At 38.4% G+C, this 72089-nt stretch overlaps 1 protein-coding gene, 1 non-coding gene and 1 pseudogene across 2 annotated transcripts; 2 read left to right on the top strand and 1 right to left on the bottom strand.

Moving 5' to 3' along the window:
- Positions 1-46188: 46188 nt before the first annotated feature.
- LOC138906049 (uncharacterized) lies at positions 46189-46632 on the bottom strand. Its single transcript, XM_070194569.1, has one exon. The coding sequence runs from the start codon at positions 46630-46632 to the stop codon at positions 46189-46191; it is 444 nt and encodes a 147-aa protein (XP_070050670.1).
- An 11415-nt stretch (positions 46633-58047) lies between these two features.
- Positions 58048-58154, top strand: LOC117278464 (small nucleolar RNA R71). The gene has a single exon (XR_004508834.1). It is a non-coding gene; the product is annotated as a small nucleolar RNA R71 (small nucleolar RNA).
- Positions 58155-68723: 10569 nt separating this feature from the next.
- LOC104103114 (protein TIC 20-I, chloroplastic-like) lies at positions 68724-69618 on the top strand (annotated as a pseudogene).
- The last annotated feature ends 2471 nt before the right edge of the window (positions 69619-72089 follow it).

The following is a 72089-nucleotide window of genomic DNA, read 5'->3' as shown; positions in this document are numbered from 1 at the left end:
TTTTTTTGTGCAACTCATATGGTCTCGAATATTACTTTTAGTTTTGCTCCCCGCTCATTAGCCATGGTAGGTGCCACTTTCTTTTGGAGTGCATTCAATTTTGTAGTGAGACTATTGTTACACAACCATTTCCTCCTTAGGTTACTCAGCTTAGGTTGAAGCCTTCTTCCTTACTTCCTCAACTAGTCTTTCATTGTAGTATTTAGGGAGGATCCTCTGACTCTTGTAAAGCTGTGAGCTTATTACATTGTATACTTGACAGACCTTTTTGATGTCCTTCCTTGACTATAATTATCCGTAGTTACTTACTTCCACCCCTTTGTGCTTGTAGGGTTGCTTCTGAACTTGATATTTTGACTAACTTCCCAGTGCCACTCTCTTTTATCTCCGTAACACTCATATGGTACCTTTAACTACCCCAACTCCTATCTAAATATTTCCCAATGATCACGATGTCATAATTGCAAGGTTAAATTCACTATATTAGGTTTTACTATGTTTATCTTACACGATCTGCTGACTCGTCTGTAACCTCCTATTTAGCCATAACTAGGCTCTTCCTGATTAATTACTAACTACTCGTTGGCCCATTCTCATCTCAATATTCCGCATAATATTTCTTGGGTTATTTCCTTTGCCTTAACTTACGTCTCACACTAGCTCCTTATTTATTAATAACAGCTCGGGCAGGAACCCTTACTTCCTCTCCTTGACGTCGTGTTTGCATAATATTCTAGAATCGTAGCATATCTGTAGGCTTTGAATAAGTGCAATCTCATCCCTTTTTCATTTTTATTGCATTCTTTCTTTACCATTCCATAGTCACTAGAACCACTTAATTCCGACTTAATGCCACATCACTCCATATTCCCCCCTTTAGGGGAGTACTAAGAGCTGAAGCCACGAGGATCTACCTATAGATGTTTTACCTCATCATCTTTGGTGTCTTTCCACATCATCGATGATCCTTACTCGTCTCGCGGTAATCTTTCTGTACCAAGGATAACAAATTTCCCTACTCGCGAGGGTGACACTTAGTATAACTGGTACATACAGTCCCTTAAGCTTAACTTCACCTTGATTGCTTTAGGGAAGCGTCTTCCTGAATGGCCTTTAAAGGGTATTCTTCCATCACCTGCCGACTATTACTCAGTCCCTAGTTCATGTTTAGTTTACCTTGTTTATCAGTCCATACTGATTTCTATTACTCTGGGGTTTAACTTTTCCTTCTGGTAGTCACGTTAGAGTCACAAACTTATTTCTCTAAATGAGGATATGACTTTATGGCCTATACTCTTTTGTTGTCTCAAGGCCTGTCACCTCTCATCTTTTCCTTCACTTGACTATAGACTCTGTAATACTGTCATCTTTTGATCTACCGTTGTCATCCATGTATCATATCTTACTCATAATTCTTCATTAACTATCTTCTTATTTTCTGCTAACATTTATTTCTATCACTTTATTCTGAAAACTCGAACAAGACATTATTTCGTTCTTAGCTCCTCTTTGCTCCATCAACTGGCTCTTCGGGTTGCCTAACATTCTTTCTCCACTAGGGACGGGAGCTACACTAAGGTAATATTTATCCCTTCAAGGCTTCCAGTGCCTATCTTTTTAGTATTCATATCTAGTTGTACTATTTTAGAGTGCACCCTCTGGGTGTCTCACAAGGATATCTATTAGTATATTTGCAATATCCTTCAGAAATGTCAGCTAACGCTAACAATCCATCCACCATTTTGGGTTACCCTAACCCCAGCTAGATCCTGATATCCTGCCTTCTCTCATACTACTTATGTTAGCCCCCATAGGGAAAAAATGAGATGGGTGTGGCCAATTGTACATACCTCTGTTATTGTTGAAGGTAACTCAAAAAGCTTATATTCCTCTGCGATAATCTTCATTAGCTGGGTAGCTCATACCCTTTTTCATCTTGCTTCTTTTACTTGCTGAAAGTTGTGTATACCTTCCAATTCTCTTATTCCTTTTTACCGTAAGAGTGGATAGACATTCTTGCCTTAGGGATCCTTATCAAGAAGTTTACATATCTTAGCACACACATGATCTGCTGAATACCTCATATTTATCCATCATAAGCATGATGCAAAAATTGAGTTCCTCCGACTCAACTCTTCCACAACTATATCTCTTACCAACCATCTTTCTAGATATAGGCATCGTCGTATTATGAATAAGATAGAGTTTAGGAAATTGAGTTCTTACAACTGAGCTCTACCACACGATCTAGAGTAAGAAGAAAGAGTGACAGTACTAAATGCCTTGTAGCCTCCTGCTTAAAAGTGTGGTGCACGACACACCCATAAATAAGACTCTACTAGACACGGCTTGTAGACTCCCTAGGACATAACTTCTCTGATACCACTTCTATCACGCCCCGAACCTGGGGGGAAGACCGGCACCCGGTGCCTCACCTATCCTTGCCTACCAACTTGCGACTAAGGGACTCTGAACATATAATGTCATACTTTGGCCATGGGCCACATTGCAAGACAATTTTGCAAATGTTGACTAAACATCAATATAAAGCTGGTCCGACAAGCCATCATAACTACTACAGCTGGCAAACCAATCCAAATATACATACAAGGCCTACAAGCCCAACATACTGCACCAACTAACATGATATGTCTACAAGCCTCTACTGATGTATATACTGTGATCGGAACAGGGTCTTGACCTACTCATAACATATATGCATATATACATAAGATGTACATAAATCTCTAGACCCGGCAACTCCGAAGGGCATGGAGCTTACCAATCAAGATGAACTTGGGCAACACCTAATGAGGAGGTCTACCCGTCTGTCTGTCTAAACCTGTACGCATGAAATGCAGCGCCCCCAGAAAAGGGACGTTAGTACGAAATAATGTACCGAGTATGTAAGGCAATATACTGAAAGCTGAAACTGAACTGATAATATAATAACTGAAAGTAACTGGAAGTCAAAGATAATCTGAAGATATGCTCACCTGCTGATACCGACTCAACTCTCTCAATATAGTAAGTAAAATAGTTGTCCAGCCTTATAAGGCTCGGTATATGTATATATTTGCTCTGCCTTAGTAGGCTTGCTTATAGGCGTTCGGCCATACTAGGCTCTGTATCTCGGCCAACTGGGCTCGCTCATAAGCACTCGGCCACAGTAGGCTCGGTATATAACTTACTATCTGGTCAGAGGTTGCCCAATAGGGGCTTGCCCATCGATTATAGTTCGATGGTAATAAAAATACTGTAATACTGTATATATAGACTTTCTACTCTCTTGACTGGAAAAAGGAAATACTCAATTGAATATGAAGTCTCGATAAGGAGAATATTGTAACTTACAAGACTAGGAAAATATACGTAAATTTCGGGATATGAATTTTTTCTTTATACCTCGTTATAAAACTTGTGTAATTACGAGATCATGCAAAATGAAGGACAAGCTTAGCCTTAACATACCTAAGCCGATTCTCTTGACAATCCCTTTAACACACGTTGATTGCAACAACACATAACGGCGGATCGAAGTAGGGAAAAATTCGTATGATATTCTTGTGAAAGATTGCACCGTACTCCCTTAGAATCGCAAAATCTCGTTGCTATTACGCAGTATAATTTTGTATGAATTTCTTCACAATTTTAAGAACTGCTGTTGCTATTTAAACATAAAGTCCATATGAACTCCAAAATCTCCTCCAAAAATGGATTTTTGATATCAATTGAACACAATTGTAAAGATGACTAACATAGTCATTCTTTCCACGTTTTTAGGGATAAGTGCATAGTATACTTTCATTTTTGAAATGGGGAATGAACCTTGCGGAAAATGTCTTATGGAAATCTCACATTTCATATCATCTCTCTTTGTTAGAGATGTCTTTTATTATAATGGATGTGGGACCCACTTTATAATTCTTACTTGGACAACAATTTCCTCCAAATATGACACCTTGTTTTGTAATTCAATAGTCATTACTTTAGACATGGGTTGCTGCCACGTTGGGGTGAATTTAAGCTTATCCAAAGTTTATCCACTCATTTCCTTAATTACATGCTTAATCTTCCACCAAAGTCCATAATTAACCAAATATCCATATAATTAAGAATTATCTCAAATTACTTAAAATACTACTCACTTTTATCATACTTTATGCATCTTACTATCATGGTCATGTGGTACCTTGTATGGCACTAGTCCATAAATACCGGGTATTTTAGCTCGGGCCGTATTTTATTCCAAAATATCAAACTTCGACGAAATTCATTTGATTCGATTCTCTTACCCTCTCGCCTTCACGAATTTACTTATCCCTTGTTTGAAATAACATAATACTTATAATCTCAAAATAATCTCATTCCCAAGCTTACGTCGATTAACTTACGACAAAACTTTAATGTAAAAATAATGCGGCATGTAACATCTCATCTCTGAGCTTATATCAATTTACTTATGGCGTACTTCCACGTACGAAAACATGGGGTATAACAGTGACCTAGCTGGCCTATTCTGCTCATAAGTCTTCCACCACTTCTTGGTTGGTCCTATCAGCTAAAAAGTAGTTAAATCAACCGTGTTGGACTCCACAATGCCCAAATTATGTAAAATCTCACGGAATCTGTCTATGAAGTCCTAAGCATCATTTGTGGGATCACCATCAAAATATGGAGGTTCTAAGTTTTGAAATCGATTCATCCTCTTCTTCTCCTCAAGAGATATAATGGGCCTAACCTCTGGCTTTACTGCAATAATAAGTTGAACTACCGTAACTGGTGGAACTGAAAATCCAGGAGTCTGAAACATAACAATGACCTACTCAGGTGTGTGAGTAGCTAGGGTCTGGTCTCCCCCTCTAGAGTGAGAATTAGTTGGGACCACATGAATCATCCTTGCCTACGTGATACTCTCAAAGAAGCTCTAAACCATAGTCTCCTGAAGTACTAGAGTAGCAACAAAACCCTCAGGAACCTATGTTGGACCCTATCAAACAATCTGATCTGGAAACTGGTTTATCACTAGAGCTACCGGTAGCTCAATTGAAGCAGCTCTAGTATGACCATGAGCAACTACGCGTGCTCCACCTTTCATAGGTGCTGCTATACGTGTCCTGGCCTAAGCTCCAGCCTAGGTACTGTCTCCTGCTTAGTGGCTGCCGATGCATGTGTCCTCACCATCTGCAAGAATAAAAGAGTAAAGATTCAGACTTTAGGGCAAATAAAGTCGCACGATAAGGAATGAAAGAAAGAGAAGTTTCCTAAATGTCTTGTAGCCTCTCGAAGATAAGTATAGACGTCTCCGTATTGTTTCATAATACTTTACTAGACATTCTCATGAGTTATGGGACCTGTGAAACCTAGGCTATGATATGAACTTGTCATGACCAAAATCCCACCAGGATTGTGATGGCACCTAACCCAACCCCTTAGGTGAACCAACATAACCAAACCCAGATTTAACATGAACAAAACCTAAGATAAGTAAAAGATAGATCTAGTATCACAACATAAGTCTAAATATGATATAACTAGTGTGGAATCAAACTTAACCACCCCTAGAAATTGTGTCATAATGCCATGAGCAATAAGAGTAACAAATACATAAATCTTCAAAATACATCACTATTTGAACAAGATAAAAGTAATATATGAAAGAAAGTGACTCCAAGGTGTTGCGACGGTAAATAAGTCTACCTCGAGTCTCTCAAGCAATCAGCTAGTGAACTTACTCTTAGGTCCCGCTCATACCCGGATCAGAATCTGCACAAAATATGTAGAAACATAGTATGAGTACAAAGATCAACTTGTACTCATTATGTATCAAGTCTAACCCCAACGAAGTAGTGGCAAGGTTTTGACATGAATACTCATTTTCCATAAACTTGTAAAGCTCATAATCATATCTACTAAGCACGGTCAAAGCATGAGAGATAATACTTGTTCCTTCAAGTAATATGATCAAGCATGTGTCAGAACATCAGAATAGCACATCAACGAAATATACATCAAGTACCATTTATAAGGGATGCATCAACAAGAGTCTACAATGTTTATGCATGATAATGACTCTAACTTTATACCAAAATCGACATTAATCCATGTGTCTGACACAAGTCCATGTGTCCAAACCTTGCCCACACACTATATTCTGTTTAGTGATCCTTTTTGCTTGTTTATGCATTCTTAAATGTTGTATTTGTGCATATCATCCATATATGATGATTAGATGCACTCGTTATATGCATTGGACTTGATTAGTCGAGATAAAGTATTTCATATCATGCCCCATCTATGCATATCTTATTATGTTGTTTCTGTACATTATTTCTCGATTATTGCTATATATTATGATTGCACAGGTTTATAAGCAAGTATATTTTTGACTAAACCTCTATACTACTTAGTTGGGAAAAGTCAACGATACTTACTAAGTACATTTTATTGTATTCATGCTACACTTTTACATATTTTTTGCAGATTCAGACTCTAGGACCAGTGGAGACTTCTTAGGGGTGTGACTTGGATAGTTTAGGGTTAGCTATTTGATTTATCCATAGTGTCTTGGAGTTATCTTCTACTATTTTTCTTACTACTCTTTATTGATTTATGCACTAATTTGTATTATGATCATTATACTTCTTGTCTTTAGGGCTCATGACTCTGTATTACCAGTCTGAGATTGTTTGAGATAGTTCCCCATATATTGTACATGATTTTATTTGGGTTTTCTCTATTATACGTATGTTAGACTTGATTTATATCATCTAATTCTTGGGTTTTTGTGTGATTTAATTTTATTAGTGGGTAGAGTTGGGTGTTATCATGTCGGGGGTAAATTGGGCCTTGACAAATATTCACATACCGCATCCATAAGATCAAACTCAATGTGAAAGTTTAATAATGAGCTTGTTCTCTTTGACTGTTTTTCTAGCTAAAGAATGGATTAGACCTATACTACCTCTTGCCAACATTCAACCTATCCATGAATATCTACAATAATTCTTTATATTCCATAATGTAATGGATTGACATCTTCTTAAATGCTTTTCTGCTTTCCAGTCTTCCCTACTTTGTTTTTTGTTTTACTATGAAGCACATAGGGAGATTTCAACCAAATACTGGGATTGAGAATCTTTTTCCCCAAGGTAGCTACTTCAAGTGCATTTGATTATGCTTCCTCATATTGCTGCTTAATCTAGACTTGAAGTTGTTTTCCTACAACAACTTCTTGAGAGACACTTGTTATACTACCTGTTGTTGCTGCTCGGTCTCACCTTGATGCTATAGTTCAGTAGTAACTAAATCTTCCACATCCATTGGAGTAGATTCCTCTGCTATACTATATTGCATATTACCTTGCTGTATGGGTTGAGCAGAGATAGAAGATAAGCACTTTGTGTAGGATTTTCTTGTGTAGTGCTAAGTGGAAAGGAACAAATGATGAAATTAGGCAAGTCACTATTATAAATAAAAACTTTTAGAGGGCTGAATATCTTCCTTATATTAGGATCCATTTGGTATAAGCATAATTCCATCAAATGAGATACTAAATGTAAGAATTTTTTTAAAGGTTACAAAAGAAACACACTAACACATTCATCAACACCTCCTAAATTTTAACGACCCGGCCACTCGTTTTGTGTAGTTGAGCCCTGTTCCCTTATTTGATGTTTTTCATTTGTGTGGTTGTTGATTTATGACTTGTGAGGATGATTGGTTTGGCTTCGGAAAGTTTCAGAAGTGATTTGGAACACTTAGTGTCATTTATGGAAACTTAAGTTGTAAGAGTTGACCGAGGATTGACTTTTGTATGAACGACCCCGGAATAGTATTTTGATGGTTCCAATAGGTTCGTATGGTGATTTTGGACTTAGGCGTATGTCCAGATTTGGATTTGGAGGTTCCTAGGTTGATTTGGTTCTATTTGGCGAAAGTTGGAAAATTGAAAGCTTGAAAAGTTCATAAGTTTGATCGGCAGTTGAATTTGAGGCTATCGGGGGTCAGATTTCTATTCCGAAAGTTGGAATATGTTCGTTATTTCATTTAGAACTTGTGCAAAATTTAAGGTTGTTCTAAGTTGGTTAGATGTGTTTTGGCATGACTTTGGAAGTTTGAATTTTAATTAGTTCATTAAGCTTGAATTAAGGTGCGATTTATGCTTTTGATATTATTTTATGTGATTTGAGTTCTCGAGTAGTCCTGTGTTATATTTTGGGATTGGTCAGTATGATTAGACATAGTCCAGAGGGGCTCGGGTGTGTTTAGGATAAGTTTCAGAATGTGTTGAAATTTGAGGGTAGTTCTGGACTAGTGTTTTCACACCTGCGAGATTTGGAGCACAGGTGAGAGTTCGTAGGTGTGTACAGATGAGCACAGAAGAAGATTTTAGGCCTGGGATAGGGAGTCCGTAGGTGCGTAGATTTGGCGCAGAAGCGGTTGCGCACCTGTGAGGCTTTTCCACAGGTGCGGTCCCTTAGAAGCGAGGACTTGCTTTGCAAAAGCGGAGGGTCGGGATGTAAGAATGCTCGCATATGCAAGCATATTTCTGTAGAAACGGAGTCGTAGAAGAAACTTTATTGCCCGCAAAAGAGGATCACTGGGTAGTGTTATTTTAATTGACTATTTGACCTATTTTATTATATTTTGAGATTGGGAGCTCGAATTGGGGCGATTGTTACCCACTTGGATTGGGTACATGTTTCTAGCTCAGGATTTTATTATTCATGATTTTATCCTTGACTCTAGCTTTTGGTTGATGAAATTTAAGGGAGGAAATTGGGATTTTTTAAGAAAATATGAGAGCTAACAATTGATATATGGACCGCAATTTGGAGTCGGTTTTCGATAAAACTTCTATATTTTGACTATCGAATTGGGTGTTCAGGATTTGTGAGTTTAGTCGGGTTCCAGGAGGTGAGCCCGAGTTGACCTTTTGGTTGACTTTGTGTATTTGATAAACATTTAATCTTTATCGTTTGAGTTTGATTGATTTCTATGGCTTTGTTTGGCGTTATTGGGTTGTATTTAACTAGATTCGAGTCTTTTGGAGTTGGATTTGTGAGGATTTGGTATTCTTGATGAATTTTTGGCTACCAGTTGGAGGTAAGTCTCTTGACTAACCATGTTAATAGGGAAACCCCTAGCGTTAGACTTGTTTGCTATGTGTTTAAGGTATTGGGGGCAGTGTATATACATGGCGGCGAGCGTATATGCATTTACCTAGTTTATATCATGACCGGAATAGAACTAGAATATTTTATGCCTTGTTTCGACTATGTGCCCATTTGATTCATGAATTATTTATCTTATGTGACTACGTCTCATGTTAGAAATTATGCCTAGGCTTGTGATCAGTTATGAAAGCATAAAAACTTATTCTTGATATGTTGAATTACATAATTATCCGTTGTCACATATAGATTTCTTGAGCACATATCCGTATGATATCGATTAAGTCCTTGTGCACCTTTCATGTATAATTCTTGAGATATGCATGCATTTAAATAATGGATACATGATTTGGACTGAGGATTTTGGCATGAAGGGTAAGCATGTAGATGAGATACAATTATGGCACATTGGACATGCTGATCAGATATTGATTTATGAGGGATGCTATTATGCCCCTCTTTGCCCTTGGGTTGAATCTGTCTCTTCAGAATAAGGTGATTACCATGTTACCTTGGGCCCTTTGAGCGTGGTCGATACATGGATTTTGTACCAGGTCGGCACAGATTTTGTATCAATTTATGTTGATACATGAGTTGTGTATCAGGGTACATGGATCTTGTACCGGTTTTGAGCATGAATTTATGTAATTGAATCAATTAGAAGTAACCACTTAACTATTAATTATTACTTGAAATCCTTATATGATAGTTGGGAGTACCGGCTCCGTTAATTGAGCATCATATCTATTATTTCTATATCTGAGCAGTGTTATGGTTATTTCTAAACTAGAAAAGAATGCTTAAAACTTTTCAACTGTTGATATGTGTGACTCTAGTTATTTGTGATGTTACTTACTACTTCGGTTCTTAATTCAATTTTTACACTAGTGTGGTAAGTATTCAGAAGCATCTTGCCTCGCCACTACATCTTCGAGGTTAGACTTGATATTTACTAGGTACCGACTATAGTGTACTCATACTACACTTTTACGCATCTTTTTGTGTAGATCCTCAGGTGGTCCCAGCAGATATACCGGATTCAGCTAGGAGATTTTATGATGTAATGACCCGGCCGGTCGTTTTGCGTATTCAAGCCCCGTTCCCCTATTTTATGTGTCTCGTATGTGTATTTGATTTTATGGGAATGCGGGGATGGTTGGTTTGGTTTTGGGGAGGTTTTGGATTGAATTGGAACGCTTAGTTCCTAATTTGGAAGCTTAAGTTAGAAGTATTGCCCAAGTTCGGCTTTAGTGTATTTGACATTGAATCAGATTTATGATGGTTCTGTTAGGTCCGGATGGTCATTTTGTACTTAGACGTATGTCCGAAGTTGGATTTGGAGGTTCCTAGGTTGTTTAGGCTTGAATTGGCGAAAGTTAGAAACTTGAAGGTTTAGAAGTTCATTAGTTTGACCCATGGTTGACTTTGTGGTTATCCATATCCATTTGGGATTCCGAGCCTTGGAATAGGTTTGTATGATGATTTGTGACTTGTGTATAAAATTTGAGGTCACTCATAGTTATTTAGGCATGTTCGACGTAAATTTTGAATTCAAAAATTTGGATTAGTTCATTAAGTTTGGATTGAGGTGTGATTCGTGATTTTAATATTATTTTGTGTGATTTGAGGCCTCGAATATGTCCGTGTTATATTTTGGTATTGGCTGGTGTGATTGGATGGAGTCCCGGGGGCCTCGAGTGTGATTCCGATGGGTTTTAGACCATTTCACTCATGTTGGAGTTGTTGAATCCTTTGGTGTGGTGGTGTTCATCGCGATCGCGGATATGGTGTCGCGACAGTGGAGGATGATATGTGGCTAGAACCTTTTTATTCTTCGCATTCGCGGTGTGGAGGTCGCGATCGTGGTCATTGTGGAGCTGAAGCTTCTCGTTTGCGAAGCAAGGGTCGCGATTGCGTAGTGTTTGTGTCATGCAGGGAGGTCAGGCGGCTTAGCCTTCGCGTTCACGAAGGGGCATCGCATTCGCGTAAGCTTAGGACTTGGTGAAGCGCGATCATTAGCAGTGTGTCGTGTTTTCATAGGGTCTTCTGAGGAAGCTTTTGGTTTGTGCTTCGCGATCACATAGTAGGTCCCGAGCAAAGGGTATCACTGGCAGATACTTAAAAATTCAAGTTCGAGCATTTGAGCTATTTTAATATATTTTGAGATTGGGAGCTCGGTTTTCGGCAATATTTGAAGGGAATTTCACGATTTGGATTGTGGTAAGTATTTTTGACTCGGATTTGCTTATTATTCATGATTCCACCCTTGATTTTAGTGTTTGTTTTGTGAATATAAGTGAAGAAATTAGAGATTTTGGTAAAAACTTTTCTAAAATGAAAAATGAGGATTTGAACCCTGATTCAGAGTCAGAATTGGATGAAACTTATATGGTTAGACTCGTATTCAAATGGATGTTCAGAATTTATGACTTTTGTCAGGTTCTAGGAGGCGGGCCCAAGTTGACTTTGCGTATTTGTATCAAGGTCACAACTTTATTGTTTGGGGTTGTTTCCAGTGGCTTTTATTGATGATATTAAGTTATTTTGGCTAGATTCGAGCCGTTCAGAGGTTGATTTGTGCGGGAAGGGATTTCTAGAGTACTGATTTGGCTTGCTTTAGGTAAGTATCTTACCTAAACTTGGTTGAGGCACTAGTTGCCTGAATTATTTGTGATGGCTACGTGGTATGGGTAGAACACATGTAAGGGTTTGAGCCCATGTGCGTATACGAGGGTATTATTTATGCTCAGGCTTATGCTTAGGCTATGATATGCTTTAAATTGATTGTTAAGCTTCATGATGTTAAGTTTCTTATGTTTGTACCCCTTTGTGAGCTACTTGAACTATGTTTGAGGTAACATATAGGTTAATATCCTCATTGAACATGATATTTGCTACTTTCGTGATGTAATTATCTGATTTTAGCTATGGTAGCAAACTCGCACATGCATACATCTTAGCGTGTCACTATTACCAGTCCATGAGTATGATATTGATATCCGTTGTTCATGTACATGTAATCTTGTATATCTACTTTTTGTGTGATGTGAATTTGACTGGTAGCACATGAGTTGTCCATTCGGATCCGAGATATTGTTGGCACGTGAGTTGTCCGTGCGATTGTTATTATTGGGACGTTATTTGTCTATGCAGTTGATATTATTGGTACATGAGTTATTTGTGCGATTGAGATATTATTGGCATGTGAGTTGTCCATTCAACACGTGAGTTATCCGTGCAGCGTGTGGATAAGGATCCATTCCCCTAGGGTCATCCTCTCATGTTTCTCTCTTGATGGTGTACATTGGGTATGAGGAAACCGATTAGTGTTTTGGTTCGCTTATTGCATTTCTTCTCTACTTGAAATTTTCCTTGGTTGTATATTTGTTTTATGAGCATATCTTCTTTATATGCTAGATTGTTAACCAATATAGAGTTAGCATATTATCTCTTATGCATAGAGGTGACTTTATCTGTGTTTTCATGATTTGATGACATTATTGTTGTGTACTTGTGGAAATTCATGAGCTGAGTAGGTTATTAGCAAGTATCATTGGTAATTGTTGCCTCTATTACCTCATCGAGGTTTGTTATGATACTTGCTGAGTACATGGGGTTAGTTGTACTATGATGACCCAAAAGGTCATCTTATATTTTAGAACTCGAATCTGTGCTCTTAAGCCTTAAAAATCTCATTTTTAACATCCTTGATTTGTGTACGCAGTCCGGGCATGTTTCCGAAAAACCTTTATATTGAAAATTGATGAAAATAAGAATTTTAGCCTTAAAAATTGATTTTAGTTGACTTGGGTCAACAATTTTGGTAAACAAGCCTGGATTCGTGTTTTGACAGTCCCGCTGGGTCCGTATCGAATTATGGGACCTCGGCGTATGCCCGGAATCGAATTCGGAGGTCCCTAGCTCGAGTTATGAATTTTTGATGAAAATTAAAAGTCTGGAAATTATTTGTTTTTAAGAATTGAGTTATGTTTGGCATTATTAGTACCAGGTCCGTATTTTGGTTTCGGAGCCCGGTACAGGTTCATTATGAAATTTAACACTTGTTTGTGAAATTTGGCGAGAAGCGAAGTTGATTTGACGTGATTCGGACGTCCAGTTGAGAAGATAGGAATTTTAAAGTGTTCTTGAGAATTTCATTTGATTTGGTGCTAAATTCGTAGTTCTAGGTGTTATTTTGGCGATTTGATCACGCGAGCAAATTCGTATGATATTTTTAGACTTGTGTGCTTGTTTGGTTTAGAGCCCCGAGGGCTCGGATGAGTTGCGGATAGGCCATGGGATGTTTTGGACTTTGGAAAATGTGGTATTTTGTTGCAGCAGGTGCTCTGGTATGTCCTTCTTCGCGTTCGCGAAGGCTCTCTCGAGAACGCGAAGGGTAAGCTGGTCAGGGTAGAATTTTCTTCTTAGCGAACGTGAAGTGATGGGGGCGTTACCCTTCGCGAACGCGACAAGCTCATCGCCCAACACTTAAACAGAATCCAAAAATGGGAATTGGCCATTAACTCATTTTCCCAAAAACCAAACGGGCTAGAGGCAATTTTCAAGAGTTATTTTATTACCCAAAGTATTGGTAAGTGATTCTAAACCATTTTCTTTCAATTACCCATTACATTTTATGAATTATCAACCTAAAATCTAGAGTGTTCATGGTAGAATTAGGGGTTAGGGTAGAAACTAGAAATTTTAGAAATTTGGGGATTTAGACCTCAATTTGAGGTCGGATTCCAAAACCAATTATATATCTGGGCTCGGGGGTGAATGGGTAAATGGATTTTGGTCCTAACCTCGGGTTTTGACCAAGAGGGCCCGGGGTCGATTTTTTGACTTTTTGGAGGAAAATTTGGGAAATTTAATTTATGCAATATAATTGATTCCTTTAGCAATAATTGATATTATTGAGTCATTTTTGAATAGATACGAGTGGTTTGGAGGTGAATTCTAGAGGAAAAGCTGTGATTGAGAATTAAGTGGCCTTCGGAGTAAGGTAAGTGTTGTGTCTAACCCTGACTTGAGGGAATTAGGAACCCCAGACTATTTGTTATGTGAAATTCATGTGAGCGGCGTATATGCAAAGTGACGGGTACTTATGCGCTGCCAACATACCTGCTTTCTCCCGTTTTTCTTATATTGTCTCTTTCCTATGCCTAATTGCTACATGTTTATACTAGTGTTGTTAAATTGATCGTTCTTATCATGTTTACGGATTTTCTGGTGATAATTGAGAATTTATTTCAAAGTTGAGATTGATATTGTGGAACCAAATGTTGAAGTAAGTCTTGTACTTGTTATTCTATCTCCCTGTTGTTATTTATGCATTGCATTATGGTAAGGGAGAGTGTTAATGCACGAAGGGTGATGCTGTGTCATATTGTGAGTGTTAATGCACGAATGGTGATGATGTGCCATGATATGTGAGTTAATGCACGAAGGGTGATGCCATGCCGTTTCTATTGATTTTATGGTGAGATTGAGAGTAAAAGCACGAAGGGTGATGCCGTGCATTTTTCCTTTACTGTATTCGTTGTTTCTGTTGATTCATAGTACATTGGTTGTTGCAGTTATCATTCTGTTGTAGTTCATTATCTCGTATTTCCCCCAGCATGTTTCCCCCTCCCGATATTCCTGTCTAGCTCTTCATTACTGTTATTTGTATATACGCTGTTAAATTGTACAGGTTGATTTGTAGGTGCCTTGCCTTATCCTCATCACTACTTCGTCGAGGTTAGGCTCGACACTTACCAGTACATGGGGTTGGATGTGCTGATACTGCACTCTGCACTTTCTGTGTAGATTTTGGTACCGGCTCGGGTTGGTCGAGGTTTTGCTATTGGACCGCTATCCGGAGACTCAAAATAGATATGTCGGCGTTCACAGACCTTGAAGTCCCCATCTATCTTTTCTGTTCTGCTGTTTCTTTCATTCAAAGAGTTGTATTTCTCTCAGACTATTACTTGTAGTGAATTCTAGAATGCTCGTGAATTATGATTCCAGATTCGGGTGGTAATAATTAAGGCAGTTTTTATATTATTCCGCACTTATTATATTTTATTTTAGTTAATTATTGTTATTTACTGAATAGAAATAAGGATTTGGTTTAATGATTCTCTAACGTTGACTTGCCTAGCAAGTGAAATGTTAGGCACCATCACGGTACCGACGGTGGGAATTCTGGGATGTGACATGTACTCATACTACACTATGCACTTAATTGTGTAGATCCAGGTGTTGGACAAAGCCATGATCTGATACGACTCTTGTTGTGAGTTTGTCGAGAGACGAGGTAGAGCCATATTTGACTGCAGTCTTTGGTATCTCTTTCCATTTCAATTACTGTTGTATTACTTTCAGACAATATTTTCATTTTGCATTTCTAGACTTATACTTCTATTTTAGAGCTAATGACTCTGTATTATCAGTTCTGGGGGTTGTTATGTATCGACGTAGTTATTTATGTTATTGATTTTAGACTTGTATTTTTTCCATTATTTCTATTATCTTGTTCTGCTTCTATTGTGTTTGTCTTGCTTATCAGGTGATCTAGACACTATCACGACCGATTGGTGATTTTGGGTCGTGAGAAGTTGGTATAAGAGCTCTAGGTTCATAGGTTCTACGATTCACGAGCATGTTTAGTAAAGTCTTGTGGATCAATACGAAGACGTCTCTACTTATCTTTAAGAGGCTACCAGACTGTTAGGAAAACTTCACTATCTAGCATTCTTGTCATGCAGATTTTTTAGTTCCGAAGTTTGACCATTACCTCTTCTATTCTGTCACAGATAATGAGGACACGTTCTGACGAATCGAGTGAGCAGGCATCGGTGCCACAAGTCAGTGTCGTGGGAGGCCAGGGCCAAAGTAGGGCCGAGGTGGGGCTCTAACAACAGCTAGAACAGCACCTATGGAGCCACCAGTAACTCCAATTGAGGAGAAAATTGTAGATATTGTGGAGCCGATGGGACCATCTAAGACACTGGTGGTACCAATTGCTATACCTGGTCTTTAGGAGACTTTGGCCCAGATCTCAAGTGTGTACACAAGCTTCGATTATGTGGGGATGATACCAGTTGCACCAGCTGCCTTTCAGGCTAGAGGAGGAGCCCAGACTCTCATCGCTCGTACACCGCAACAGCTAGCTTAGGGGTATCAGACACCAGGGTTTTTTCCAGTTCAACTAGTTTTTGTTGCTTGGGCCGAGGTTGGACCATCTTTGATTGATGAGGAGCATAAGAGGTTAGAGTGATTTCATAGGCTTCATTCTTCCCAGTTCCATGGGGGAGAATTAGAGGATGCTCAGGGGTTTTTATTAGTGTCATCGGATTCTTCGCACATCGAGTCTTGTGGACTCTAATGAAGTTGATTTTACTATTTTTGAGCTAACGGGGCCAACCTACAGGTGGTGGAAGACCTATGAGTCAGAAAGACCAGTTGTAGCAACACCATTTACATGGAATCAGTTCTTAGTTCTCTTCTTAGAGAAGTTTGTTCCAGACTCGCAAAGAGGAGTTGCGTAGGGAGTTTGAGCATCTATGCCAGGAGGGTATGAATGTCAACTAGTACAAGATGAGATTCGTGGAGTTGGAACGTCATGTAGTATTTTTGGTCCCTACTGAGAGAGAGAAGATCAGGAGGTTCACTAATAGCCTCAACTATAGTTTACGATATGGTTTGGCTGAGAGGCCGAGGCGGACACTAGATTTGACCAGGTGGTTAAGATTTCTAGGCATTTGGCACATGTTCGAAGGCTTGAGCGTGAGGAGCGGGTAGCCAAGAGGCCCCGTGGTGTGGGTGGTTTTGGTGGTGCCTCATCTTGAGGCTAGTCATGTTACAATAGAGTTTGTCCTTTTAGGCTTGCTCAGGTAGCTCGTCAGATTTCTCGTTGTTCATCAGTTAACTAGAGTTAATATAGTGCTCACCCAGTTCAGACATTATTCAGTGCGCTACTGGCAAAATGTGCTTACCGTGCTCTATTGGCGTAGGGTTCCACAAACAAGTATTCATGTTATCAGGGTCACCAGCCTCGTCTGAGGAAGAGTTGTTTCGAGTGTGGAAACTTGATTCATCTAAAGAAGGATTTCCCCCAAACTTCTGAGTAGAGCCGCACAGCAGAGCACACAACCTTTGGTTTCAGCAAAAGTAGCTACACCACCCACACAACCAGCTAGGGGTGGGGCTTAGTCAGTTCTAGGTCACCCTAGAAGGGGAGGCCAGTCACATTGCAGACAGGCTCATTGCTATGCATTTCCATCTAGGCTAGAGGCAGTAGCTTCCAACGCTGTGATGACAAGTATTTTTTAAGTGTGCCACATGGATGCATCAATATTATTTGATCATGCTTCCAGTTATCATTATGTGTCATCGTATTTTGCTAGTTATTTGGATATTCCATGTGATTCATTTGATATTCCTATTCATGTATCTATACTAGTCGGTGATTCTATTATGGTGGATCGTATATATTGGTTTTGTATGGTTACCATTGCGGGTTATGAGACTAGAGTTGATCTTTTATTGCTTAGTATGATTGATTTTGAGGTGATATTGGGTATGGATTGATTATCTTTGTACCACGCTATTCTTGATTATTATGCTAAGACCGTGACGTTGGGTATGATGGGGTTGTCGAGGCTGGAGTGGAGAGGTTCTCTTAGTCACACTCCTAGTAGAGTGATTTCATTCTTGAACGATCAATTGATGGTTGAGAAGGGGTGTTTTGCATATTTGGCCTTCGTGAAAGATGTTAGTACTAATACTCCCACTGTTGAGTCAGTTCCAGTAGTGAGGTAGTTCTCAGATGTATTGATAAGTTGGTATTTTACCAACTTATCTTGTCTTTGAGCTCAGATTTTTGCTGTGTTTGAGTGATAAAATCATGTGATTAATGTCGTTTACTTCTATTTTATAGGTTCTATGTGATTTAGAAGTGATCATGATGAAACCAAGTGAAAACGAGTCAAAAAGCAGTTGAAAAGAAGAAAATCTGGAAAATGGCCTCAAATGTGGGAAATGCGAAGATAGCAGCAATCGCAATTGCGATTAACAAATCGCAAATGCGAAGTCAACCCAGTCAAGCAGTGTACGCAAATGCGAAAAAAGGATTGCAAATGTGAAGTCAAACCAGACAGTCAACCTTCGCAAATGCGAAGTCTTTATTGCAAATGCGATAGTCAACAGTAAAGTCATAGTTCGCAAATGCGAACATAGCTTCGCAAATGCGAAGATCACGTTTCAGTTATGGGTACTTCTGTAATATCACATTTTTTGGCCCCAAAACCATTTAATATACGACCTAGGTCATTTGTAAAATATCTTTGGCAAATCTTTGGCAGCCTTGACTAGAGAAGATAAGTTTTGGAGCTAGGGTTCTTGCACACACACTTGGGGCTTGAAGATTTGGAACTTTTGGTTGAGAATTTCTTACCCATTTATGTTCATTTCTTCATTTCCTTGCTTTGTATTGTATATCTAAGTGTGTGGTATTTTTTCCAACACTTGAATCTTGTTTATGGGAATATTCATATTTAAAGTGTAGATTAAATATCTTGTTGTGCTTATGTATTGAACGATTTTTATTTATTATAAAGTGAGTTATTGTTTCTTTATTTATTCTTGTTCTTTAATGTTTCCAAAGGGATTAGCTAACCCTAGGACTCGCCCATTTACTTTGAATTAATTTTAGGAAAGATAATTTGGGGTTGGGAAAGATTAATTAACAAGAACTTGAGGCTTTAACCTTCACTTTATAGGTTCTACCTAGGGATAGGATTGAGCTACTTGTAGCCATATTCGGGTGTGCTTAATCTCTTAATTTGTTTAGGCATAATTCAATTAGGAAGTCTTGTTAGTTTTCGGAAGAAGCTAGTATAGAATTATTACTCGTGGCTAATTAACATAAACTCGCTCATATTGGTACAATCGTGAAATACATTGGATCGTTACTTGAGTGTAATTCCCTATGCATCCATGCTTGTAGCCATTGATCATTTTATTTGCTTTCTAGGTGATAATTCTCTTACACGCCTAATAGCCTACATATTGTTCTCTGCGGGATTCGACCCCGACTCATAGTTGGGTAAATTATATTGCATGCGACAGTGTCCATTTACTTTTTAGTAATGGATTTGGACGTCATCAAAATTGGCGCCATTGCCGGGGAACAATTTGGCGTATATACGTTGTTTGAGAAGTAAGCGTAAGTGCTTTGGTCCAAACTTGTGAATATTTGTGTAATTATTTTCAAATCTTTGTTTATCTTCTTATTTGTTTTCTTAGTTTTCTTAAAATGGCATCATATAATGAAAATTGGTCGGATGGTAGTTGTTCATACTTTGATGACCCTTGTCTTTATGGTGGAGGACCACACTCTTGGCAAAATTATTTAAATTCTTCCGGGGGTGGATTGTGCGCACAATCTCAAACCCATAAATGGAGTATTTGTGATACGTGTGGTCGTCAAAATGGTTATTGGGATTATTGTGCTTATTTGTCCTTCCCTTCCCCGAACCCCCGCTATGATGATTTTATTTTTTGTGATGACAAGTATAGGGATATGGAAGTGAAAGAAGTTAAGCATGATAAAAATGGAGAGTTCAAGTTCATGGTGGAATGCCTACTTTAAGGAGGAAACAAAGAGAAAAATGCCTTGGAGGAGCTTTCGAAAAATAGTCTCCAAAACTATTTGGCGCTTGAAAGGTTAAACTCACAAATGGGAGAAATGTTTGAAGCTTTAGAGGTCCAAAAAGCCTTGGAAGTGAATGATAACCAAGAACCTTCCTTAGAGGTTGAAGCCGAAAATCCTCCTTTGGCACTTGATCAAAACCAAGAAGAACTCTCAAATGCTCAAAAGTAGAGGATGATGCTCATGTTGGAGGCCATTCTTGAAAATGAGGAGAAGCAAAGCTTGGCACTCGAGGACTTAAAACAATCACTACATCGAAATGATGAGACTATCCGCACTTTGGAAGATCAAATGAAATCATTGATTGAGGCTCATTATGCCTATCAATTTGAAAGTGTGGAAAGAGGTCAAGAAGAGTCCTACTCCGAGGAAGAAAGTGAGCTTTATTTTGAGGAATCAAGAATTGAACATCCGCCAACCGACTTCATACTTGTTAGTGATGCCCAGAAAAATATGGAATTAGAGAGTCAACCGGTGTTATTGAAAATATGGTTGAGATTGACTCTAGTCCGGGGGAAAAAGAGGATGTCAAAATCTGGAAAGAATTGAAATTTGGAGTCTTGATGTTACATTCCAAGCATTTTTCAACATTGGAATTGTTTGGTGATATGGGAATTAAACTACACGAGTCAATGAGGGATTGCGAGGAGGAAAGGCAAAGGCCATTCATTTTACAATTTGAAGCAACAAGAAGGCAAAATGACATTCCTCATATGAAAGCCAAGAAATACAAAATGAAGAAATTAAAGTTTGGCTTGATCATCTATTTACCACCCCCCGTTGCTCATGGTCACAAGCTTGAGTCCAAGTTAGGTGCCCAATTCATATCGTCCGAGAAAAGTGGTAAAGTTGATTCGCGTCGTGACACGACGTTAAATGCGGAGCTTGGTGGGAGGCAACCCATCGTTTTCAAAATATTTAGTCATTTTTGAAATTTTCTTTTTTAGAATAGCTTATATATTATTTTTGGCTAATCTGCCAAGTTTTAGAATTTTTGGAGCTGATTTGAGCAGGTCGGGTGACCAAAGAGCCAAAACCAATAGTTGTTGAAATTGCAGAAGCTCAGTGTTCGCATTTGCGAATAAAGGTTCGCATTTACGAACTTGGATCCATCGCAAAACCGAGGACTAGGTCGCATTTGCGACCTCTGATGAATTTTTAAAGTTCACAATTGCGAAGAAGGGGTCGCAAAAGCGACATCAGGGGCCTTAAACGGGTAACTGTGTTCCATTTTGAACAAAAGTTAAAAAAAATTGGGGGTCTCAAACCTTCATCTTCCTCACTCTCCTAACTCTCAAGTTCAACCATTTTCACTCCTAATTGCAAGCATCAAGGTATAAAGGCTTAATCTTTATGCTCTTTATGTTCTATTGCATCATCATCTTCTTCTTCTCTCCTTGTGCTCTCAAATACTAGGGCTTAAATTAATTTTTCTTTTCTGTGCAAAAAGTGTTTGAAAAACAACAAGAATCGTGTTGTCATTTCTGGGTGAGGTTGGTTGAGAGTGTGAAATTATTTCTTTGCTTGAAAAATAGGGAAGTCTGAGTATCCATGGCCTTGTTAAAATAAAAGTAATTTTGTGTGCTTCCTATGTGATCGATGAAAGGCCCGAATGAGATTCTTGGCCGCATCATTGAAATTTCTTCAACTCGTGGTTGTGTGCGAAGTTTATTGCATGTTTGTGTGCCTAAAAACTGACTGGGTTATCTAAATGTGTGCTTTTGTTCGAAAAATTTTGGGGCTTGGGACTGTTCTCTGAGAGAAGCTTGGTTGGGGACGACGAGATCGCAATTGCGATGACCTCTTCGCATTTGCAAAGAGGTGGTCGCAATTGCGAAAACTGTCAGGCATGGCAACCTTTGCATTTGGAATATGAGCTAGCAATTGCGGACTCTGTAAATCTCTATTGCCTTCGTAATTGCGAAGGAAATATCGCAATTGCGACATCAGAGAGCTGTGCTCTCCAGATTTGAAAATCTAAAAAATTTTCTAAGGTTGAGTTTCGACTGTCCAATCATTTCTTGACCATATTTGAATCATTTTGCATTGTTTCTCAAAGCCATACCATGTTTTCACTCCAATACTTTATTTACAGGTACCGTAAGCTGGAAATGAGCTCTAACTCCGATGAATCCGCAAATGACAACCCTTTGTAAGTAGAGGAGAACTATGACCAACACCGGTTCTTGTCATTGGAATGCCAGGAACGGCACTATGCCGAGTTGATTTCGAAGAAAGTGCTCTCAGAATGTGGTATATTGCTGGAAAAGGTCCCGGAATGTCTTCCCGAGTTCCATCAAAGGCTTGTGGACATGGGATGGGCCTGTTTTGCCCCTAACCTTGCAGAGCCAATGAGCAATGGGTAAGGGAGTTCAATGCAAATATTCCAGCCATCAAGTTAAAAAATCCAAAGATGAGGATTCATGGCAAAATGGTGAATTTCGAAGCTGAAGTTGTGAACCAAATCTATCACCTATAGGATTATGACATGGCCCCATTCTGTGTGAAAGATTGTGCCTCAGGCGAGTGGTTGGTATCCAAATTGTGCCCGGGTGTGGATGTTCCATGGGCAGCTGAAAAGAGAGGGATCACGTCCAAAGAGATCACTACCGAAGCAAAGATATGGCTGGCCATCATATGCAGTCACATCTCCCTTGCGTCGAATATATGGAATGTACCAATAACGAGAGCTCAAATGATAGCCTCCATTTTTGATGGTATTTAGCTCAATGTTTGTGAGATTTTCATCAATGAAATGAGGGAGTATCGTATTTAGAATGGTCCATCATTGATATTCCCATCTCTTATTACTGAGCTGCGCCAACTTGCTGGGGTTCAGGAGGATCCGGGAGACAACTGGATAGATCCGGGAAAGCCTATTAATCCATTGAAGTAAAGAGGAGAGGGCGGCACCGTCAAAAACAAAAAGAGAAAGTTGGGATCTTCTTCTCAGACTGACTAGGGTAGCCCGCCATCATCTTCTGTAGGAGGACCATTTGCTATGCTTTCCGAGGAAATGTGGCTGATTCGCGACCTAGTGGCTGGCCTTCCACAAGGACTTGGGGAAACATCTGAGGGACTCTCTGTAGGCATTTCAAATAAAGAATTTCAAAAGTATCTTGATGATCAAAAGAAGCAGGGGGGTCACCTTAAGAAGCTGGAGAAGGCATATACTGATTTGGCTATGGCGCACTGTACTTTGAGCACTTCTCATGACAAACTGGCAAATGCACACACCAGGATGAAGAAAAGGGAGAAGAAGAGAGAAAAATTCTTCACCCGCATGTGGAAGGGTGTGAAGGGGCTATGGAAAGTTCTAAAGCCTCAAGAGCCAGTGCCATCAACCGAGCCGGAAGATGATCATGATGCTCCAATTCATTGGTCCGAGGAAGAAGAAGAGGAGGAGGATGTGACTAAGTCCGACAGCGATGAGAGCACTTGATGCAGTATTCAGGGAGCACTTTCCACCATTTTACTCTATTTTGTTTAGTTGCATTGGGGACATTGCAACATTTCTAGTTGGGGGTGGCTTCTTGTATAACTGTGGATATGGTAGATTGATATTTTGTTTTCATGTGATGTTATTTTATTTTCATGTGATGTGTTATATTAGTATGTTTACTAGCTTCTTGATTTTTATTTTTATATATAGTATGTTTTATTGACTTGATGTTTATTAGCTTCTTGATTCTTTTTTAAATAGTATGTTTTATTTTGGTGGCGATATCCTTGGTTTTCTTTTTACCACGTTTCTTTTTCCGAGGATGCCAATTTTCTTTTTGAACCGGGTAATTTTTGGTAAATTTTGTCGACTTTTCCTGATGATGGATAGCTAGGCGACTTTCTTAAGGGAATTAGTTTTGTAGTTTAGATATAGTTTTTGTTAATTTAGGAAGAATAAATGGTATGAATTGAGGTTTGTGCCCATTGGCCAATTTGTGGCTTGCTTGGTACCAACATGATTTAAACCTCGGCATATGAATTCTTGATCTTTTAAAAAAATGATTGAAGTAAAGAGCATTGTCATGACTTTTAGACTCAATTTTTGGCTCTTTGATTCACTAAATAGTTTCTTAGGCTATATGTGACTTCTTTGAATTCATTGGTTTCAATTGGATTTTGGATTTGTATTCCTCTTGAGTTTTCATGTGCCATGTGTGGTGAGATTTATTGTGAGTTCTTTTGCATTATTTGTAGTCTAGAACTTGCCTCGAATGTGCTTCAAGGCGAAATTCTAGACTAACTTGGGTTGGAAAATGATGTTAGGCCTTCCTTGGATCGCTATTGTGCCTTAAATTTCCTACTATTGTATTTTTTATCTAGTCAACCCCTTTTGAACCTTTAATCTTGTTCTTTGGCAACCATGTTATAAGCTTTAACCCTTCGTTCTTTATTGATTTATCTTTTGGTACCCTACCTCCCTAAGTACTTTGAAAGTATAAACATAGGTTAAAAGCCTAAGTTTGGGGGTGAAGGTTGGAAAAGTTGTGATGTGGAAGTTTCTTAAAAGGTGAAAGGTAATAAAAAAAAGAAAAAAATGAGAGAAAAAGAGTAATATTTGAGAAAAAAAGAAGGAAAAATAAGGAATTGTGAATAAATGGAAGACTAGGTGATGAAATAAAAAATGAAGAAAGGGTGGAAAAGTTCTTGAAGGAAGTGTACTTTGATTGTTGAAAAAATGTAGTGCTTAGGGAGGTTTTGATTCACTCTAACCAAAATTGTTCCCTACCTTAAACAAAATCCTAAACTACAACCCTTTAAGTCCTAATTGATTTTGAACCAAGTTTGTCTACATTAGTGGAGAAATACATGAAGGGAAAACCTATGGTACTACTTGTGTGCATTTGAACATTTTTGTGTGAGATAGTTAATTCTTTCCATTTGATATCCCATTTAAGTTTTGAATTGCAATTTATGAGTGTGGGATTCTCTCTTAAGTGTGATGGCACATGAGATTTGAGTTGTGAATTTAATCCCATTTTCAATTGGGAGGAATGAACGAGGGAAGTTAATTGTGATAGAGAAGCAAATATTGAAGCTTTAGTGTCATGACTTGATTGCTACTTTTAGTTACATAGTGTTTGAGCACTTGATATTTTTTGGTATTTCATATGCTTTGGATTAATTGTTGGTACTAAATGAAGTCATGTGTTTGTGCTTACAGTAGACCTTTTTGACTTGGCATGATATTGATGCACTTTTGAGTTAAATACTTGGAAGGAGATTTTGTCGCTTTCATTGCTTGAGGACAAGCAATAGTTTAAGTTTGGGGGTTTGATAAGTTGATATTTTACCAATTTATCTTGTCTTTAAGCTTAGATTTTTGCTTTGTTTGAGTGATAAAATCATGTGTTTAATGCCGTTTACTTCTATTTTATAGGTTCTATGTGATTTAGAAGTGATCATGAAGAAACCAAGTGAAGACGATTCAAAAAGGAGTTGAAAAGAAGAAAATCTGAAAAATGGCCTCAGATGTCGCAATTGCGACATAAATGTGGGAAATGCGAAGGTAGCAGCAATCACAATTGTGATTAACAAATCGCAAATTCGAAGTCAACCCAGTCAAGCAGTGTACGCAAATGCGAAAAAAAGATCGCAAATGCGAAGTCAAACCAGACAGTCAACCTTCGCAAATGCGATAGTCAACAGTAAAGTCATAGTTCACAAATGCAAAGATCGCGCTTGTTGGCAGCCTTGTAATATACGACCTAGCTCATTTGTAATATATCTTTGGCATATCTTTGGCAAATCTTTGGCAGCCTTGACTAGAGAAGACACGTTTTGGAGCTAGGGTTCTTGCACACACACTTGGGTCTTGAAGATTTGGAGCTTTTGGTTGAGAATTTCTTACCTATTTATGTTTATTTCTTCATTTCCTTGCTTTGTATTGTATATCTAAGTGTGGTATTTTTTTCAATACTTGAATCTTGTTTATGGGAATATTCATATTTAAAGTGTGGATTAAATATCTTGTTGTACTTATGTATTTAATAATTTTTATTTATTATGAAGTGAGTTATTGTTTATTTATTTATTCTTCTTCTTTAATGTTTCCAAAGGGATTAGCTAACCCTAGGACTCACCCATTTACTTCGAATTAATTTTGGGAAAGATAATTTGGGGTTGGAAAAGATTAATTAACAAGAACTCGAGGCTTTAATCTTCACTTTATAGGTTCTACCTAGGGATAGGATTGAACTACTTGTAGCCATATTCGGGTATGCTTAATCTCTTAATTTGTTTAGGGATAATTCAATTAGGAAGTCTTGTTAGTTTTCGGAAGAAGCTAATATAGAATTATTACTCGAGGCTAATTAACATAAACTTGCTCATATTGATGAAATCGTGAAATACATTAGATCGTTACTTGAGTATAATTCCCAATGCATCCATGCTTGTAGCCATTGATCTGTCACGACCCAATTTCCCCTCCGTTGGGTATCGTGATGGCACCTAGTCTTAGGGACTAGGTAAGCCTAATATCTTTTGAATAACAATAATAATAAAGTAACATCTAATAATTTCTGAAATGAAATTCTCTATACAAGTTTACAATTCCCAAAACCGGTAGTACAAGTCATAAGCTCTACAAAGTTTTACTACATTTTTCTAATACAACTATTTGAAATAAAGTAAACAGTGGGAATACAGATCAGAAGGTGACTTTGAAGCCTACGAATGCAATAACAGGTTTACCTTGAGTCTCCACAACAACAATCCTCACAGCTAGCTAATGATCAACTGACTTCGAAATACCTGGATCTGCACAAAATTGTGCAGATATGTAGTATGAGTATACCACGGCGGTACCCAACAAGTATCAAGACTAACCTCAGTGGAGTAGTGGAGAGGAACATTCAAGATACCTACTGGACTAAACAACCTGAACGAGTATAAGTATAGGAACAACAGAGTATGATATCTACATAAAGACTACGCGAATGGCAATTAATGCGGTAATTACAGTAAGGAAGAAAAACAACAACTAACAGCGGTGCATCATAATAATGACATAAAAGAATGAGCAGAAACACAACCTAAATCCGATAATCACAGATAAAGAAATGGACAAGTACAACTCAACAAAAAATGACCGTTCTCACATTAGGTTTTTGTCAATAAACTCCACGAGGTACCGAACCTCGGGCTAATCACAACTCACGGGTCTCAGTACCTGAACCCTAACACTTGGCATCATGTGCACTCATTACACTTCACAACTGCACTGATGACTCACGTGCCAAATAGAGACATTCTCACATAGAAGGCAAGTAAACAAAGGTGTGCATCTATACTCAACAATAGCATGAAAAAACCTCTTAACCGATAAGAGTGCCTAACTACGTGTATACTTGTGCAAGTGTCCTAACATAGTTCAAACTAGCTAGTAAGCATAAGAAAAGGAACGGACAACACGTAGAATGTTTTCAAAGATAAAGCTCACACAGGTAAGTGTACCACTTCACAAATATCAACAACAAGAATGCCCCCAGGCCATCACAAATCATGACAATTCAATCCCTGACATAGCCCACCTTCTCTCGCCACGTGTGCAATAGTAAAGTATATGCCTGCCTTGTCTCTCCACACGTGCATAATAATGTTCCCACCTTGTCTCGCCACATGCGCAGCATATATATATATATATATATCCCGCCTTGTCACACTGCATGTACAAATATGAATAGTAACAACAACACGGCAGAAACCTCTTGCAACCCCATAACAACAACTGCACGACACAAACCTCGTGCATCACAATAACAAAAACCGCACGGCAGAAACCTCGTGCATCACCACAATAAGTACAACAACAAAAATGACAATAATACAAAGTACGACAAGTAAATCAACTCAAGAACCTTCAATCGCAAGAAACGGTAGAACTAGTTCACAAGGAATAACCATAATTAAAGAATACTAGGCATAATAAGAACATCTTAATAGGGAAGAAAATAATATGTACCAATGGTCCCGCAACGTACGGTTCAACAACAAGAAACTAACACGAGTCAATTAATTCCAAATAAGGGCAAGTCAACTAAGGCATAGGATCTCTAAGCTTCTTTTAAGGTTGGGCAATCACGAAAGAGATACAACAAATTCCCTTAAAGGTAGACAGCGGGAAGATAACCATAACCTCAATTAAGGATGGACAATTACAAAAGGGGTAACTATAATACAAAAGGGGTAACCATAACCATAATTAAAAAATACTAGGCGTAATAAGAACAGCTCAACAGGGAAGAAAATAATATGTAACAATGATCCCGCAACGTACGGTTCAACACCAAGAAACTAACACGAGTCAAATAATTCCAAATAAGGGCAAGTCAACTAAGGCATAGGATATCTAAGCTTCTTTTAAGGTTGGGCAATTACGAAAGAGATGCAAAACATTCCATTAAAGGTAGACAGCGGGAAGATAACCATAACCTCAATTAAGGATGGACAATTACAAAAGGGGTAACTACAACTTCAAACAAAGATAAGCAGTTAGGGGAATGATTATATGGCAATAGAAGAGATAACAGTTTCAATTAAGGCACATATGAATCAAATAAACAATAAGAGTGGATCATGAAGAAATTAGTTCTAACTAAAGCAGGTAGAGGTGAAGCTAGTCATTAAGAAACATATTCATAACAAAACAACTGCATGATTAGCGGACACAAGGACCTAAGAACCCTAAAAGGCCAATTTCCACAAATAAGTCTGAGCACATATTCGTCACCTCGCATACACGGACTACAATCAACATAGAAGACTCAAGTCCTAAGGGATTGTTCCCCCCCCTCCCCCCCACAAGGTTAGGTAAGATACTTACCTCAAATAAGACAAATCCTCCGGATGGCTCAAATCTAACCAAAATAACTTCAAAGCACAAATAAAACTCATAAGAAACTATTTTGGATCATAAAGTCTCAATCTTTATCAAAATCTAAAAATCGACCCAAAGGTTGACCCTCGGGCCTGCACCTCGGAACCCGACAAATTTCATGAAATCCAAACGCTCATTCCGGTACGAGTTCAACCATACTAAAATTATCAAATTCGGATACCAATTCGTCCCTCAAATCATGATTTTTCATTTTGAAAACTTTCTTCAAAAACCACAATTTTCCCCAACTCAAAACACAAATTAAATGATAAAAATAAATATAAAATCATGGAATATATTAAATTCTAGGTGAAGAACACTTACCCAATTGATTTGCTTGAAAAACCCACAAAGAAGCTCCCAAACCCGAGGTCTAAATCTCACAAAATGATAAAAATGGCCTAACCTCGGTTTGAAGATTTTTTATTCTGCCCTGGACTTTATGCATCGTGAACGTGGAGAAAGTATCGTGTTCGTGAAGAAGGAAAATGAGGCTGCCAAGAAAACCCTTCGCGATCGCGAGTGAAGGGAGGCGAACGCGAAGAACAAGGGAGAGGAACTTACGCGAACGCGAGATAGCAACCGCGAACGCGAAGAAGGAAAAGGCAAACCTTCGCGAACGCGAGTGTGTGAACGCGAACACGAAGAAGAAATATGAGGTGGTCAGCAGAAACACTTCGCGAATGTGAAAGGTACTTCGCGATCGCGAAGAAGAACATCATATGACAGAAGTAGTAATTCAAAAATAGGAGGAAATGACCTGTAGCCCATCTGGAACACACCCGAGGCCCCAATCTAAACACACAAACAAGTTCTATAACCTAACACGGACTCGCTAGGGGTCTCAAATCACATCAAACAACGTCGAAAGTACAAATCGCACCAAGAATCGAACTTATGAACTTTCAAATCTTCCAACTTCGAAAACTCATGTCGAAACCTATCAAACCAACCCGGAATGACGTCAAATTTTGCAGGCAAGTCCCAAATGACATGACAAAGTTGTTACAACTCTCGGAATTGCATTCTAATCCCGATATCACCAAAGTCAATTATTGGTCAAACCTCCCCACCTTCCAAACTTCAAATTTTTTCCAACTTTTGCCAAAATACTTTAAATCACCTTACGAACCTCCGAATCCGGACGCACGCCTAAGTTCAGAATCACCAATCGAAGCTGTTGAAACCATCAAAAACCCATTCCGGTGCAGTTTACACAACAGTCAAATTTCGGTCAACTTTTACCGCTTAAGCTTCCAAAACTTGAATCCTTATTCCGATTTGACTCTGAATCATCCGGTAACTGAATTCAACCATGCATGCAAGTCAATACCCATAATACAAAGTTGCTCAAAACCTTATGCCGCCGAACAAAACTTAAATTCTCAAAACGACCGGCCGGGTCATTACATCCTCCCCTTCTTAAACAAACGTTTGTCCTCGAACGTGCCAATAATCGTCTCGAAGTCTTCAAATCACTTAATGCACACCTCAAACATACACCTGCGGGTAACCCCACGTCACCCAATCCATATAAGCATGACGACACTGATAAGCCTTAGAGTCAAAACTCTCATCCTCCATTCATCTCCAAAAGACCTGATTCTAAATCCTTACCCGGTATCAGTCTCAACTAGCCGCAACAACTCATGTCTACACCCACAAGGTACGACCACCCAATATGACACACCGCATATAGGACCATAATGACATTTCTGATCACAATAGCTGCCCGTAATCAAAATCAGCACCGGCAATTAACCTCAGATCCATTAGCAACCCGTTTCAAACCTCCACAACGCTGACAATGATGCAAGAAACACGAAGACCTCATAACTATATGCCTGAATCAAGTCACAACTAACACTAACGGGCACACACTCTACAAGCTAAAACTCAAGAAGCACATAATGAAAATGACTGAATATGTAAAGAGAAACGCATAAGAGAAATATCAAACAAGCCTGACAGGCACAACTCTCTACCAGTACCATACTACGAATCAATTTAAATATGAAAATCAAGGTACATGAACAAATCATAAGGATCTCATCTCGGTATAACTCTCCACCGCAGCATGCAGCTCAGCTCAAACATATCAAATCACATGGAATCACGAGGGTCTCACCCCCAACTCTGAATCACAAGCCTAATACATATCATGCCAATTGAAATCTTCCACTAACTCAATTCTGCCAAGTAAAAACACAACACTTATAGAACTCTCACCTCGGTAGAGTACCAAATCATAAATCGTAACCAAGAATACTCGGGAATCACATCAAAACCTACCATAATGGACAACATGGACTCACTTCTAGTATCCCAACTCTCAATGATGAATAAAAACAAACGATAGAAACGGGCTACCACTCATATAATCTCCCAACAGGGGAAAACACATAAACATAGTGCAAATCATGAAACTCACCCATAAGTGAAAGCAACAAATAAGGGAACTCGTCCTGATAAGCAAAACCGAAACAAAAATACGAATAGTGCCCCTTTGTAACAAATCAAAAGCATACATGTGTGACATCATCTGGCGCAACGGCCTCCAGCCTATTATATGAACACATAAACGGGCCGGGCCTCCCCCTCTTGGGTGCCCTCTACTCGCCATACTCTGATAATGACATAGTACCCTGGCACAGCTGCTGAAACTCCGTGCGTCATGCATCCCAAAGGGACTGAGGTACAAACTCTCTCAGGAACATCTCTGAAAATTGAAACCATAAAAGTGAAGCTGCCTCGGCCGAGCTACCCAACTCATACGCCCGCCACCACTGATAAGCCGCTCCCCTGAGTTGGAACGTAACAAAAGCAACCCCGCTCATCTCCACAATACCCATAGTGCAAAGAAAGCAGTGAAACTTCTACAGGAAATCCTGGGAATCATCTGTCGCCAATCCACTAAAGGTAGGAGGGTGGTACTTCTTGTACCTCTCAAGTCTAAGTTGTTCTTCCTCAGATGTTGATGCCCTAACCACGGGCTGAACTGGGACCACAGGCCGTGTTGCCATGATACCTCGAACCTGACCAACATGAACTCGCTGCTTTAGAGTGTGGGCGGCGGGAGTCTGAGCTCCTCCCCTGGTCTGTGAAGTAGCTGGTGCAACCGGAATCAATCCCGCTGAGTCAATGTACCAAACATACTCAGGAACTGTGCTAAGGTCTCCTGAAGTCCGGGGGTAATAGTAGGCGCCTCCGGTACCTCCTCCCCAACTTGAACAACCGGCGGCTCCTCAACTGCTGCTCTGGTAGGTGCCCTAGCTGCGGCATGTGCTCCTCGTCGGCCTCTGCCTCTGCCCCTAGCGACATCTGCTCTGGGGGAAACGTCATCAGAAACTACAGCTCGTGTCCTCACCATCTCTGAGAGAATGGAATGATAAAAGTTCGAACTCCAAGATCAATGAACTCGCACGATAAGAATGAAGGAAGTGAAACTGTCCTAATAGCTCCGTAGCCTCTCAAAGATAAGTACTGACGTCTCCGCACTGATCTGCAAGACTCTACTAAACTCGTTTATGGCTCATAGCGCTCATGAACCTAGAGCTCTGATACCAACTTGTTACGACCCAATTTCCCCTCTGTTGGGTATCGTGATGGCACCTAGTCTTAGGGACTAGGTAAGCCTAACATCTTCTGAATAATAACAATAATAAAGTAACATCTAATAATTTCTGAAATAAAATTCTCTATACAAGTTTACAATTCCCAAAACCGGTAGTACAAGTCATAAACTCTATAGAGTTTTACTACATTTTTCTAATACAACTGTTTGAAATAAAGTAAACAGTGGGAATACATATCAGAAGGTGACTCTGAAGCCTGTGAACGCAATAACAGGTTTACCATGAGTCTCCAAAGCAGCAATCCGCACAGCTAATGATCAACTAACTTCGAAATACATAGATCTGAACAAAAATGTGCAGAAGTGTAGTCTGAGTACACCACGGCGGTACCCAACAAGTATCAAGACTAACCTCAGTGGAGTAGTGACGAGAAATATTCAAGACACTTACTGGACTAAACAACCTGAACGGGTATAAGTAAAGGAATAACAGAGTATGATATCTACATAAAGACTATGCAAATGGCAATTAATGTGGTAATTACAGTAAGTAAGAAAAACAACAACTAACAGCGGTGCACCATAATAATGACATAAAAGAATGAGCGGAAACACAACATAAATCCGTTAATCACAGATAAAGAAATGGACAAGAACAACTCAACAAAAAATGACCTTTTTCACAACAGGTTTTAGTCAATAAACTCCATGAGGTACCGAACCTCGGGCTAATCACAACTCACGGGTCTCAATACCTAAACCCTAACACTTGGCATCATGTGCCCTCATTACACTTCACAACCGCATTGACGACTCACATGCCAAATAGAGCCATTCTCACATAGAAGGCAAGTAAACAAGGGTGTGCATCTATACTCAACAATATGAAGAAAAAAAACTCTTAACCGATAAGAGTGCTTAACTACGTGTATGCTTGTGCAAGTGTCCTAACATAGTTCAAACCAGCTAGTAAGTATAAGAATAGGAACGAACAACACATAGAATGTTTTCTCACAACTTTTACAAGATAAATCTCATGCAGGTAAGTGTACCACTACACAAATATCAACAACAAGAATGCCCCCAGGCCATCACAAATCATGACAATTCAATCCCTGACATAGCCTACCTTGTCTCACCACGTGTGCAATAGTAAAGTAAATGCCCGCTTTGTCTCGTCACACATGTATAATAATGTTCCCACCTTGTCTCACCATATGCGCAACCCATATATATATATCCCGCCTTGTCACGCCGCATGTGCAAATATCAATAGTAACAACAGCATGGAAGAAACCTCGTACAACCCCATAACAATAACCGCATGGTAGAAACCTCGTGCATCACAATAACAACAACCGCATGGCAGAAACCTCGTGCATCACCACAATAAGTACAACAGCAAAAATGACAATAATACAAAGTACGGCAAGTAAATCAACTCAAGAACCTTCGATCACAAGAAATGGTAGAACTAGTTCACAAGGAATAACCATAATTAATGAATACCAGGCATAATAAGAACAACTCAACAAGGAAGAAAATAATATGTAACAATGGTCCCACAACGTACGGTTCAACAACAAGAAACTAACACGAGTCAAATAATTCCAAATAAGGGCAAGTCAATTAAGGTATAGGATATCTAAGCTTCTTTTAATGTTTGGCAATTACGAAAGATATACAACAAACTCCATTAAAGGTAAACAGTGGAAAGATAACCATAACCTCAATTAAGGATGGACAATTACAAAAGGGATAACTATAACTTCAAACAAAGATAAGTAGTTAGGGGAATGATAACATGGCAATAGAAGAGATAATAGTTCCAATTAAGGCACATATGAATCAAATAAACAATAAGAGTGGATTGTGAAGAAATTAGTTCTAACTAAAGCATGTAAAGGTGAAGCACGTCATTAAGAAAAGTATTCATAACAAAACAACTGCATGATCAGCGAACACAAGGACCTGAGAACCCTAAAATGCCAATTTTCACAAATAAGTCCGAGCACATACTCGTCACCTCGCGTAGACGGACTACAATCAACATAGAAGACTCAAATCCTAAGGGGTAGTTCCCCCACACAAGGTTGGGCAAGATACTTACCTCAAAGAAGACAAACTAATACTCTAAAATGAACTTCTCGGGTGAAATGAGATTCGGACGGCTCAAATCTAACCATAATAACTTCAAAGCACAAATAAAACTCATAAGAAACTATTCCGGATCATAAAGTCTCAATCTTTATTAAAATCTAAAAATCGACCCAAAAGACGACCCCGGGCCCGTACCTCGGAACCCTGCAAATTTAACAAAACCCGAACACCCATTCCTATATGAGTTCAACCATACTAAAATTATCAAATTTCGATACCAATTCGTCCCTCAAATCATGATTTTTCATTTTGAAAACTTTCTTCAAAAAAAACAATTTTTCCCCAACTCAAAACACAAATTAAATGATAAAAATAAAGATAAAATCATGGAATATATTAAATTCTAGGTGAATAACACTTACCCAATCGATTTGCTTGAAAAACCCACAAAGAAGCTCCCAAAACCGAGGTCTAAAACTCAAAATATTATAAAAATGGCCTAACCCTCGGTTTGAAGATCTTATATTCTGCCCAGGACTTTATGCATCGCGAACGCGGAGAAAGGATCACGTTCACGAAGAAGATAAATGAGGCTGCCAAGAAAACCCTTCGCGAACGCGAGTGAAGGGACACTAACGCGAAGAACAAGGGACAGGAACTTACGCGAACTCGAGATAATAGCCGCGTACACGAAGAAGAAAACGGCAAAACTTCGCGAACGCGAGCGTGTGAATGCGAACGCGAAGAAGAAATATGAGGTGGTCAACAGAAACACTTCACGAATGCGAAAGGCACTTCGCGATCATGAAGAAGAACATCACATGACAGAAATAACAGTTCAAAAATAGGAGGAAATGACTCGTAGCCCATCCGAAACACACCCGAGGCCTCCAGGACCCCGTCTTAACATACAAACAAGTTCTATAACCTAACACAGACCCGCTCGGGGTCAAGAATCACATCAAACAATGCAGAAAGTACAAATCGCACCAAGAATCGAACTTATGAACTTTCAAATCTTCCAACTTCGATAACACGTACCGAAACCTATCAAACCAACCCGGAATGACGACAAATTTTGCAGGCAAGTCCCAAATAACATGAAGGAGTTGTTCCAACTCTCGGAATCGCATTCCGACCCTGATATCACCAAAGTCAATTATTGGTCAAACCTCCCCACCTTCCAAACTTCAATTCTTTTCCAACTTTCGCCAAAATACTTCAAATCACCTTACGGATATGCAAATCCAAATCCGGACGCACGCCTAAGTTCAGAATCACCATACAAAGCTGTTGAAACCATCCAAACCCCATTCCGATGCAATTTACATAAAAATTAAATTCCGGTGAACTCTTACCGCTTAAGCTTCTAAAACTTGAATCCTTATTCCGATTTGACTCCGAATCATCCGGTAACTGAATTCAACCATGCATGCAAGTCAATACCCATAATACAAAGTTGCTCAAGACCTTATGCCACCGAAAAAAACTTAAATTCTCAAAACGACCGGCCGGGTCGTTACATGATCATTTTATTTGCTTTATAGGTTAGTTTACATTTTTGTAATTAGATATAAATTTTATCTCAAAATATTTCTAAGTGTTTGGCTTAGCAACATAAGTGATAATTCTCTTACATGCCTAATCGCCTACATATTGTTATCTGTGGGATTCGACCCCGACTCATAGTTGGGTAAATTATATTGCATGCGATCATGTCCATTTACTTTTTAGTAGTGGATTTGGATGTCATCATGTATTTCCTGCAGACCTGCCAGGCATGGCACCCGATAGGGATATTGATTTGGTATCGGGCACTCAGCCCATCTCTGTTCCACCATATTGCATGGCACCAGCGGAGTTGAAGGAGCGGGTACATGAATTTCTTGATAAGGGTTTCATCAGGCCTATCATGTCACCTTGGGATTCACGGATGCTATTTGTGAAGAAGAAAGATGGTTCTATGTGGATGTGCATTAACTACATGCATTTGAACAAGGTTACTATCAAGAACAAGTATCCACTATCGCGTATTGATAATTTATTCGATCAACTTCAGGGTTCTAGGCTATTCTTGAAGATTGACTTGAGATCGGGTTACCATCATTTGAAGATCATGGCTTCGGATATTCTAAGTTATTTTTTAGGACCCCTTATGGGCATTATGAGTTCCTGGTGATGTCTTTTAGGTTAACCAGTGCCTTAACAGCTTCATGCACTTGATGAATAGAGCATTTCAGACTTATTTGGGTTCCTTTGTCATTGTATTTATTGATGATATATTGGTTTTTTCTCGCAGTTTGGAGGAGCATGAGCAACACTTGAGGATTGTGGTCCAGATTTTGAGGGAGAAGAAGTTATATGCTAAATTCTCCAAGTTCGAGTTCTGGTTAGACTCGGTGGTATTCTTGGGCCACGTGGTATCTAGTGAAGGGATTAAGGTAGATCTGAAGAAGATTGAGGCAGTTCAGAGTTGGCCCAAACCTTCTAGTGCTATGGAGATTCGGTTTTTTCTTGGGTTGGCTGAGTATTATTGTCATTTTGTGGAGGGTTTTTATCTATAGCAACCCCATTGACTAGATTGACGCAAAAGGGTACCCCATTCAGGTGGTCTGATGAGTGTAGGGAGAGATTTCAGAAGCTCAAGACTGACTTGACTACGACTCCAATTCTAGTTTTGCCTTCGGGATCGGTTTCTTAAATAGTCTTTTTTGATACTTCACAGATCGGCATTGGGTGTGAGTTGATGTTAGATGACAGGTTGATATCTTATGCTTTACGTCAGTTGAAGACCCATGAGAAGAATTACCCAATACATGACCTGTAGTTAGCAGCCAATGTTCACGCGCTCAAGATTTGATTGCACTATCTTTATGGTGTATCTTGCAAGGTGTTCATAGATCACATGAGTCTGCAGCATCTACTCAGGCAGAAAGATTTGAACTTGAGGCAATAGACGTGGCTAGAGCTATTGAAAGACTATGATATCAGCATTCTTTATCATCCGGGGAGGCCAATGTGGTGGTCGATGCCTTGAGTAGGAAGGCGAAGGGCATGGGAGTCTTGCCTTTATTCTATCTTGGGAGAGACTGTTAGCTTTGGATGTTTAGGCATTGGCCAACAGGTTCGTGAGGTTGGATATTTCGGAGCCTAGTAGGGTTCTTGCTTATGTTGTATCATTGTCGTCCTTGTTTGAGCGAATCAATGTGCATTAGTAAGAATATTCCCACTAGCATTTCCTAAGGGACACAGTGCAACACGGTGATGCTAAGGAGGTGACTATTAGTGATGATGGGGTATTAAGGCTTCAAGGCCGGATTTGTATGACTAATGTGGATGGATTGCGAGAGTTGATTCTTAAGGAGGCCCATAGTTAACAATATTCCATTCACTGGGGCGCCGCAAATATTACTGTGATTTGAGGCAGCATTATCGGTGCGAAGAATAAAGAAGTACATTGTTGAGTATGTTGCAAAGTGTTTGAACTGTCAGCTGGTTAAGTATGAGCATTAGAGGCCTGTTAATTTGATTTAGAGGCTAGATATTCTAGAGTGGAAGTGGGAGCGTATCACTATGGATTTTGTAGTTGGGCTTCCACGGACCTTGAGGAGATTTCATGCAATGTGGGTCATTGTGGACAGACTGACCAAGTTTGCACACTTCATTCCAGTCATGACTACCTACTATTCAGAGCAGTGTGCCCGTGTCTATTATCTCGGATCAAGGCACTAAGTTCACATTGCATTTCTGGAGAATAGTGTAGCGTGAGTTAGGAACACAAGTCAAGCTGAGTACGACGTTTCATCCCCAAACGGACATGCAATCCGAGCGTACTATTTAAATTTTGGAGGACATGTTGTGAGCACGTGTCATTGTTTTTGGTAGCCAGTGGAATCGGTTTCTACCATTAGTAGAGTTTGCCAAAAACAACAGCTATCAGTTGAGTATCCATATGGCTCCTTACTAGGCCTTATATAGGAGGCAATGTCGTTCTCTCATGGGTTGGTTTGAGCCCGGGGAGGCAAAATTGTTGGGCACTGATATAGTTCGGGATGCAAAGATAAAATTAATTCAGGAGCTGCTTCGTACAGCGTAGTCCAGGCAGAAGAGTTATGCAGACAAGAAGGCTCATAATGTGGCATATATGGTGGGTGAGAAGGTTCTACTTAGAGTTTCACCCATTAAGGGTGTAATGAGATTCAGGAAGAAGCGCAAGTTAAGCCCTCAGTATATTGGTCCATTTAAGGTCTGAGAGTGGGTTGGTGAGGTAGCCTACAGACTTTCTTTGCCACCCAGCTTATCGGGAGTTCATCTAGTATTTCATGTTGCCGCACCCCCTTTTCTCGCAAAAGCGGGTTTCGACGTGTGACAACTCTTTTAAATGGGTATTAAAAGAGAAGAGTCGCTACCTAATGATTTTGAGGTGGGTTAGCGGGAGCCCTTACCCGATCTTTGGTAACATAATATTGAGGTGTGTTAGGGCACCTATTGAACTATAATATGTGGATTATTGAATTATAATTACCCTATGTGATCATATATGACTCGCTACGTATATGGACCCCTATAAATTGTCCCAGAGGAAGAAAGATTACCCATAAGTAAATCGTAAGCTGCCAGGAATACAGGCCTATGGAAGGTAGAAAGACAAGTAGGACGTCTAGTAAATATTGAACTATTTCCCTAAGGGGGAGACGAGGTGGTAAAGCACTAAGTCGAGAGAACCTTTGTTTAACAGCAAAAATATAGGAGAATTGGGACACTAAGGAGTATAAGAAACTTTAAAGTAACGCACGGGTAAAAACAATATGTAAAAGAGATGATATTTTTTTATAACTTGACGACAAGCGTAGTCAAACACTTTATACATAGGAATGTTAACCCGAAGAATGTGTTAAAGTGGGAATATATGACTCCAAAGGAAATTGCTGAGATTTAAAGGAGAAGGAAGAGCAATCATAAGGAGTTAGAAAGGGACCCGAGTACAATGACTCTTGAAATTAAAGATAGCCCATGGTAATATCTAAATGTTGCAACTGTGAGAGATAATCGAGATGATAGCAAGAACAAGGGATTTATGTCACGACCCAAATCTCAACATGTCGTGATGGCGCCAATCACAATAATAGGCAAGCCGACAATCACAAAATAACTACACATTTTAAAACTAGAAGCGTGATATATTAAGTTTAATAGTAAAAATTCTCATAAATAACTTATAAGAACAACTGCGACTCAACTACAAAATCTCCCAAAATCTGGGTGTCACTGAGTACATGAGCTACTAAGTGTCAACATGATCTAAACCTCTAATACAACTGTCTGAAAGATAGAACAGTACAAAATAAATTGAAAGGACGGAGAGTCAAGGTCTGCGGGTATCATAGCAGCTACCTCAATAATCTCCAAGCAGATACTGCACCAACTCTAACAATCTCTGTGCCCCAAAGTACCTAGATATGCTCACGAAGTGCAGAGTGTAGTATGAGTACAACCGACCCAATGTACTCAATAAGTAACAGGACTAACCTTGGGCTGAAAGTAATGAGAGCTAGAAAGGTACAGTCTAAATCCAGATAATAATAGTACATATATAAAAGGGAAATTATTTTAATAACTCAAAGAAATCCCATAATCAATTTGTACACTGTACAGAAATGTAGACATGCTTTTACGTTTAATAGTTTAAGTTCATCACTGATAAAATATGCCAAGTATAATTGGCATGAGGAATGTTACATCTCTATGTCAACATATCAAATGTGCATGTCACATGTAATGCATCACAATAATAAACTCATGTACTCATACTCTTAGAGTACTCAATCTCACTGTCTCACACTCCCACTCATCACTCTCAATCACTCAGCACAATCAATTACACATCACTGTACGGTACCTGCGCTTACTGTTGGTATGTCAGACTCCGAAGGGGTAGATCCTACCCAAGCGCTAATATAAAGCCAGTATGGCCTGCTGCGACGTGCAGCCCGATCCCATAATAATAGATAAAGACGAAATGGCCTACTGCGGCGTGTGGCCCGATCCATAATAATAATATATATAAATCCAAGAATGCATGCTGCGACATGCAGCCGATTCACAACCTCACTCACAACACTGCCCTCAGGCCCAACTCAGTCATCAATCTCTCCAGTATCTCGAGCTCACAAATCTCATGCTAATCAGCCCAAGTGATGATAACATAAGGAAACAATAAATGACAACAGAGACTGAGATATGATATGCAAATGATGAATATAATTGAGTACATAATTGCAATTTATGTAAATAATTCAACAGCAAAAATGACCTCAACGGGTCCCAACAGAATAAGCATATAGCCTAAACATGACTTCTAACATGGATTGCAACTCGATTACTCTAACGCGTAGGGATTGCATGAATAGCAACCAGGTTTGGTAACTACACGGTACCGCGGAATCAACCACGTCACAATTACCACGGTGCATGCCCACACACCCGTCACGTAGCATGTGCGTCACCTCAATACCAACCACATAATACATATTTCAGCAATTCATACCCACAGTACCAAGTTTAGAAGTGTTACTTACTCAAACCGCACAAATAACAACTCCAACAAGCCCTTGCCTCGCGAATCAGCCTCCGAAAACTCGAATGTAATCACAAAAAACCTAATTTAACCAATACAAGCTATAGGAATTGATTCCATACGATAAATCCCAACTCTTTAACCAACGTAAAAAAATAACCCAAAAAGTCAACCCGGGCCCACATCTCGGAAGACGACAAAATTCATAAAATCCGAACACCCATTCAACAAGTTCAACTATACCAAAATCATCCAATTCCGACCACAAATCAACCCTCAAACCCTAAATCTTACTCTCCAATACCTAGTCTAAATTTCCCCAAATTTAAATTTAAAAACACATAATCTAGGTGTAGAAATCAATGGGTATTTAATGTTATTGGACAAAAGTGATAAACAAGATGGCTTACCTCTTGATTTGTAATGTAAACCCTCTCAAAGATCGCCCCTAGCCGTGCTCCCCAAGTCCAAATATGAAATTTTTACTCTAACCCACGATTTGAGATTTTAAATAGTCTACCTAGTGGATACATTATGCGATCGCGGCATTACCCATGCGATCGCGAAGAACAAAATCTTGAGTAGCCAAAAATCTCCTACGCGAACACACTCTCCTGCTTGCGAATGATGTGAGTAAACTCCCAAATGTACGTGATCACGGACTCACACATCGATCGCGTAGACCAACGCGTCTGACTTCATAGGCCTCTTCTTCCTTCATTACGAACGCGGCACCACTCATGTGTTCACGTAGCACTAACTCCCCAAGCTTCATGATCGCAGTCCAATTCTCGCGAACGCGTAGAACAACTTCACACCTGCCATACTTAACCCTTCGCGATCGCGACCCCCTTCCCATGATCGCATAAGAAGAAACCAGATACCGGAAACATCAGCAATCCCATAAGGCCGCCGGGACACCATCCCAACATACCAAATTCGATTGATTTCATATTTTGCACACAAGTCATAAATGACACAATATACCTATTCCTACTCTCTGAACCAATATCCGAGTTCGGTAACAACAAAGTCAACTCTCGGTCAAATTTCTCAACTTTTCAAACCTTCAACTTTCCAACTTTTGCCAATTCAAGCCAAAACAATCTATGGACTTCCAAATCAAAATCCGGATATACCCCTAAGTCAAAAATCACCATACAAAGCTATTGAACTATCAAAACTTCATTCTAGAGTCGTTTACTCATAAGTCAACATCCAGTCAGCTCTTTCAACTTAAACTTTCAAACTTGGGACTAAGTGTCCCAATTTCTTTCGAAACATCCCCGGAACCAAACCAACCACCTCGGCAAGTTACATTACAACAAACAGACATAGAGTAAGAAATAAATAGGGGAATGAGGCTACAATACTCAAAACGACCGATTGGGTCATTACATTCTCCCCCTCTTAAGCAAACGTTCATCCTCGAACGTGTCTAGAATCATACATGGAGTCTCAAATAGCTGTATGTGGATAGCTTCTCCCCATCTCCCGCTCGTTCTCCTAAGTAGCCTTCTTGAGTGGCTTACCTCTCCACTATACTTTCACTGAAGCTATATTTTTTTATCTCAACTTTATAAACTGTCGATCCAAAATGGCCACCGGCTCCACATCATAAGTCAAATAACCATCTAACTGAACCGTGCTGAAGTCCAAAACATGAGACGGATCACTGAAATACTTTTGGAGCATGGAAACATGAAACACGGGATGAACACTCAATAAACTAGGTGGCAATGCAAGCTTGTAAGCCACCTCTCCAATCCTCTCAAGCACCTCAAAAGGGTTGATATGTCTAGGGCTCAGCTTTCCCTTCTTCCTGAACCTCATAACACCCTTCATGGGCGAAATCTGATCAATACCTTCTCTCCAACCATGTAAGCAACATCACAAACCTTCCGATCGGAGTAACGCTTCTGTCTAGACTGTGCTGTGCGAAGCCGATCCTGAATCAACTTAATGTTTTCCAAAGCATCCTGAAACAAGTCAGTACACAATAGCCTAACGTCACCCGGCTCAAGCAACCCAACCAGAGACCGACATCACCTACCATATAAGGCCTCATACGGAGCAATCTGAATACTCGATTGGTAGTTATTGTTTTAAGCAAACTCTGCAAGTGGTAGAAACTTATCCAAAGAACCCCCAAAATCCATGACACAAGCGCGTAGCATATCCTCCAATATCTGAATGGTGCACTCGGACTGTCCGTCTGTCTGAGGGTGGAATGTTGTACTCAACTCAACCCTGTGCCTAAGTCTCGTTGTACTATTCTCCAAAACTGCAATGCGAACTGCGTGCCCCGATCTGAAATAATAGACACTGACACACCGTGAAGGCAAACAATCTTGCAGATATAGATCTTAGCTAACAACTCCGAAGAATAGGTAGTCCCAATTGGAACGAAATGCGCGGACTTAGTCATCCAGTCCACAATTAGCCAAATAGCATCAAATTTCTGCAAAGTCCGTGGGAGCGCAACTACGAAGTCCATGGTGATACACTCCCATTTCCGCTTAGGAATCTCAAGCCTCTGAAGCAAAGCGCCCAGCCTATGATGCTCGTACTTCACTTGTTGACAATTCAAGCACCGAGCTACAAACTCCATTATATCTTTCTTTATTCTCCTCCACTATAGTGCTGCCTCAAGTCCTGATACATCTTCGCGACACACGGATGAATGGAATACCATGAACTGTGGGCCTCCTCAAGACTCAACTCATGTAGCCTATCTACATTGGGAACACAAATTCGACCTTGCATCCGCAACACCCCATCATCTCCAATAGAAACCTCCTTTAGCATCACTGTGCTGAACCGTGTCCAAACGGACAAGCAAATAAGGGTCGTCATACTCACGTTCTCTGATGCGATCATATAAAGAAGACCAAGAAACCACGCAACCTAGAAACTGACTAGGCTCCGTAACATCTAACCACACGAACTGATTGGCCAAGGCCTGAACATCTGATACAAGCGGTCTCTCACCAACACGAATAAATGTAAGGCTACCCATTCTCACCGCCTTTCTACTCAAGGCATCGGCCACTACATTGGCCTTCCCAGGATGATAAAATATTGTAATATCATAGTCTTTTAACAGCTCCAACCATCTCCACTGCCTCAAATTTAGATCATTTTGCCTGACCAAGTGTTGAAGACTCCGATGATCTGCAAATATCTCACAAGACACTCCATAGAGATCATTTCCTCCAAATCTTTAATGCATGAATGATGGATGCCAACTCTAAATCATGAACGGGGTAGTTCTTCTCATAAGGCTTCAACTAGTATGAAGCATAAGCAATCACTCTACCCTCCTGCATCAAGACACATCCAATACCAATCCGAGAAGCATAACAATACATTGTATAAGAATCTATTGTTGAAGGCAAAACTAGAACTGGAGTTGTGGTCAAGGCAATCTTAAGCTTCTGAAATCTCTCCTCATACTCATCAGACCACCTAAATGGATCACTCGTCTAGGTTAACCTTGTCAATGGCACTGCAATGGACGAGAAACCCACCATGAAGCGACGATAATATTCAGCCAAGCCAAGAAAACTTTGAATCTTAGTAGCTGAAGACGGTCTGGGCCAACTCAGAACCGCCTCAATCTTCTTCGAATCTACCTTGATCCCGTTGCTCGACACCACGTGCCCCAACAATGCCACCGAATGAGCCAAAACTCATACTTGGAGAACATAGCGTAAAGTTTCTCCTCCTTTAACGTCTGTAGTACAATCCTCAGATGTTGTGTATGCTCCTTCTAGATACGTGAGTACACTAGGATATCATCAATAAATACTATGACAAACGAATCAAGATATGGATGGAACACACTGTTCAAAAATCATGAATGTTGTTGGGGCATTGGTCAGCCCAAACCACATCACAAGGAACTCATAGTGACCATAGGGGGTCTTGAATGTCGTATATAGAATATACGAGTCTCGAATCTTCAACTGGTGATACCCAGACCTCAAATCAACCATAGAGAACACTCTAGCTCCCTGAAGCTGGTCAAATAAGTCATCAATATGCGGCAAAGGATACTTGTTCTTAATTGTTACTTTGTTCAACTATTTATAGTCAACGCACATCTACATAGTACCATCCTTCTTCTTCACAAACAGAACTGGTGCACCCCAAGGCGACACACTAGGCCTAATGAACCCCTTATCATGAAGCTCCTGAAGCTGCTCTTTCAATTTCTTCAACTCTGCTACTGCCATACGATATGGAGGAATAGAAATAGGATGAGTGTCCGGCACCAAGTAAATACCAAAATCAATGTCCCTGTCAGGTGGCATGCCCGGTAGGTCTACAGGAAACACATCCGAAAATTCTCGCACTACCGAAATCGAATTAATAGTAAGAGTATTGGCACCAACATCCCTCACAAAAACCAAATATGATAAATGCCCCTTACTAACCATTTGTTGGGCTTTCAGATATGAAATACAGTACTAGAAACGTAGTCTAGAGAACCTTGCCACTCGATCCAAGGTAACCCCTGGATCGCCAACATCACAATCTTAGCGTGACAATCCGGAATATGATGACATGGGGACAACCAATCCATGCCCAGAACCACCTCAAAATCAACCATACTAAGTAGTAAAAGATCATCTCTCATCTCCAACCCCCAATGGCCACTACACATGACCGATACAAACGATCCATAACAATAGAATTGCCCAACGGTGTAGATACATGAACAGGCGAAACTAAGAACTCACAGGGCATATCCAAATTACGAGCAAAATACAATTATACATATGAATAAGTGGAACCAGGGTCAAATAATATGGAAGCACCCCTATGGGACAATGAAACAATACCTATGATCACTACGTCTGAACCAACGGCCTCTGGTCTAGCAGGAAAAGCATAGCTTCGAGCCTGACCGCCACTTAATCGACCTCCCCCTCTAAGGTGACCTCTAGCTGCATGAGCCCTACCTTGAGCTGGTTGAGCGGGTAGTGAAGTAACTGGTACTGACATCACAAACTGACCCCTCTACTAAACTAGACCTCCCAAGAGACGAGGATAATACCTCCTCACATATCCAAACTCCCGACACTCGAAGCAACTTCGATCCGTTAATGGTGGAGGAGACTGAATCAGGCCGTGAGAACCAGAATAGCTATTAGAAGAACCTGGTAGAGATGAACCCTAAACTGATGGAGCATGCGATGAGCTCTGAGCTGGGAGGGCACATAGAGATGACTGACAAGGACGAGAACTATATGAACCATGGCTAGCTGATGCACCACGATAATCCGGATGAGCCATCTGAACGGGCCTAAAAGGGAGACCCTTATTGTGGTGGGACTGTCCTAAAAAAGAAACACCGCTGAAACCACCCAAACCACGAGGCCTTTTGGCCTCCCACTCCTCGCGCTCCTGAATGCAAACCTGCTCTAGACGCCTAGCAATATCAACCACCTCATCGAACCTAGGACCGGATGCAATCTCCCGAGTCATGACGAAGCGTAGTCGATAGTTGAGACCATCAATGAACCTCCTAACCCTATCCCTATCTGTAGGAATCAACCAGATCGCTCGACGAGCCAACTTTGAGAATCTTATCTCATACTGGGTCACTGACATACCCATCTGGCGTAGCTGCTCAAACTGCCTACGCAACTCCTCCCTGCAGGTCTGTGGAATAAACTTTTCTAAGAAGAGAATTTAGAACTCGTGCCACGTATGTGGTGCAGCGCTGGCTGGCCTCCTCAACTCATAGGCCTCCCACAATCTGAAGGCTACCCGCAAAAGCTGAAAAGTAGTAAATGAGACTCCATTAATCTCTAGAATACCCGCCATATGAAAGATCTGTTGGCATATAGTCTAAGAAATCCTGAGCATCCTCCGACTCAGCCCCACTGAACTTTGGAGGCCTGAGCCTCCCAAAGTGCTCTAGTATCTTCTGCTCCTCGTCACTCATAGTTGGACCAACCAGGGCCTGAGCCGCTGTAACCAACTGGGCTGGTAGTACCCCCGGTGTTTGAAGTCTATGAACTACTTGCTATAGAGTAAGGACGGTGGGAGTTTGAGCACCTCCCCCAGCCTAAGAAGTGGCTGGTGTAGCCAGAACTGAAACCGCCTAAGTAAGGCTAGTGCATATAGTCAATATCTAGGCTAGAGCCTCCTGAAGGCTTGGAATCATAATGGGCACACCTGGTGCTTGAGCTGGTCCCACCAGCTCAATCACATCTAGTATCTGCTTCTGAGCTGGAGCAACTGGTGTCTCCACGGGTGCTGCTCTAGTTGTTGTACGAGCTGCACCTCTGTCTCTACCGTGGCCCCAGCCTCTCGCTGCCCTAGCTGGTGGTACTAGTGGTCGTCCGCCCGATCCAGTCGCACGTGTCCTCACCATCTGTGAGAGAAAATATAAATATAGAAGTTTACTTTTCGGAATCAACGAATCTGAATGACAAGAATATAATAAAGTGAAGTTTCCTAATGGTTCAGTAGCCTCTCGAATATAAGTAAAGACATCTCCGTACCGATCCGTAAGACTCTATTAAACCTGCTCATGACTCGTGATACCTATGTAACCTAGGCTCTAATACCAACTTGTCACGACCCAAATCTTAACATATCGTGATGGCACCTATCACAGTACTAGACAAGTCGACAATCACAAAATAACTACGCATTTTAAAACTAGAAGCATGATATATTAAGTTTAACATTAAAAATTCTCATAAATAACCAATAAGAACAAGTGTGACTCAACTACAATATCTCCAAAAATTCGGATGTTACCAGTACATGAGCTACTAAGTGTCAACACTATCTAAACCTCTAATACGACTGTTTGAAAGATAGAACAGTACAAAATAAACTAAAGGAAGGAGAGTCGGGGTCTGTGGGCGTCATAGCAGCTACCTCAATAATCTCCGAGTAGATACTGCACCAAGTCTAGCAACCGTCGTGCCCCAAAGTACCTAGATCTACACACGAAGTGCAGAGTGTAGTATGACTGACCCAATATATTCAATAAGTAACAGGACTAACCTTGGGCTGAAAGTAATGACGAGCTCAGAATGGTATAGTGTATTTCCAGATAATAACAATACATATATAATAGGGAAATGATAGTAATAACTAAAGAAATCCCATAATCAATTCGTACACTGTACAGAAATGTAGACATGCTTTTAAGTTTAATAGTTTAAGTTCAACACTGATAAAATGTGCCAAGTATAAACTGATATGAGGAATACATCTCTATGTCTACATGTCAAATGTGCATGTCTACATGTCAAATGTTCATGTCACATGTTATAAATCTCAGTGATAAACTCATGTACTCACGCTCTTTGGGTACTCAATCTCACCGTCTCACACTCCAACTCATCACTCTCAATCACTCAACACACTCAATCATTCAGCTTTGTATGGTACCTGCGCTCATTGTTGGTATGTCAGACTCCGGAGGGGCGAATCCTACCTAAGCACTAATATAAAGCCAATATTGTCTATTGCGGCGTGCAGCTCGATTCCATAATAATAGATAAAGCCTATAAGGCCTGCTGCGGCGTGTAGCCTGATCCATAATAATAATAATAATAATAATAATAATAATAATAATAATAATAATAATAATATATATATATATATATATATATATATATATATATATATATATATATATATATATATATATATATATATATATAAAGCCAAGAAGGCCTGTTGTAGGGTGCAGCCCGATCCACAACCTCACTCACAACACGACTCTTAGGCCCAACTCAGTCATCAATCTCTCCAGTCTCTCGGGCTCACAAATATCATGCCAATCAGCCCAAACAATGATAGCATGAGGCAACAATAAATGACAACATAGACTGATATATGATATGCAAATGATGAATATGACTGACTATATAATTGCAATTTAAGAAAATAATTCAACAACAGAAATGACCTCAGTTGGTCCCAACAAAATAAGCATATACCATAAACATGATTTCTAACATGGATCACAACTCAATTACTCTAACATGTAGGGATTACATGAATAGCAACCAAGTTTGATAACTATACGGTACCACGGAATCAACCACGTCACAATTACCACCGTGCACGCCCACACGCCTGTCACCTAGCATGTGCGTCACCTCAACACCAACCACATAACACATATTTCAGGAATTCATACCCACAATACCAAGTCTAGAAGTGTTACTTACCTTAAACCACGCAAATCACAACTCCAAAAATCCCCTGCCTCGTAAATCGGCCTCCGAACGACTCGAATCTAGTCACAAAAACATAATACAATCAATACAAGCTATAGGAATTAATTCCATACGATAAAGCTAAGTTCTTTAACCAAAGTCAAAATGTCAGCCTAAAGGGTCAACCCCAAGCCCACGTCTTGGAACCCAAAAAATTTCCCAAAATCCAAACACCCATTCAACAACGAGTCGAACCATACTAAAATCATCCAATTTCGACCACAAATCGACCCTCAAACCCCCAAATCTTACTCTCCAATCCCTAGTCCAAATTCCCCCAAATTTCACCTTAAAAACACATAATCTAGGTGTAGAAATGAATGGGTATTCAATGTTATTGGACAAAAGTGGTCAAAAATGGCTTACCTCTTGATTTGTAGTGAAAACCCTCTCAAATATCGCCCCTAGCCGATCTCCCTAAGTCCAAATATGAAATTTTTACTCTAACCAACGATTTTAGGTTTTAAATAGTCTTCCTAGTGGTTACACTACACGATCGCGGCATTAACCACGCGATTGTGAAGAACTAAATCTTCAGTGCCCAAAAATATCCTACGTGAACGCACTCCCCTGGTCGCAAACGCGGTGAGTAAATTCCCAAACATACACGATCGTGAACACACACATGCGATCGCGTAGAGCAACGTGTCTGACTTCCCAGGCCTCCTCTTTCTTCATCGCAAATGCGAAATGACTCACGTATTTGTGTAGCACTAACTCCCCAAGCTTCGCGACCACTTCCCCCTTCCCGCGATCACGTAAGAGGAAACCAGATACCTGAAACGTCTGCAATCCCATAAGGCCAAACTCAATCCGAAATCAATTTGAATCTCAGCGGACGCCCCCGGGACCCCATACAAACATAACAACATATCCTAAAATATCATACAAACTTAGTCGAAACCTCAAATCACATCACACAACATCAAAAACACAAATCGCACCCCAATTCAAGCCTTATGAACTATTGAACTTCCAACTTCTAAAACCAATGCCGAAACACACCAAATCAACTCCGATTGACCTCAAATTTTGCACACAAGTCATAAATGACACAACATGCCTATTCCAACTATTGGAACCAAAATCTGAGTCGGTAACCATAAAGTCAACTCTCGTTCAAACTACTCAACTTTTCAACTTTCACCAATTCAAGCCAAAATGACCTACGGGACTCCAAATCAAAATCTGGACATACTCCTAAGTCCAAAATCACCATACTAAGATATATGAACCATCAAAACTCCATCCCAAATTCGTTTACTCATAGGTCAATATTCGGTCAACTCTTTTAACTTAAGCTTCTAACCTTGGGACTAAGTGTCCCAATTCATTCTGAAACATCCTGAAACCAAACCAACCACCCCAGCAAGTCACATAATAACAAACAAATATAGAGTAAGTAATAAATGAGGGAACGGGGTTACAATACTCAAAACGACCAGCCGGGTCATTATAATTTAGTACAATATTTCAAAGAAAAACCTAATGAAGAGAAACCATCAATGTTGAAACATAAAGTCAATATCAAGGATGAGACTTAGGATAGACAATAAGGAAAGGACAAAGAATAAAAGAAGCCGTATGAAAGTAAGTTGTTCTCACGTTAGTTTCTTCTATAAATTAGAACCTAACCAACGAAGAAATACGTCAAGTGTATACGGTAACAAGGAGATAGAAATCAAAAAATGAGGTCCAAAGCTATATGTACAAGGAATTCAGAATGTGTGGGAATTAGATCAGAGTTACAAATAAGGAAAATAATAATATAAGTCTAATAATAAGTCATTGACAACTAGGGGCAGTGAGAAAAAAAAGGAGAATGGAGAACCAAAATGGTACACATGTTTCATATAAGACGACTTAGAACTAGAATAAAAAGAGTGGAATTAATATTGTAACAGATGCGTTTAGTCGTAAGTCACTGGTGGTTTGATAAATGAGCAAGCCCAAAAGGGAAGGGTTAACTAGAGGTCTTCACCAATTAAGAGGTTCGGAATACACTTGGTAGACTCAGATAATAAAGGTATAATGGCCTGGAATATGGCAGAGTCACCTCTTGTAGATAGGGAAGATTTTTGTTTTATGGAAATTTAAAAGAGGTATTCGGCAAGAGAAAACTACAACTTTTGAATATATTGAAGGAGGGATCTTGAAATATCATGGTCGATTGCTTATTAGGACAGAGGTTTATTATTCACAATATTCTATTCATCTCGGAACGTCGAAGATATACCATGATGTCAAAGGATTATATTGGTGACGACATGAAGAAAACCATTGTAGGATTCGTGGCTTAATATTCCAGTTGCTAAGTGTACAAAATAGAATATCGGGAACCTAATAGATTGACACGGAATAAAGAAACCCAATATGAAAATGAGAAGTGATTGTCATAAGATTTGTTACAAATATAGAAAGCTCGATTCCACGTAGACGACTATGGTTAGATTGACAAAAATCAGTTTACTTTTACTGGAAAAATTACTAAAGGTTATGTAGAACGGAAGGGTGCAGAAGGTAGATCATGTAAATAATGTTTCCGCCTCGATTATGGTTAATAAGGGTGTTCAGTTACAGATAACTTCTAAAAGTCCCCTCAAAGAAACTTGGGTACATAAGATAATTCTAGCAAGTGAACCGTACAATTCAGATGCTCAAAGACATATTACAAGCTAAGATGCCAAATATAACGGAAGGATGGGATAATTAATTACCGACTATTGAGTAGCGCACAACAGTAACAATAGTAGTATCTAAACATGCGGGAGAATCATAAGGATAAATTTTACACTGTACGGAGTAGCTCCTTATAAACAATGATGCGGAAGGAAATGTAGATTCCCTGTAAGACAGATTGAAAGATAGAATTGTTCGACCTGTTTTAACGTATCAAGTTATAGAAAAGTCAGTCTTATTCAAGAGTGTTTGTGCTTAGAAGCATCCCAAATCGAACCCCAACATGCGACAACGAGACTTAAGAAAGTCTTGAGTTAATAATGAGGTCTTCTTGAAAATTTCATTCACGAAGAGAATAATAACATAATGAGACAAGCTAATCAAGACATATATAAAGCCACGTCCAAATTGACCAGAGAAGGGACTAAATTGAATTTTCCCTCAGAATTAGGATCCATTCACCCGGTTATCATGTTCTGATATTTAAGAAATGCATTAAATGATATACAAGTAATAAAGGGTCAATCTTATGGGAAGATTCTAGTAGCTATAGATGAATTAGGAATCTATGTTGCAGAAGCACATGATGTTCACAATACAGAGAATCTATCTTACGAAGAGGTTCTAGTTGCTATTTTGAGATCGGTAGGTCCGTAAGTTAGGGACAAAGAAAGTGACTTCTGTAAAGATATCGTGGAGTTATAATAATGTCGAAGGAAAGACGTGGGAAGCCGAAGAAGAAATGAGTTCTAAGTACCCTCAGTGTTTTCACATAGAAGATTCTTAACGACTGTAGCTCGATCATGTGATTTATTAGCCTATGTTATATGATTTGATTAACACTCATTCTATGATTAAATGATATTCAGAATTGAAGCGCTACAGTGTTTTCAGGAGCAAAATGATTTAGACACATGGTAAGTTACAGTTTATGACATTTTCATTGACACTGATGGTCATGTGAGCCCAAGGAAATATTGTTTATGTTTTATGGCCATGTGTGGCATATGATATGTTTTTGGATGTTTGACAGGTATGGATAGTCCTATTTAAAAGGAGACTATATCGAATTTTCTGTAAAATCTATAAGAGCTAGTTTCTTCTCTAAGACTCCTTTACATTCGAGGATGAATGTTCCAAAGGGGGAACAGATGTTACACCCTGTACTTTAATGTTAGAATTCATCTTAAGTGAATCAATATGATCCGGAGAGTTGAAGGACCTTTAAAAAGATAATGATAGGTTAAAACATTTTTAAGGAAGTATCATGAGGGTTGGAAGGTTTATAAACTAGACGAATCAAAGTAAATAAGTTTTGTCGAAAGTCGGCAAGTTGGGAAAATTTATAACCCGTACTTTTGGGGTGAGACTAGTCAAAGATAGTATAGTTTAATATCGTATCCACGGGGATTAGGGTTAAACATTATTATCATAGTTTGTAGCTAGATTGCTATCCAAGATGATCAACAGTTGAGAATTATGTGATTTAAAACTAAAATCAACTAAGAATCTAGATCTAATTAACTAATGACAAACGCAACAAAAGTAAGCAAGGAAGATATCAATAGGAGAAAATAGGGGTTGATTGGATAGGTGTAAGATAATTGTCTGGGATTTAACTCTAGTTAATTCACTTCTAATGTTTAACTGAGTTTCTCGAATTCACTCAATTATTAGTTCAAACGCTTAATAGAAACTCCTCTCTCGATTAAGTCTCAACCTCACAATATGAACTAAGTTAAGCTCGTGAGGATATGCAAGAATTCATAGTGGATTGGTTTTTAGGAGAACCTCTTTCGATTATCCTCCTAACTAAGTCTAAACACTAATTCAACTAGCCTCTTTCGATTACTATGAAGAATCAATGAATTCAACTAACAAGATAATGCAAAAACATCACAAGTTATGCCTCACTCGATTACATGAACATGTGAATATAGATGCAACAATTAAAACACCTAAAATGATTCAATACATAAGAACTAGAGTTAATATCCACAAACAAATATCAATACATCAAATCAATCAATCCTTAAAGAGAACTACTCCATAGATATGGAGTAATTCATCACAAATATAAAGAAAAACATAAAACAATCCAAACTCTTGTCTTGAGTGAGGATTGAATGATGCATTCCTCGTGCTTTCACTTCTCCACCTTCTCTCTAGCCTCCTTAGGTCTTAGATGTGTCAAAAGTACCAAAAAATAACGTTTTCCATGTATTTATACTAAGTAGGGTCGGGCCTGGATGAAAACACCTTTTCCTGCACGAAATAGGACAACTCCTCTGTAAAATTTGCACAAGCGCGCCGCATGGGGCGACGCGCCAGGTTGGGCGGTTGTGGGAAGCTTCAGAGAGCTTGTAATTTTATAGGAGCAGAGATTTGCACAGATACGGTGCCCCACATACTGCTCCACGCACCACGGGTGTGGAAAATTCTCAGAGTGCAGATTTTTCTTTACTTTTTTTATATCCAGACGTGGTCTTCGACCCCCGAACGGGATCCCGGCTCAATCCCTTGGGCTTTTACTCAGACTTCAAAGCTCCAAATCACTCGAATTAGCTACATAACATTTACATAGCACGGAATTCTCCTACAAGGCATAAAATACACAATTAGTGTAGAACACTAGCGATTAAATCTCAAACTCAATTAAAGTGCAGTAAATTTGAGTGCAATAAGCGACCAAAACACGAGATTATAGTCTACCTTCAACACCCCACACTTAAACTATTGCTCGTCCTCGAGCAATCAAACTACACTTTATATAGACGCGATCTTTTTAAACAACTCTCATAACTCATCATACCAAGAATATTTAAAATAGATTAAGCACAATAACATAACATCCTTACGTCAAAAATTGACTCACAAGCACCATGCATTATTTATAACCCGCTCACTTACTCTAACACAGAGGTCAATGACATTACCTTTTCTTCATGAATCAAGTGCCCTCACAACAATAGAAAGTAGTTCCACACACAATCAAAATTTAAGAACAATTAGGAACTTAAGATAGATAGAATTCACTCACTCTCAGAAACAACATTCATATGCTACAAAAGATGAACCATAGGCTTGCCCGTAGTGTACTACTCAAGTAATAGAACTCATTCAGTCAAAGATCAAGTAGGACTTTATCTGGTTGTAATGTAGGCTGCGGGATAGGTAGGATACATTTAAATATAATAGTGACTACACCTTCCTAAACACTTTAATACATACATTTCATTGTCAAAACCCCACACTTATGTCAAACCAATACTCCACCTTCACATCAATAGGTACCACTTATCAATGAATAATTTTCACAACAATACAATATTTTTCTTTTCTTTCTTTTTTTCAATTCAATTCAAGTGGCTCTTATTTGTTAAAAATAATGCACCTTTCTCCTTATTTTATTAGTTCCACTCAAAAGCCAAACCAACCACCCCACACTTCAACTTTTACAAAGTTCATAACAATTTTAAATGCTCACGAGAGGTAAAATGGCTCAAAATGATGGTCAATTCAAACAAATGAGTAAGGCTTGTAATGTGGTTGCCAACGAAAAAGGATTACAGGCTTAAAGAGGTTAACTACGATACATAATAATTAGGTGGGCAAAAGCATATAACTGACTCAACAAAGAAATACCTATATCACTTCCAAGACTGAATACAACTACTATTTTGCTTTGCAAACACACGGGGCAAGTTCTAGACATCCAATGCAATGCACAGAATAACACAAAACCTCACACACACATGGCACATAACTCACTCAGGATTGGACTACCAAGAGACTCTAGTCAAAGCAATTAAGCAAAGTTAAAATCATACATTTTAAGGAATTTATGCAAGAGTCAAAAACTGAACCTAAGCGTCACAACTAAAGCACTCACTATCCTTAAGGCATGATAAAGTTAAGAGATATTTTCTTCAATTCAATTCATAGCACAAGGATTCCTACTTCTAAAAACAAAAATCCAACTACACACGGTTCAAACAAAACCTTTGGAATGGCACAAACAAAAACCAAAGGGGAATTATTGCACTAACTACAAAAGAAAATCTTTTTGTCTTTTTCTTTCGACTTTAATCCCTTAAGAAACATGTCGAATGATATCCATCGTCGGGAAAAATAAAAATAAAAATCAAATTTTTTATGATTTTTCTAATTTATTTTTTTTCTATCTCTAACTACTAAAACGCAAAACTAAAACATATACATACAACATACAATTATCCCCATACCCCACACTTTAGGTTGTGGCATGTCCCCATGATACACAATTAAAAAGCATAAGGTAAATGAACTTCCTTGAATTTTCAGTCTGAGTCAAAGTTGGGCTCCATTCCACGCGCCTGAACCAGTGCACACATCTATGCAGACAGCTTCTTTTGAGCCTTTTTGGGGTACACCCCACACTTATCTTTTCTACTCGTTGCAGCCCTTTCTTTCGAACTCTTCACCTTCCACACAACACTTGCAACTTGCTTCTCCTTTTTCGCCCTCGTTTCTACATTCATCTCGAATGTCACAGTCTCCTCACCTACTCTAAGCATGAGTCTTCTCTCGTGTATATCCAATATTGCTCTACCCGTTGCTAAGAATGGTCTTCCTAAAATGAGAGGGACCTCCTTATTCTCCTCCATATTTACCACTATAAAGTCCACAGGAAACACAAACTTATCTACACGCACTAAGATATCTTCCACTATCCCCTCGGGTATCAGAGTTGTTTGGTCATCCAGCTGCAAAGATAATGGTACCGACCTTATCTCTCCAATCTCACTCTCCAGCTTCCTTTAAATATACAAAGGCATTAAGTTAATTGAGGCACTAGAATCACATAAAGACTTATCGAATTTAATAGGGCCTAAAGAGCAAGGTATAGTAAAACTCTCTGGATCTCCACACTTTTGTGGGAGTTTGTTTTGCAATATTGTACTACAATGCTCTGTGAGCTTAACTACTGATGTCTCCTCAATCTTCCTTTTCTTTGTAAGGATCTCCTTCAAGAATTTGGCATAAGCTGGCATTTGGGAGAGCACCTCTGTGAATGGAAAATTTATATTAACTTGTTTCAGCATATCCAGTAATCTCTCAAATTGCTTGTCCAGCTTCTCTCTATACAGCTTTAGAGGAAAAGGTAAGCAGGCATGTGCTTGCTCTCTTCATAATCATCCCTTCTTGAATTCTCCTCTTTCTTCTTTTTCTCAGTTCCCTTCTTGCCTTTCTTCTTCTTATCCACCTCATTTATCAGCTGCTCCCCATTTTTTTTTCAGGTACCGCCTCTTTTTGGACTGGAGCGGGCTCTTCCAATACTTGCCCGCTTCTCAGAGTTACATCATTTACCGTCTCCTTCGGGTTTCTTTCAATATCAATTGGCAAAGTACCTGGGATCCTTTTAGATAAGATTGTAGCAATTTGTCCCACTTGTCTCTCTAGATTTTGAAGACCAGTACCTATTTCCTTGATAGCTGCTCCATGTTCCCTTATAGCTGCGCTATGAAATTCGAGCTTCTCATTAGTTTTCTGAATAAAGGCCTTCATGAGATCTTCCAAGCCAGAATGAATGGGCTGTTGAGGCCGAAATTGTTGCCTCTGCTGATTTTGGAAAACATGCGCTCCTTGTCCCTGAGGTCTTGAATTATTCTATTGCCATGCATACGTTGTACCCCTAGATGATCTCCATGAAACATCGGGGTGTCTCTGACCCATTGCATTGAAGTTATAGTTCCCAACAACATTAACCTCCTCAGTTTTGGCTTGACACTCATGAGTAGGGTGTCCTCTCCCACAAATATCACATGTTGTGTGAGTCTCACTCTGTATTGAAGCTAGGGTTAGCTTCCTTATCTCCTTTGCCATGGCATCAAGCTGTACCTGCACAGATGTGTTAGCATCAATCTGTTGAACACCATTCGCCCTTCTTCTTTCAACACTTTCAGAGGGCCACTGATTTGCATCTTCAGATAACTCATCAAGAATAATGGCTATCTCTTTTGGTGTATTCTTCATCAACGGACCTCCAGCTGCATTGCTCAATGTTCTGCGTGAGGCCGGTGTCAATCCATCCCAAAAATCCTGGAGTTGCATCCAGAGTTCAATTCTGCAATGTTGACACTTTCTGACTATCTCTTTAAATCTCTCCCAAGCTTCAAACATAGTTTCATTATCTTTCTGGCAGAAGTTATGGATCTCTCTTCTAAACTTGCCCATTTTAGTTGAGGAGAAATATTTGTCAAGAAGCAAGCTTCGAAGCCACCGCTTCACATCATCTTTAAGCATGAAGGGGAATGCCCTTAAGTAAACTACATCTTGTGAAACACCATTGTATTGAAAGGAGTTCATGATCTCCTCAAAGTCTATTAGATGATTGTTTGGATCTTCGTTCATCTTTCCTCTAAAGACACAATAGTTTTGAAGAGTTTGGAGTAACCCTTGCTTCAATTCAAAATTGTTTGCTGCAACTGGAGGTGGAATGATACTTGACAAACCTTGGTTGTAAACTGATCTAGAGTAATCACCAAGTGATCTCCCAGCACCGGGAGCTAAGTTTCTAAACTGGCCTGCACCCAAAGGTTGATTTTGATTAAGTATGTCACCCCTCTCTTCTTCATAAATGAGCTACGCATCTCTAATCGCTGCTTCTTTAGCATCCCTTGCAGCTTTCTCTCATTGTTGGGCTGCCTCTCTCGTAGCCAAATCCACATTATCATCGCCGTTTCCAGTCATATCTGTTGTTAAGGATTTCCCAACCTTTTCTAACATCTCGGTGAAATTTCTTTTCTTCCTCAGCTGTCGCAGTTGTTTTTCAATTTCTGGCTTGTATGGTAGCAATTCCTTCCCAGAAGATCGGGTCATGCACCAATCTAACATGTAGCCTACGCATAGTCAAAGAACACCAACCGTAAAAAGGGAAAAATAAAATAAAAATAAAATTCCTGAATTAGCACTACAAACTATTTCAAACACTATTGATTTCCAATCCCTGGAAACGATGCCAAAATTTGACGAGCTTAAAACACACGCTTAAATATGCTCGCTAGTCAAAGATAGTATAGTATAATATCGTATCCATAGGGATTGGGGTTAAACAGTATTATCGTAGTTTGTAGCTAGATTGCTATCCAAGATGATCAGTAGTTGAGATTTATGTGATTTAAAACTAAAATTAACTAAGAATCCAGATCTAGTTTACTAATGACAATAGCAACAAAAGTAAGCAAGGAAGATATCAATGGGAGAAAATAGGGGTTGATTGAATAGGTGCAAGATAATTGTCTGGGATTTAACTCTAGTTAATTCACTTCAAATATTCAAGTGAGTCTCTCGAATTCACACAATTATTAGTTCAAACGCTTAGTAGAAACTCCTCTCTCGATTAAGTCTCAACCTCACAATATGAACTAAGTTAAGCTCGGTGAAGATATGCAAGAATTCGTAGTGGATTGGTCTTTAGGAGAACCTCTTTCGATTATCCTCCTAACTAGATCTAAACAATAATTTAACTAGCATTTTTTTATTACTATGAAGAATCAATGAATTCAACCAACAAGATAATGCAAAAACATCACAAATTATGCCTCTCTCGGTTACATGAACATGTGAATATAGATGCAACAATTAAAATACCCAAACTGGTTCAATACATAAAAATTAGAGTTAATATCCACAAACAAATATCAACACATCAAATCCATCAATCCATAAAGAGAACTACCCCATAGATATGGAGTAATTCATCACAAATATAAAGAAAAACATAAAATGATCCAAACTCTTGTCTTGAGTGAGGATTGAATGATGAATTCCTCGTCCTTTGCTTCTCCACCTTCTCTCTAGCCTCCTTAGGTATTAGATGTGTCAAAATTCCTAGAAAAAAATATTTTCCCATGTATTTATACTAAGTAAGATCGGGCCTGGATGAAAACACATTTTCCTGCGCGAAATAGGACAACTCCTCTGTAAATTTTACACAGGCGCGCCGCATGGGGAGACGCGCCAGGTTGGGCGGTTGTGGGAAGATTTAGAGAGCTTGTAATGTGACAGGAGCAGAGATTTGCACAGATGCAGTGCCCCACGCGCTGCTCCACGCGCCGTGGGTGTGAAAAATTCTTAGAGTATGGATTTGTCTTGACTTTTTTGATATCTAGACATGGTCTTCGACCCCCGAACGCGATCCCGGCTTAATCCCTTGGGATTTTACTCAGACTTAAAATCTCCAAATCACTAGAATTATCTCCATAACATTTACATAGCTCGGAGTCCTCCTACAAGGCATAATATACACAATTAGTGCAGAACACTAGCGATTAAAGCTCAAACTCAATTAAAATGCAGTAAATTAGAGTGCAATAAGCGAGGAAAATACGATATTATAGCCTACCATCACCTCCTAAACATATCCTTTGGATTTTAAAGCCAAATCAAGGGTGGAGAATATGAAACAAGTGGATTCAGGCCTTAGGAACCTGAACTAGTCGATAGTTTGCCTCTTTCTATCTTCGTAGCGGATTTTGGAAGACATGGCAACAGAGTAAGATCTGTAAATTAGAGGTTTATGTTATATAAGGTATTTCCTTCACCACTTTACTTGGGTTGAGTCATTATTAGGCCATAGCAAACCTAGATGTTGAAGGAAAACATGTTAAATTTGATGTTGGAAGTATGTTTGAGGTGTTTGTATGTGTGTCGTGTTTTGTAAGGGTTTTGAGCTAGGTTTTGATTTGATCTTGTAGAAGTATCTTGCATACATTATTGTTGATTTTGTTCCTATTGTTTTGAGGCTGGTTTGATTTTGACGGAAGTGGATTTTTATAGGGGAAATATTGTCCAAATTTATATAAGATGAGTTTAATGTTTGTTAATCGTTGTTGAGTGAGTTGTAGTAACGTAAGTGCACTGATTTATTATTGTAGGTTCAGCTTGAAGGAACTAAATGTTGGTTTTCAATAAAGGGGGTTTGGTATAAGGTATGTTAAGGTGCCTTCTTTCTTTCTTTTGGCATGATTCCGAACGAACAAAACGTAAGTGAAATGATATTCATAAATGAATCTACTCTTAGTAGTATAGAAGCTCTTGGTCATTGTCTTACATGATATATTTATGATATGTTAATCGTTGATCTTCAGTTACTCATGAATTATATGTTGATTGTATTTCCTGCTTCTTTTAATGGTATTTCCTGCTTCTTATGACGGGTTAACTCACATAACGTATTCGGAGATTTAATGACCTTACTTCACTCCGATAAGGTGGATATTATGACAGCATTATACATACACCCCTGATCAAGTGAATATTATGATGATGATGATGAAGTCCATAGAGGCTTGATGATGAGGCGCTATATGCGCGTATTATGATGATGGCGCTATATGTGCATATATATTGTATCCATGCATACCATGGCCCAAAGTGGCAATACAGAGCCAAGGTTGAGTTTCTTATTCCTCTATTATATTGATGTCTTTCCTTATGTTGTTATCTGTCTTACATACTCGGTATTGTATTCGTACGACGTTGTGGTTCATGCTAACAAGTCCTAATAAATATAGAAGGAGATCTAGAAAAAATTCTTATTTATTTGGGTTTATTAATTTTTATATGTGCTTGATTAGTTTTGATAAATGTATGACTAATGGGTAGACGTCGGTAAGTTAGGAGTTGTTTGGAACATTTATGTAACATTCCCCAAGATTTAAATGGTGGCACTACATAATCCTATCGGAAGGGCCTGATATGCCCCTCTACTTTGATATATTGTTCAATACTGTCTCCCGTTATACTTTCCGTCCCTAAAAGCCCTTACCGTCCAATAAAGTAGTATATTTGTCTCTATTTTAACGGCTGGGATACGTGGTACTCTCTGAAAGACCAAGACTCCACTTCACTAAATAAACCCAACCCGCCCCAATTCCCTTGCCCAACCAACTAATAAACCTATAAATCAAAAACCCACTGTAAAAACACAAACAAAACATCCAAATTCTAGGGTTTCTTCGTCCTTCCCTTTTTAGCATTCAGCTGGTCATAAACTGCTATTAAATGTCGAAAAATAGTTGTTCGTCGTAGAGGATCTGCCGTTGTGGAAAAGTTGCTAATCACTTTACTTCAAAAACTCTCTTAAACCCGGTAGAAGATTTTACAAATGTCATAAACCTGAGGTACTTTTTATTTCTCTATTTCGATTTCTCTTACAATTTCCAACTTTATAGTGTCCAATCGTTGAATTTATTTTGTTGTGGTTTGTGTAGAGTGAAGGATGTGAGTTTTGGGAATGGCATGATGAAGAGTATCATGATGCTGCTTTAATTGCAATTAACAATGTAAGATTAGAAGTTGCATATCGCGAAAATAAGATGTTGAATGTTTCTTTGGAAGCTCTTAAGGTTGAAAGAGAAGGGCTGACTAAAAAGATTGAACTCATAGAGACTATGGAGAATTTTGAAGTTAAAAAAATATGAAATTGGAAGCAGAAGTGGTGAAGTTGAAGATGATCATCACATTTTTATGCTCGCTAATAGTTGGATTTGCATTCTCCTCTATAATGAAGTGAAATTATGTTCAAATTATTTTGTAGAAGGGGAATATTGTATTTGCAGTTTTCATGAATATTGGTAGTTAGTCTTAGATGTTTAATGGTTGGATTTTTATTGTAATGACATTGTTAAGTTAATGATTATTGACAATTTATTTCTGATAATTCTGGCAATTTGTTAGCAGTTTAATATTGGTAGTTAGTCTCCATTGCCCATATTTAATAGCAATTTCTGATGACATTGTTAACCAAATACTAACAAACAGTCATCCCAATTCGAACAGAAGACAGAGGTGGTCTATGGACATATTTATGGTCTGCTCAAAATGAGCTCCTTCAAGTAGACACAACAGCATTAACAAAATCTGCTTCAGGACATCGATTAATTCACTAAAACTGGGCAACATAAAACTGGGCAACAAAAACCTGAGCAACCTAAAACTGAGCAACAGTAAATAAATAGGAGTAATAGTAACTTCAATTTATACAAACCAACTAGATAATTCAACAAGTCATAAGTTTGACAATTACATCAAATTGGAGAAGTGGATGCCACAGCTATAACTTCAAAAACTCACTAAAACTTAGTCATAACAAGGCATCCAACTCCAAATGATAAAACCAGAAAAACAAAAATAAACCAAGTGTTTAAGTTTTACTTTAGCTACCAACTAACAAAACAATTCCTAATCAGATTATCAAGGCCCTTTTCTTATCTTCAACTTCCCAATTCTTTGTCTTGTTTGCATCTCGAATTGGTTTCAAGTGATTGCTGCATTTCCCTTCCATGTCAAGTTTATTGGGGAGTATGGAAGATCAGCAGGTTCACTTACACATGTGTTATCTCCTGTAAACTTGAGTGTCCTTGTCCTAGTGTACATACCAACCAGCTGCCTTTCCATAACTCTAGTCTGTGATTCTGATATAATACTAGGCCTTAATGGAGGTTCGGGACCATCATCAACATCAAAAAAATGATCTAGAGTTGGAGTAGGCATTAAGATAAATGATTGACTGTTGCCAATGCCTTGACTTGTTTGAGACACTTGGGGTACTGATAAACTGATATCTGCCAACACCTCATCATCATCAGTGTCTTCATCAAGAAAAGTCCTTTGTCTTTTGGCTGGCTTCTTAGCCCTAGATGCCTGCCCATCATTTGATGACTGCTTCTTCTTTGTCACTTTCTTCCCAGACAATGGATGTTTAATGCAAAAAAGATATAGTTAATAACAATTAAGTATAATAACAAGTTCATAAATAACAATTGGGTCTATACCTTTTTACATCCCCTTGCATTATGGTTTGCCTCTCCACAATTGTCACAAGTCATAATTTTGCCTTTTCTAGACTGACTCCACTCCCATTGCCTCTTGCTTGCCTCATCTTTTTGTATATCTCTTTTCACTTTAGGCCTCACTCTAATTTTGTCACTTTTCAACAAATTTAATTTCTTTTGATTAACCAATGAATAAAGGTTCATGAACTTTCTAGCTTTAGGAATATCCTTGAAAGCAATGCCTTTATGAATCTCTTTGTATTCATTAAGGTTTTCACTAGGATATTTTTTCCTTTGTGCCTCAAATTGTTCTAACTCTTCAGAATCATAGGCCAAGCCATCAGAACCTGCCTGATCTTCATCTTTATCTTCATCTTCAGTACTACTATCATCAGTACCAACTAATACTGGAGATATATAAGCCTCATTGTGGTTGACAATGTTTGAGACACAAACACTTTCTTCACACTCATCTACAATATAGACATTTAGTACCTTAAATTCCTCATAGACAAGGCATAAAAGTTGCCTAATTCTTATATCTCATTCAACTTCATAATACTTACCAGATGGGCCAGCAATTATTAATTGTTGTACCCCTATATACCCAGCTGGAGAATGTGTTCATCTACTATATCTTTAAAAGACAATAGGTTAGAATCTTTATCTTTCCAGATGTGGACCAACTTATTTGAATAGACTAGGTGTGGCTCTGTAATCCAGTCATCCCCATAATTGAAAACTAGGTCCACAAGAACCATCTACAAACATAAATAAGACAATGGAAAAACTTTATGACCATAAAGTAATACTTTGTATAAAATGGACCCCGCTTGATAAAGAAATCAGAAATCAAACAATAAAAAATGAAAAAAAAACAGTGATGGTTACTCTTCAATAAAAAATGCAGAACATTACAATAAAGAATGTAGAACTACCACTTTCCAATGTACTTAATCACATCCATAAGGGATATTTGGACCCCATTCAATCATACACGAGCAAAAACACACAGCTCAAAGCAATAATAGACCATCAGAAATAAAAAATTAAGGGACCACCTTAAAAGATGCACATGTACGAAAAAATAACAATAAATCGACAAACAACAGAGTAAGAAGCATGTATAAGAACAAACATATGCACATTTACCAGAAAATAAAAAATCCTAACTCGAAACATTATGTAGAAATGGCACATTCTTCAACAAAATTAGCAGAAACACCACTTGACTTAGCTGAATCATGAAATTTTTGAAGAAATAACTCGCCTTTTTGAATGTCTCGAGTCTTAGATTCGAAATTTTGTCACTGACAGAAATCCTAGATGGAACCCATCCCGTTCGTTTTTCCTTTTCTCAATTTTGATCTTTTGTTTATTTGTTATTTACGGTGGTTTTAGTATATTAACTTAGTTGGTCGAGTTTATTAGTCGGACAGGGCTTGGGAATTGGGACGGGTTGGGTTTATTTAGTGAAGTGGTGTCTTGGTCTTTCAGAGAGTGCCACGTGTCCCGCCGTTAAAATAGGGACAAAATATACTATTTTGTTGGACGGTAAGTAGTTTTACATACGGAAAATATAATGGCCACGGTATTGAACAATATATTGTAGTAGAGGGCATATGAGGCCTTTTTCCCAAATCCTATTAGTGCAGATCTTCCCTTATAATCAACAGGTTGGCGGCGCATTGACAGGTGGTTTCCTCTTATTAAAGTGAAATTCCATATCGCAGGCCCGCCTGGCCAAATCCTTAGCCGAGCAGCTAAGCTCTGAGCTCCGTATATGTGCTATATACCTCTCTCTCCCTCTTACATTTTCTCTATGCCCTTCAATTAGGCATCTCAAATCCCTCGAATGTCATCTTTTCCTTCTTTTTTTGTTAAAGTCTTATATTTTTTTCGCCTTTGAGTTTTTTGGGGAAGTAGGGCTTTTTTGAAGCATAAATATTATCAATGATTGGTTATTATTCAAATTCATGTGACGATTTTACGGTTTTCGCCTTTACAACTATTTATCAGCCTCCTCAAACTAACAATCTTGTAACTTTGGGTTTTAAAGATGAGAAAATGATAGTTGTGAAAACTAATGTTGTTGGTTCTGTCATTTGAACATTTATGGTGTTTCGAATAAGAAAAGCTTACATTTTGATTTCATTATTTTTCCCATCTGAAAAATTCATTTTATTTTCTCATAACATTCAGATTGCTCCTTGTAGTCGATTACAGAATGCTATTTCGATAAAATTTGATCTGGTTGTTGATATTGCTTCTTGTTGGTTTTGTGCATCAATCCTAATTTAATGTCTTTTCTATAGTTTGTCTACACCATTCAGTTATTTCAGGTGCCTTTTTTCCCCAACATTTGACAGAATAAGCTTAGTGTTTCTGTCCTTATTTTGTTGTTGAACTTCTTTTGACTTAAAAGGCCTAGGACAATTTCACCTTTTTCTTTTCTGTTACTAAGTATCATTGGGGCAAGTTTGAATGTAGAATCACTCTTTTCTTTATTGGCTAATGGGTAGAAGTGGTACATTAATCGGAATAATACTAGTATTGTTACACAATATAATTTGGAACTACACAAGGCTTCTGTTAGTGAATACATCACGAATGGTTTGCGTTGGCCATCAATTCATAAAGTAGTTCGACAGGGATACCGAAAGAGGAAAGTATTTCTTCTTATGAAATAACTATATCGTCGTATTGTATAATTGTTGATGGTAAAACGTTCAGCTTTGCATCTGATATTCAATCAGGTTTATATGCATTTGCTTATGATGCTTCAAATTTACATTTAAACGTTTGGGTCAGATAGTTCTTTGCAGAGTTTATGGAGATCCTCCCCTTAACCCGCATTCCTGTGCATTTACGGTTCAGTGTGCTTTTCTTTTTTCTTATGGTGATCCTTTTGCATGTCATTATATTTCTGAGCTAAAATAAATGCATTATTATGAAGGTGTTTGCTGTTGGATCTGATGCTATAGCTTGCAACAACTAGATTGATATTTGGTCTCTTAATAAGGGGACATTGAGCTCCACTGCAGGATATTGTTCATTTAGCTTGAGAAAGCTGATTTTGCCCGAGCATAGATCTGATTCTTATGTTAGGTCTTTGTAGCCCCACTTGTTTCCCATTAATGGAGGTTTCAATCTGAATCATTAAGATTTCCGCCTATCAAGTGCATTTTTTTTACAACCACTTACATGCTCTTAATCGGTTTGATTCATTTAGATCTTGCATATAGTCTTGAAATCACTAAGATGTTATTCAATTGAAGATTCCAGGATGACATTTTGTCACTACTCTATTCACTACCACCACTCGGCCACTAAAATCATTGTTCAATTAAAGATTCCGGTGGAGATAGACATTTTATCACTACTCCATCCACTACCGCTGCACGACCACCACAATCGCCTATCTCCACCACATATCCACTACTGTCAACCACCACTACTAACAATCTTGATGGTCAGCCAACCACGACTATGGCTAACTACCTCTAGCACCAGTCACCACCACCAACCACCACTACTGCATAATTACCACCTCCAACCACCAACCACCAACCACCACTGACATCCACCATCATCATCTCCACCACAAGTCAAGTACAATCAGCATCCCTATCGGGCTATCACAGCCAACAACCACCTCCACTGTCAGTCGCCACTACTAGTCACCGCTACTACTAGTCACCGCCACATAACAATCACATTGACAACTACCATACCTACTAACTTCCAACACTGCACAACCACCATCATCAGCCACCTCTACAAACTACAATCACCACCCGCCAGCACCTCACAACTATCACCATTGACCAATGACCATTGCTGCTAGCTTTTAGAGTGTGTTTATCAAACAAATAATTTTACAAAATCATGTAAATGAAGATGTTTTCTAATACTTTGTCGATATAATGTTTACTATTGTTTTATTTGAATTGTATATTTGTTAGGTTTTAAATAAAGATATAATATACAAATTCTGATACTGAGAAACAAACTGTTTTACTTATTCAGTGTTCAGATTTAGATACAACATCTTAATAATGAGAAGTGATTCGGATTGAGGCATCTTAATCTTAAAAAAAAAAGACGAACGTATCCTTAAAATATCTCATATGCTTCATGTTCCCGGCCCTAGAAATAAGCCATGTGATTTTGGCAATGTCAACCTACTATAACTCTGAAATGATAAATAACAGACAACTAGAAGTGTCTACCTGTTATTTGATTTTTCTAGCTCTATATTTTCCAAGCTACCAATTATCTCGTCCCCTTATGCTTGGACTTATCCCACTGTTCTTCTATTTCTTTCACCTTTCGCTTTTTATCCCAACAACTTGTCTTGATCATAAAATAGCGGCAAACCTGGGCTTATTCTTGGGTTACTTTCTTAGGGCTTAAAAGTTGGAGATATTTAATTCTAGTTTGTATATTTGCGCTTGTGATATAGCATTTTTAAATATGCAGCCCTGCAGGTTGGACGACTTAATTGTCCTTGAGCTATTCATAAAGTTCTTAAAATGCTTGCAAGGAAGTTAGTAAGTGGATTAACTGTGGTGGCGTGGAGTTATTTTCTTGAAAGTGTATTCTAGGTTTTGTCCATCTTTATGGAGAAATATATAGTTCTTTTTTCCTCAAAGGCTTAGAACTAAAAACTGAAATGGCTCGAGTCCGTGTTGATGGTGTTGTTTATTAGAGATGTATATCCTTCCATTCACTCTTTTTACTGTTCTCATGCACTTCAAACGGACAAATGTGCGAAGCTGGATTACTGTAAAATATAGAGGACAAAGGATGTATGGTAAGTGAAATGTAGTTCTTTTAGGGGATTCCGTGTTATAAGAAGCATGATAGAGGGAACAAAGTGGTGAACTGATCCTTGAGCAAATATATCTTATCTCTACAAGCTCATAGTTCAATATTTTTTGTTGGTTCTAGTAGTTGAAAGAATTTAACGCTAGTTACTCTATTAAAGTTGAGTTTCAGTGCAGGATTCAGCTTCCTTGATATTTCTTCTGCATCATCACCTCCTTTAAGTGGTGCATATAGTGTCCTTTCGCATGCTATACACCAGTTACCAAGGGGAAGCCGATTGTCCCTTGCCCCTAGAGCATCAAAAGATGTCCCATATAGTTACAGATTCCCTGCGATGACCACAAAGCCAAGGTGGTGGTGGAGAACCTTAGCTTGCCTCCCTTATTTGATGCCTCTTCACGAGACTTGGATGTATGCTGAGACAGCATATCATCTCCACCCCTTCTTGGAAGATTTTGAGTTTCTGACATACCCTTTCCTTGGAGCTATTGGGAGATTACCAAGCTGGTTTTTAATGGCATACTTCTTTGTTGCTTACCTTGGTGTAGTGAGGACAAAGGAATGGCCTCATTTCTTTAGGTTCCATGTGGTGATGGGGATGCTACTTGAGATTGCCCTGCAGGTTATTGGGACTATTAAGTCGTTGGATGCCACTTATTGTGTACTGGGGCAAAGTTGGCATGCATTTTTGGACCGCTCGCATTTGCCTATCTGTTCACAGTTTTAGTGCATAAGATGTGCATTTGCAGGGATGTATGCTGACATTCCATTTGTGTGTGATGCAGCTTATATTCAAATACCTTATGACTAATGGCTGCCAACAGATTGGGTGTACACAGATGAAATCATGTTTTTTATGCCGTTTAGATAGAACATTGAGGTTGGATGGAACTGAATTTTTAACTTGCAATGATCACTGTCTCTTGTGTATTGCCTTTTAGGCCTGTTAAACTCAATGTGTAGCAGTGCTGTTCTTTCCTCTTCCATTCCCCAAAGGGATTGATTAAGTTCTCATTGTTGTCAAATTGGTTTTCATTCTGTTTTCTTTATTTCAATTGGCATTATAAGGCTTGTGTTTTCTCATAGTTTCTTTTCCCTTCTAAATGACTTCGTTGCATACTGTTTAATTACTTGACTTCCAGTTTGAAGCATTTCATTAGTCTCTAGAGGCAGCAATAGGAATTTGTAAATAAAACATGATTTTATATAGTAGTTGTGGATGATTTTACTGGGTCGAGCAGCAAAATGTGAATGTTATTAATATATTGGTTCTAGCAAGTAATATAGGGTAATAATAAAGAAAGTTATATTATGATTTTACTTCAATGGATAAACTCCATTATAATCAGATACCTTTCCAGAGTACCTATATTTCTAGCCAACTCCCAAGACGCTGATATTCTGCACAGGTAAAAAGACTTGATGAGTTGGCTTTGCAGAAGATTTAGCATGCATCACTAGCATCTCCAAAGGGTGAAGATGTATCAGAATTTCCCAAAACAAGTTGCCCCAATTAGGTTTGACACATTTTATTCTCCTAATGTGAATGAGCCACCAAGACCAAACAAGTTGCTTCTTGGTCTCATAGTGGTGGTATCTATTTTTAGATTAAGTCATTTCTAAGACAACTCTTTTTCTATGATAACCTAAGCTAACATCGGCACTTCATGAACTTCTTGGTAGGGCAATATTATAATTGGAAATTGCGAGTGTTTGGATGCACATGTTCTGTTCATATTCTTGTTGTTACGATCCAAAATCCCAAGCAATCGGGATTGTGACGTCGCCTAACACTGCTTGCTAGACAAGCCAACACACAATAGATAACGAAAGGAATATTAATCTATGACTAACAGCAACATAGCTATGTTGAGTAAAAGCAACTCGAAAGGTACATATAATAGGTCTAGAATCAACAACTATGCGAAACATCCCAAGATGTGGAGTCACAAGTACATGGGCTTTTAAATTTTACTACATACACTGTTTTGAAAGAAAATACAAAATAGTACAATGAATAATAAGAAACGACTCAAGGCCTGCTATGCAACTCTACCTTGAATCACCTGCTCGATATCTGCTAAGCACCTCTCGGGACGCCGGTATTCGGATCTGCACAAGAACTGTAGTATGAGTACAACCGACCCAATGTATTCAGTAAGTGTCAAGCCTAACCCCGATGAGGTAGTGACGAGGCTAAGACAAGACACTACGATAAACCTGTGCAATTATATATCAAAAGTAACGAAATAAAAAGTAAAGAATTAAATATAACAGCGGGATAGGGACATGAAAGGGACAACAATCAAAAACATAAAGTAAAATATCACTAAGTAAACCTCTTCCCAAAGTAAATAACGAAAACACAAGACAAGTCCACATTTCAAATATCAAGGCAAAGAGCAGTGAAATCAACTGAATTGCACGACGTCACCCTTTGTGTATTTACAATAATAATAATAATAATAATAATAATAATAATAATAATAATAATAATAATAATAATAATAATAATAATAATAATAATAATAATAATAATAATAATAATAATAATAATAATAATAATAATAATAATAATAATAATAATAATAATAATAATAATAATAATAATAATAATAATAATAATAATAATAATAATAATAATAATAATAATAATAATAATAATAATAATAATAATAATAATAATAATAATAATAATAATAATAATAATAATAATAATAATAATAATAATAATAATAATAATAATAATAATAATAATAATAATAATAATAATAATAATAATAATAATAATAATAATAATAATAATAATAATAATAATAATAATAATAATAATAATAATAATAATAATAATAATAATAATAATAATAATAATAATAATAATAATAATAATAATAATAATAATAATAATAATAATAATAATAATAATAATAATAATAATAATAATAATAATAATAATAATAATAATAATAATAATAATAATAATAATAATAATAATAATAATAATAATAATAATAATAATAATAATAATAATAATAATAATAATAATAATAATAATAATAATAATAATAATAATAATAATAATAATAATAATAATAATAATAATAATAATAATAATAATAATAATAATAATAATAATAATAATAATAATAATAATAATAATAATAATAATAATAATAATAATAATAATAATAATAATAATAATAATAATAATAATAATAATAATAATAATAATAATAATAATAATAATAATAATAATAATAATAATAATAATAATAATAATAATAATAATAATAATAATAATAATAATAATAATAATAATAATAATAATAATAATAATAATAATAATAATAATAATAATAATAATAATAATAATAATAATAATAATAATAATAATAATAATAATAATAATAATAATAATAATAATAATAATAATAATAATAATAATAATAATAATAATAATAATAATAATAATAATAATAATAATAATAATAATAAT

Source organism: Nicotiana tomentosiformis, chromosome 2, assembly GCF_000390325.3.
Source record: "Nicotiana tomentosiformis chromosome 2, ASM39032v3, whole genome shotgun sequence".
In the NCBI taxonomy this organism is placed as follows: Eukaryota; Viridiplantae; Streptophyta; class Magnoliopsida; order Solanales; family Solanaceae; genus Nicotiana; species Nicotiana tomentosiformis.
The sequence above is the reverse complement of the archived record's forward strand: the minus strand, read 5'-3'. Positions and strand labels throughout refer to the sequence as shown.

Bases quoted from the DNA above. Each gene is read 5' to 3' on its own strand.
- LOC138906049 (XM_070194569.1), bottom strand. From the start codon at position 46,632: ATGGGTATGTCAGTGACCCAGTATGAGATAAGATTCTCAAAGTTGGCT.